The 70,631-nt window shown below is 39.7% G+C and overlaps 5 protein-coding genes and 1 pseudogene across 7 annotated transcripts; 3 read left to right on the top strand and 3 right to left on the bottom strand.

Moving 5' to 3' along the window:
• The first annotated feature begins 6,628 nt into the window (after positions 1 to 6,628).
• si:ch211-195b13.1 (STKc_SGK domain-containing protein) lies at positions 6,629 to 22,227 on the top strand. Of its 2 annotated transcripts, none has more exons than XM_006794380.3 (13): positions 6,629 to 7,002; positions 16,782 to 16,857; positions 17,639 to 17,714; positions 17,808 to 17,848; positions 17,946 to 18,003; positions 18,108 to 18,191; positions 18,298 to 18,429; positions 18,517 to 18,629; positions 18,725 to 18,848; positions 18,958 to 19,053; positions 19,144 to 19,299; positions 19,781 to 19,870; positions 20,256 to 22,227. In XM_006794380.3, exons 1-13 carry the CDS (start codon positions 6,975 to 6,977, stop codon positions 20,418 to 20,420), a joined length of 1,239 nt encoding a protein of 412 aa, XP_006794443.1. In that variant the 5' UTR covers positions 6,629 to 6,974; the 3' UTR covers positions 20,421 to 22,227. The 2 variants fall into 2 exon arrangements, with proteins under 2 accessions (XP_006794443.1, XP_087690684.1); XM_087834558.1 differs by lacking the exon at positions 6,629 to 7,002 and adding an exon at positions 16,005 to 16,248.
• Positions 22,228 to 23,768: 1,541 nt separating this feature from the next.
• Positions 23,769 to 39,232, top strand: eya3 (EYA transcriptional coactivator and phosphatase 3). 2 transcript variants are annotated; one of them, XM_087834963.1, is made up of 19 exons: positions 23,769 to 23,875; positions 26,449 to 26,544; positions 27,736 to 27,785; positions 27,862 to 27,956; positions 28,042 to 28,122; positions 28,215 to 28,269; positions 30,081 to 30,190; positions 30,453 to 30,590; positions 30,770 to 30,855; positions 31,422 to 31,599; positions 32,396 to 32,565; positions 32,702 to 32,785; positions 32,887 to 32,976; positions 33,429 to 33,487; positions 33,580 to 33,740; positions 34,121 to 34,235; positions 34,459 to 34,580; positions 34,690 to 34,790; positions 35,564 to 39,232. In XM_087834963.1, exons 2-19 carry the CDS (start codon positions 26,497 to 26,499, stop codon positions 35,642 to 35,644), a joined length of 1,824 nt encoding a protein of 607 aa, XP_087691089.1. In that variant the 5' UTR covers positions 23,769 to 23,875; positions 26,449 to 26,496; the 3' UTR covers positions 35,645 to 39,232. The 2 variants fall into 2 exon arrangements, with proteins under 2 accessions (XP_087691089.1, XP_087691090.1); XM_087834964.1 differs by lacking the exon at positions 30,453 to 30,590.
• Positions 39,233 to 40,080: 848 nt separating this feature from the next.
• LOC102790742 (phytanoyl-CoA dioxygenase, peroxisomal pseudogene) lies at positions 40,081 to 43,197 on the bottom strand (annotated as a pseudogene).
• Positions 43,198 to 45,783: 2,586 nt separating this feature from the next.
• LOC102791023 (interferon-induced very large GTPase 1-like) lies at positions 45,784 to 50,661 on the top strand. Its single transcript, XM_035916455.2, has 2 exons — positions 45,784 to 45,804; positions 45,921 to 50,661. Exons 1-2 carry the CDS (start codon positions 45,784 to 45,786, stop codon positions 50,631 to 50,633), a joined length of 4,734 nt encoding a protein of 1,577 aa, XP_035772348.2. The 3' UTR covers positions 50,634 to 50,661.
• A 2,834-nt stretch (positions 50,662 to 53,495) lies between these two features.
• On the bottom strand, positions 53,496 to 55,452 carry LOC148096690 (XK-related protein 8-like). The gene is made up of 2 exons (XM_087835491.1): positions 55,386 to 55,452; positions 53,496 to 54,230 (listed from the first exon to the last, which is right to left on the bottom strand). The coding sequence occupies exons 1-2, from the start codon at positions 55,450 to 55,452 to the stop codon at positions 53,542 to 53,544; spliced, it is 756 nt and encodes a 251-aa protein (XP_087691617.1). The 3' UTR covers positions 53,496 to 53,541.
• A 5,702-nt stretch (positions 55,453 to 61,154) lies between these two features.
• LOC102791302 (interferon-induced very large GTPase 1-like) lies at positions 61,155 to 66,350 on the bottom strand. The gene is made up of 3 exons (XM_087835369.1): positions 66,260 to 66,350; positions 66,057 to 66,094; positions 61,155 to 65,930 (listed from the first exon to the last, which is right to left on the bottom strand). Exons 2-3 carry the CDS (start codon positions 66,075 to 66,077, stop codon positions 61,155 to 61,157), a joined length of 4,797 nt encoding a protein of 1,598 aa, XP_087691495.1. The 5' UTR covers positions 66,078 to 66,094; positions 66,260 to 66,350.
• Between the last annotated feature and the right edge of the window lie 4,281 nt (positions 66,351 to 70,631).

Raw genomic sequence — 70,631 nt, 5'->3', positions numbered from 1 at the left:
ACAAAAAAATCGGATTTGATAAAAAAAAAAAAAAAAAAGGAATTGAGCATTAAGACCTGCAGTGTGAACGTAGCCTTAGATGTGTCCTTGATCCAACACAGCTGATTTATGGCGCAATTACCTGCTTAACATGTCATGAAGTTCTCCAGAGGCCTGGTAATGAACTAATCATGTGATTCAGGTGTGTTGACCCAGGGTGAGATCTAAAACCTGCACGACACCGACCCTCGAGGCCTGGAGTTCGTTGGCTTTCGTACTTGCGCTTCACTGTTCCACTTGAACGACGTATTGTTGTTGCAGTTAGCAATTAGCCTATAGCCTATCGTTCACTCAAGAGCTGCGATGGGTGCTTCGACTTACGAAAGACCCTCGGGAAGTTTTGTTTAAGCAAAAGTGTCGTTTTTTAAAATGTTTCTTATAGGTAACTTAAGTGATTTTACCCACACAGTTTTAGTTTCTACTTTATTTTTAGTCTCTATACATTTTTCATTATCCAGATTTTTTTTCTAAAGAAAAAAAAAAATGAACAGAATTTTGTCTCTGTTGCCACGAGCTATTTTTTTCCCACAGCAAAGCTCCGGGTATAAATGTGATATGTCAGCTGATTTAAACAAAAAGAGCAATATTTGTGGTTTGGACAGCAGTTTCCTTCTAACTGTTTTACATTAAAGCAGCAGTGATCACTGTCGTCTTGTAACTCTTGAATGCACACAAATATGAAATACAAATATATCAGGTTCACGTGGAAGTTAATACGTTTTGTAAACTTAGTTGACACTGTGATTTTCCACGAAAAGTTATTATTTTCACTGTGTTTTTCCTGTTGTGACAAACCGAGGTATGCATAAGGCCAGGCTGACAAAGTTTTATTTATTTATTGGACCTTTCCTGATTCCTGTCTTTCAATGCCAAGTATGACTCAACACTTTAGACTCACACGGTTCTTAAGAAGACTAAAGTAGCTCGGCCTGTTTCTATTTTTGTGGCAGCAACTGATAAGCTCTTCCATGTTTAGAGAGTATCTCTATAAATCCGCCCTTACCCGTGGGTGTCTTTTTAACCGAGACTGACTTCAGGCTTCACTTCTTCAAAGATTCTGTTATCCACAGATCTTTGTATGGCACGTGTATCAGATTGAATTTTCATGGGAAACAACCTACCGTGACTCTTAAAACAACAGAGCTCAACCCAACATACTAACACTCACATACACACACACACACACACACTAATGCAGACTAATGTCAGAGCTTCTCCTAGCATGACCTAGCTGCTAATCAGGTTAAAGATAGCAACAGGTGAGCCAAGATTGCTCGCTGAGTGACCCACTGTACAGACAGAGTGATCTCAATCCCTCACCTCCTGCTCACACGTGACTCGTCCGTCTCATCCACAGCCGACTTGGTGATCATGAAGCTGCAGGATACTGCTGAAGCAGGAAAATGGAGGACAAATGTGGCTGAGGGTCTGCAGGAAACCGAGTCTTTGCAGCATACATCAGGGCTGCAAGAAACTTTATATTTTATATTTATTTATCTTTCAATGTATGTTTAATGTTTTCAATGTGTTAATAATGATTCTGGGTAAAAGATGAGCCTGGGAGACCCCCCACAAAATAAAAATATAATAATAGTTTCATAAATACCCATTGTCTAATGCAGGGGTGGGGGAACTCCAGGCCTCAAAGGCCGGTGTCCTGCAGGTTTTAGATGTGTCCTTGAACCAACACAGCTGATTTAAATAGCGAAATTACCTCCTCAGTAAGTCTTGAAACTCTCCAGAGGCCTGGCAATGAACTAATAATGTGATTCAGGTGTGCTGACCCAGGGTGAGATCTAAAACCTGCAGAACACTGGCCTCTGAGGCCTGGAGTTCCCCCACCTCTGCTTTAGACAATAGGTATTTATGACTGGAGTTCCCCACCCCTGGTCTACAGAATATAAATGTATTATGTATGTGTATATATATATATATATATATATATATATTAAAAAAGACATGTGCAGAGGAGGGATAGTTGATATATTGGACAAATGATGCTGAAGATGATGCTCCCAGGCATGAGGAAAGAAAGAAGACCAAAGAGAAGATTTCTGGATGTAGTGAAGGAGGACATGGAGAGGGTTGGTGTAACAGAAGTTGATGCTAGGTTTACAGTGAGATGGAGGCAGATGATCCACAGTGAAGACCCCTAATGGTTGGGGCTAAAAGAAGAAGATGAAACAGAAGAAAAGAGAAAACACTTGAGGACCTGGTGCAAGCTAATTCTAAATATTTGTTTGTAAAAAGCCAAAATATTAAACAGTCAGCATTACATTTAACATTAGATAAACGTTGTGCAGATTACAAATCTGATTTCACTTATGCCTGTCAGTTAATTATGAAGCTAATATGAATCTGGCTAACTTAGCTTAGTGTCAAGACTGTATACATGGGGAAACAGTTAGTCTAGCTCTGTGAAACAGGAGGCTGTTCTGCTGCTGCCAATGCAATGTCTCTACAAAACAGGTAATATCTTATTTTCTTAGGCTTTGTCCACATTCACATGGGTATTTTGGGAAATCTTTCCTTTTTTGCTTTTTGCTCCCACCTAAATGATGTTTTAGATTTGCTTTTAGATTTTGATAATTATAAAAACGCCACTTGTTGCTCTTGATAGCACTTTTAATCCGTTTTTGTATCTCCATGTGGATAGAGAGATTTTTCTGTGCATCTAGATATATCCTAAATCCCTTGTGATGCCAATGATGACAAGACTGACTGAACCTCTCGAAAACATGGAAGCAAACAAGAAAAGAACCAGCAGGGATTGTTTTTAACTTTGTGATAGTTTCAAGCCAACTCTTGCTTGTTTCCCATCTTGTAAAATAACAATTCAGTAGGCTAAATGTGATGTTAACCAATTATTTTCCTTATGTTCATTTTCTGAAATGTCATTACTTTTAAACGTGTGAAGTGTAAGTCATGATGAAAAGTAACCCCAACCCTGTGTTTTAAAGAAAAACAAAGCACATTTTTGTATGTATTTAGTCCATTTGTTTAATATTTATGTATTTGTTCTCTGATTTTTAAAAACTCAAAACCTCAAATCATACATTCTGATAGCAGAGGATTACAGCTAGTCTTTAAAGCCTTGCTTTATCACTAAATGTTTACTAAAGACATTTTAAGGACCCGCATTACTGTGTACATTTCTCAAGCAGATTTTATCTTAGTACCAGCAGATAACCTCAATTCACAAAGTGCGTCACAGACGTGATAAGAGGTAAATTTGCTTTGGATACACAGTGCTGCTGTTGTATAGTACTAAACAAATCCATTTTCTTTCCGCTCAGCGGTCGGGGAGGGGCTGGAGCTTATCTTAGGTGTCATAGGGCGCAGGCCTTGCACATGTCACCAGTCTCTCACAAGGCTTACACAGAGAGACTGAGAGCCATTCACACTCACATTCACACCCACAGCCAATCTAGAATCACCAGTTAACCTAACTTGGATATCTTTGGACTGTGGGAGGAAGCTGGAGGCCCTGAGGAGAGCCCTCGCAGGCTCCTCATAGCCAGCTGGAGGGTTCAACTCCCAGACTTTCTTACTGTGACAGCACTGCCAACCACGCCACAACCCACAAATCCACAAAAGCATTAAAAAACACTTGACCGTGTTGATGGAGTTTTCCAGTCAAGCAAAAACAGAAAATCCTACTGTCTTTCTGGAAAAGTCAAGTAAACAACAACCTTTTGTTTTCCTCATTGGTGAAACACTTGACTCCTCGACCATGAAAGCAAAGATTGTCCGTGACAAACAGTCACATGTCTGACATCCAGCCACATAATCAGTCCGTTCCTTCACACTGACTCATATCGTTATGCTTCCTCTGCTCACACTCTGCCCTAATAGAAATTACACGCGAATCTGTCCCGTCAAAAATCGATTTCAGACTTATTATCATGAAGCATTCAGGCTGAGACTTTGTCTTCAAAGAAACCATCCGTGTGGCCTTTTCTCAAGCTACATGATACCAGTCTGTATTTATTTTCACTTTCCCTGTGAACTATGTTGTGGAGGTGATGAGCAGGCTGAGAAAATATGTTTGTTGGCAAAGTGCATTCATTCGAGCAGAGGGCGGTGGATATAAAACGAGTCAGGCAAAGCTCACTTCTCTCTTTTGAGCATAATTTGAATGCGAACATTTGTAAACTTTCTCCGACCTCTCATGGCTTTGAAATTTAAATGTCGCTCATCAGCTGGTGGTGGGTGAAGTTTTTGTTTGCGTGAAGTCGGAGTTCAGCAGCAGGGCACGAATCTGTTCTGTATCATTAGAGGCAGAATGAGCGAGCTGCGAAATGTGTCACATAATAAATATGCAACTTCATTTAAGCCTCGTTTTTGGATGGCGGTTATTCTTTTTAACAGCGATGCAGATTGTTTTCACAGTCACCACGCTCCCGCCTCCTGACTGCGAAGGTTTCGACAGTTTCTCAGAGGGGGTATCAAAAAGTAACATTTGATATGCATGAGGGTTTTTGTGTCAGAATCAGAGAGAAGAAGCTCTTTCTCCATACCTCTAGTAATCTCACTTAATAATAATTACAGTTTTCCTTCCTCTGCGCCGTATAACTAACAGGATAAACCGTGTATTTTCCAGGTTAAGCCAGCTTAGCGCTCCTTCCAACTTGCTGCAGTCAAATCTCTTTGCAGGAGAACACTGCTACAGTACCCTGGACTCCACCTGAATACATTTTCAGCCCAATCTCAAAGCAGAATGTAAAAAAGCAACAACAAAGCAGTGTATTCACTCATTAGCATAGGCACCAGCTGTCACATGACAAACAGAAGCACTCTGAAACGAATGTGTTTGAATGTCTGCAACACTTTTCTTTCCTTAAACCAAACCAAGAAGTTTTATTGCCTAAAATTTAACTTAACCGAGAAGTTTTGGTGTTTAAATCTAACCAAACAAAAGAGAAGTACAAGTAATACCAAAGAAAATGTAAAAATGATCATTTTCACTGGAACATGAACCGTCATCTCTTTTGTCATCGACCCCTCCTTCTGGCAAATGTGGGTTTCTGTGCCCTATAAAACTGGAAAAACATCCAGCTTTATTACACATTGACACGAATCAATAGATATGAGATCAGACTGATGAAATATCAGCTTCATGTAAATACAAAAGGAAACTGATGTCTGGCTGGTGTTCATCCTGAATCCATTTACTTTTGCCAATTTTTTCTCCCAAGAATAAAGTCACAAGTAGGTTAACCTCCAGGTCTCTTTGTATTTGTGACCAACTGACTTATCTGTAAGTCCCAGGTTTGCAGCTCCATTCAAAGTAGCTTCTAGAAACAGGTGACAAATTAACCCCCTGGGGCCTCCTTAGTCTTACGAAACAAGAGAGTCACTGTGTTCATAAGCTTGTTTGTTAACTGAGCTCCTGAGCTATAAGTTTAAGGAACCTGTTTATAGTAATATGTTAACTGCATACACGCGTGTTTGTCATGTATGTTATACTGAAAAATACATAAACTTTTTTTTTAAGTAAAACTAAAACAGTGGTCAGAAAATGAGAAGAGACAACACAATGTCGGTTGATGTTCTTAATGAGAATCAAATGATATGCCGTGACCTTTGCAGTCGCCCATTTGTTTGTTGGCACCTATGCAGGATTTTCCCAAAGCATCTCAGACAAGATTCAAACAAATCAGTGTGTTTTGGGAATTATACCATTTCATCCATCTAGGAGAGTTTAGGAGACACATAGTGCAAGTTTTTTACTTTATTTTTTCACCCATGTGTATTTACTTCTGTCTTGTACTTTGCATTTTGCACTTTTGATACTGCAGGTCGAACTGAAACATAATCTAATCTTAGCAGGACTCATTTGAACACATAGAATTGGATCCAGACACATAAAGACACTGATAAAACCACATTTCTTCATTTTCTTACTCTTCCATTACCTTCTTTAGCTCACCAGAATGTAATCACCTTAAGCTAAAACCAACTTCAGTTTATTAGTACTCATATTTCTATCATGATGTTTGTTTGTTTTTTTTTTAATTAGCAGCAGTTACGCTCACTGAACTGCAACGCTTTCCTAAATGATCCAAAATAAGAGATTTGTCGAGTGTAAATGTATTACAGTTTCAGCTCACTCCTCCCAAAGCAAATCATAATTCACCGCAGCACTTTACTGACAGAAAAACAGTGTTACTCATCAGTGATGCTGTTGTTGCTGCTGTATCTCAACCCCCACATGCTTCACTCCTCACCACACAGCACTCATTGTTTGTGATGATAACCTAGAGCTCAAGGCTAACAAAACAATCATGGCTGTCAGTGTGACTAACCAGGTCTTTTTATTCCCCAAAATCCTGAGAGGCAGTAAGTGACAGAGGCAGAGGAGGCTGATGGGGAGTGAATACATCACTCCTGCAGTGGTGGCCAATTAAAAGCAAGTTTAAACCCCCCTCTGTCCTCGCTCTGTATTCCTCAGGTGGTTCCCATGTCATGGAGACTGGTTTCCCCTCCGGCGGGACTCCCGTGCTCACGGGAGCTGTAACCAGACACCTGCCTTTTGTGTCGTTCGATGCTCTTCAGGTAGATAAAAGAACAGCCGAGGGTGGAGGAGGTGAGGTTAGAGTTGGGGATGCGTGTAGAGGGAGAGGAAAGGAAGGTGCGTCACAGATCTTTGGTTACAGCTGTTTGCAGGCTGTGCGATAAGAGGAAGAAACAGCACAAGACGCAGAGAGAAGAGGGAAGTGCAGCGCTCAAAGTTATTTGTCTGTGAATCAATGACTTTTGTGAGCACAGCTGCAGTGGGAGCCGTTGAAAAGTAGACAGATACGGAGAGGGAGGAATATTTACAGGAGCACTGCATCTCTCTCAGTCACCTGGACGCTCTGCAGCAGACAGACAGCCATTCATCAGAGACTCTCTGTGCCTGATATCACATCTAATCAAACACTTAGGAGGACATGAAGACCGGCAAGAAATCCTTCATAGGTAGGTGCTCCTTTAATTCACTGTCTCAGAGTATCTGAGGGAAAATGTGCAGTCTCTCAGCAGCACAGCAGAGAGAGGGGGGGAGGGATGCACCATGAGACAAGCAACTTTTACAGCTCAGTCATCTAAATACTGTCCTCCCTGCTTGTTCAATCACCGTTTTATCCTTTTGACTCCTTATTAACTCGTCGTATCTCTGCTCCTTTATCATTCCCTCGGCGTGCTTGGACGTCACTGTCTCTAGTTACGTAAGATATTAGATGAAACATTCAAAGACACTGTATAGCACTCTTCTGTATAACTTCTCACATTATCTGGTTTATTTTCACGATGCCCACATCGGAGTCTCTCACCTTCTCTCTGCAACAGCCGTACATCTCATCTCATTTGTCACCTGAGAGGATAAAAGCTGCTGCTGGGCCTTGGTTTTGTAACTCGGACCAAGGATCAGATGATTCAGGTGTTTTGTGATAGCCTGAAAAACAGTTTGGGGCCCACACAGTTATTAAACCTTAAAGGGATAAGAAAATAGACCCTTTTTTCCCCCTAAGAGTTGGATGTAATGTAAGAAGCTGCAAGCGGCAGATGGTTAGTTTAGTTTGGCATAAAGACTAGAAAAAGAGGAGACAGAAGGCCTCTGGCAAAAGGTAATAAAATCTGCCTGTAAGCGCCTCTAAAGCTCCCTCGATAACACACTACATTTCTCTGTTTAATCAACGCAAAAGCAAACTATAAAAATGTAAGTTATGATCTCACAGCATACAGAAAACCTCAACTTGTTGTTTATCAGCTACAACATGAAGACAAGAGACATGAAATTCATGACTATGACATCACTATCATAAAAAAAATATACAGTCCAGGAAATCCCCCTTTGGTTTGTGTTCAAGCTAAACAAATGAGATGTATTGTGTTTACAGGTGTGCTTCAAAGCTGCTGTTAGGCACCATTTGTTACATCTGGAAAGAACCTAGCAGGACAGAATATTGAATACAGATATTTTCTCAAAGCTTCCATTGTTATAAAATCTGGATGTTCCAGATGTGACCAAAAACTTCCCAAAAATGGTCCCTCAAAGAGATTGAAACTCTCTCAGAGCTGAGAGTCAGACTGCAACCTTGAGTTTTCAATAAAAGAATCCACAGGGTCCAATCCAGAGAAAGAAGAAGGTGTAACGGGTCAGAAGTGTGACCAGGAGGATGCTCGCTGTTTTCTTAAACATTCAAACGATCGTCCAGCATAATTTGTCTCGCAGGGTCCGACAGTCAGCTTTGAGTTGTGTCATTGTGTCACACCACACAGTTTCTTCAGTCGCAGAAACACAACCAGTGACTACTGGGCTCTCTATGACTTTGTCATCGTCTTCAGAAAGGTTTGTTGTTTGGACACAGTGAAGGGGTCACATATTAGAATAATGCTATTCTCACTACTTCAAATGGCATTTTAAAGCAGCGGGGTGCAAACTATTTAATAGTATTGTGAAAACCATTTTCAAAGCCAGACACTAAATTTTACTTCCCTCAGTGTGCTTTAGATCGGCTGTGTGAGAATTTGCTTGATTTACAGGCATCTTTAGCAGAGTTAGAGCAGGTAATTGGATCAGTCTTTAAGTAACTGTCACATAATTGAAAACCATCTGGTTTTACCTGCATCCATAAAACTCCCTGAAGCTCTCATCTAATGTCGGTGTAATTTAATTTCCAACTTTCAGCTAAGATCAGTCGTCTAAAGACCGCCCGGTCCTGCTCTTATCTCTTTATTGACAGTACTGGTCCCCTAAACTCATCCAACCTGCTTTGTTGTTGCCTGATGGTTAATCTGAAAATCTTTTTAACATACGGAGCAACTCTGTTTGGTATTTTGGTAATCTACAAGTATTGCACAGCCTGCCACTAATTTTTACTTCCCTCTTTGTGGTTTCGATCATCTCAGTGAGAATTTGTTTGATATAAAGGCATCTTTAGGAGCCTTAGAGCAGACTGGATTGATCTTAAAGAAGCTCTTAGGTAACTGAAAATGGTTCTGTTGAATAAATAAAACCAATCAAGCTTTATTTTGCCTCCATGCAACTAGATCTGGAAAATCCTTTAATGTCAGCTGCTCAGTAAATTTGTAAAGCAAACATATGCAGTCACACAGACACTGTTTTCAGATTATCCATGTCTTGGCACCATTTCAACTGCCTGACGCTGACCAACGTCACCATCTAAATCACTTCACTCACTTAATTAATTGATTTGGTTTCATCGCGCATTCGATTGATTTCCACTAGATATCTTCCAAATGAATAACTGACCTCATGAGTGGACTTACAAAGCCATAAACCACTGATCATAAACTGGACCAAATGAATACCACGGCAGTGAGTAAGCTTTATTTGCTTCTGGGGTATCCTAGAGACGTTACCCTTCACTGGCCAAACTGAGCTGAGAGCTTCTTTAGAAACGTGGCTGCTTTTTATACAGTATGTTTCATATTATTATGATCCAGGGCAAAAACAGAGAAAAGGGAACTGCGTACAGTAACGGAAGTCACCACCAGCCACTGATTCATGATGTTTGGCTCACACAGATGCTGTAGTTAGTGAATGACAGTCTGGTGGTCTGAATGAAAATGGCTCCTGGGTCTTTATTTCTGTCTGCTTCCTTTTTTTCGTTCTAAATTGAGTTTCTAACATGTGAGAAAACACATGTTAGAAGAGAGAACATGATGAAAAAAGTCTTTCTGCTATTATTATAGTAATTACAGCAATAACCGCAGTCACATTATGAAAATTAATAGAGGCTTTGCAGCTCCAAATGGGCTGGATCTTCCCACTTGCTTGGCAGCAAATTAAAGTAATGTATTATGGAACAGTTTGTGTGTCTGAGTCATTGCAAAAGAGAGCAAACATTTCTCTTTTTTAACTGATGAAGCAGGCGCATGAGCAGCCATCGAATCCCCCATGGGGGGTAGAAAAATAAAAAACACTTCTCATCTACTGCCCGGGAATTCAAACGCGAAACAAAGAGCGAGTAATTCTAACTCCAGAATTATCAGCCAAAATCTGCTCCCACTCGCAGGGGGCTGCACTGCGGCGCAGTCGGGCTCGACCACCACCTCCGGTCTGGCTCTCTGCGGGTCTCTGTGTGAGTAATACTAGGTGCCAGAATGATGCAGATGACACATTAAAACAGAAAAGAGGAACTGGAGGAGGAGAGAGGAGATTTTAGCAGAGATCTGTTTTCAACTGAGTGCCAAGGCTGCCATGAGTGCATGGGTGTGAATAACACAAGGCCATGATTGCTCCTCAGAGCTGGTCAGCGATTGTAATTTGGGTCCTCCATCCTCATTAGCTTTCCTGCCAGCCCTATGGGTGGTCACCAAGGACCTGTTTGCCTCTATGACTCATTCATCCGCCTTCTGCTGCCTCCTACCCACTACTCTGGTAGTAAGCAGCCAGCCGAGAGTCCAGGTTGAACCTTACTATTATATTTGAAGCACTGAAATATATTTTTAATGATTTTCTGGACTGATTGATGTTTGTTTGCTTGTTTGGCTCGTACAACATTTCAAAAAAATTCAGAGATATATTCAAAACAGAAAAATGTTTCCAATTTAGAGGCTTAAATGTACTGCAATTTTTATTCAACACATAATTAGGTTAAATCTGTGGGTCATAATTATATTTACATTTTATCTTGCATTAACACAATAATAACTTTAAATGTAGCTGTTTAAAAGGCAGAGTCCTTGTAGACTACTGCAAACATGTGGATGGAAAATATCCCATGTTTTGTGATGGTTTAAATTTCTTTAAATGACACGATATTCAGCATTCACAAATATTTACATAGTTTAGAAGCTCTAAAGTCTTGAATTGTCAGTGAGATGTAACTGTAAGAGTGAAACAAGGACTTTCTGAGTTACCCTTTGTTCTATTAGCGTCTCGAACTCCAAGCCTGTCTCGGGTTCACTTCCTTTTTTGACTATTTTAACTACTCATCTGTCAGGATACAGAAAACTACACACAGTTTCTCCTTTATCCATAAAACTCCCTGAAACTCTCATCTAATGTCATATTTCCAGCTTTTTAGCTTTGTTCGACTTCAGTTCTTACAGTCCTGCTCTTATTTCTGAAATAACTGGACTAACTGTGTCCCCTGAACTCATCGATACGCACACCTCCTTTGATGTTCTGAGATGTTTAATCTGAATATATATAACTTTACAGAAGCTGTTTGCAAGAGCTTTATTTTGAGACCTCAGCACAAGCTAAAATACTGTGATCTGGATTATTCAACACAATTGGATATGAACTTAAAAGTCTTTTCATGCATTTAAGGAACTCAACAATGTCTTCTTAGTTCTAAGGAGGGTTTTTGACTGTAAAGTCCACTTTGCAAGAACAATAGCCCGTCCCTGCTGATCTACTATCAACATGGGAAGTCTGTAGATGGAGGTGAATAGGTCTCCTTGGCAACACCAAACTTTGTGTCTTGTGTGACCTGTATGATAGCCTCTGCAAGTGCACTGGATGAGAGCGCTTGAGCAATCCGGAGACAAAGGCAACCATTATAATCCTTCAGCTACAGAAAGCTTGAGTTTTCATTCCTCATGATCTTATTGACTGAAGGCTCTCTTTTAGTCTTCTTGGCTGCAACTAAACTAAACAGTGATTATGAGCTTTTAGAGGCGGGGCAAAAGTGCAACACTGTTTACAATATGAGAGAAAAACTAAGAAAATGCAAAAGAATATTCATCTTATCACAATTTCATCAGCAAACTCAAACACAATTAGACAACATTTTTTAATAGAAGATGGCGGGTGGATGGCCAGCACCAACCTAGGCCTCACCGAGGATTGGTGGTGGCTCATAGGTCAGGCAGGTGCCAATAAGAGAGAGTGACAAAGTGAGAGAGAGGGAGGGTTGGGCTGGGAATGAGAACATACAGATTTGTGGGGCAGGAGGGATTTTGCAGACTTATGACTGGAAAAGGAGCATATGACGTTCCGGTGAATTACCTCCATTATTTGTGGTTTTCTGGAAGTGAAAATCATCAAATTAAATGAAAACTCAATTAACCTTCCAGCCCTGATCTCTGGAAAGTCAACTGAACGACACAGAGGATCACCACACCAGATAGGGCCTGAATGGTTATATCACTCAAAATAACTTTCTGACATGCAGCACCTTTAAGAAATTACACCTTTTATCTCTTTGCGAAGCACTAAGAATGGAGTTCAAAAAGGTTATGCCTTTAAATGAGTTTCAGTTACTACTCGGCCTCTACCCTAAAGATCTGGTTTCATTTTGTCTCATGTGAGGCTCAAACTGGGGCAGGTGTTTGATGCAGCGCACAAGCCAATTTGACAAAAGCAGTACCACGCTGAGGCTGGGAAGTTATCGTCGATGCCACCCCGTGAGAGCTGGAATGCCTTTTAGTGGAACGGCTGGCAGGTGCCTCACACGACTGCTTGTCAGCGAGTGGAAATTTTGCCTGTCTGCTCAGCATCAATCACGCGATTGGACAGAGTGATGGAAAGCAGGGCAGCCTGTGTGAAAGTGCTAAATAAAACCTGATTAATCTGTCATGTGACAGAAGGTACCACTGGTGGAGAGACAGAAAGAAACTCAGTCATACGAATCCTTGCAGAGAGATGATGAAATAATATACTTGAATAATTCACAGAAAGACTACACGAGGGGAGGGGAACCCCATCATTCCAAGCCAGGGAGAGGTGTCGGTGTCCCGTAATCAGATCCACTGTGTTTCTGTGTGTAAACAGAACCGAAGCTGAGCTGCGTGTGTTTGCTTAGGTAGCCATCCAGGGTTTGATCTGTCATACTGCCAGCTGGCTCTGAGCTACTTTCTATTTGGGCCCCTTCAAATAAAGCAACCCACTTCCCTTTTCTCTTAATACATGAACTGGTCCTGAGGAGTCTCACTTCCTTTAAATGGTGCATGACTGTCACATTGTCAACAGGGACAAAAACAGAGGAGTTTCCCACTGACACATCTCAGCTGAATGAATCCTAATCTTACCGAAACAGATGTTTATCACAGCTGAGGGGAAGTAAGCGCTTACAGTCTCAAAGTGAAGTACAAGTATCTGGCCAGCAGCCTATAAAGTGAACAGTTAATCAAAGGAAACATTTAAATTCTGATCATAAAATCATAGTTTTAGTCAATTTTCTGTGAATATGCTGTTCAAAACTGAAAGCTTGATGGTTTAGTTTGTTATTTTTTTGATAATAAAAAAACCAAGTGGTCCACTTGGACTGCAGGAAATTGAAAAAGGATATTTAATCAGTATTTTCTAATAAATACTAATTTGCAGATTAACCTGTGAGAGCTAAAACATCTCAGGGTTATTTCATTTGGTAAGAGAAAGGGATGTTTTTGGTGTTAACAGCAATGATTAGTTCAAAAGCCACGAATTATATTCTGATTGGATCCAAGGTTCGTATGCTTGACTACCGTCGATGACGACTTACATCTTGTGGTGTTAATCAGTACCAGAGTGTAAACTACTCCTAACGTTGGAAATGTCACTCAAGTAGAAGTAAAGTCATTTTTACACATCAATACAACAGGAGATGGCCTCATCAGACACGTTCGCAGTACTGAAAATACTCAGTGCGGTTTAGTTAGGGGCTTCCTGCACACATTACACCCACTCACATACTGTGAATTCACTGCACAATTACGCTTTTTACTCTCACATGGGTGCAATCGGACGTCACAGCGGCAGGTTAAAAACAACAACGTTTAATGTCCGCCTCAGCTATGCATTTCCATTCCAAGCCCGGAGCGACAGTGCACATTTGCATTTTTCTGTATGACTTTATCAGTCTCTCACATTGTTGTGGAGGAATTTTAGCCCACTCTACTTCAGCTCATTGAGGTCTGCAGGCATTCATTTATGCACAGCTCCCACTGCAGCACTTCAGTCAGATTAAGGTCTGGACTTTGATCATTGCATCACGTTGAGTCTTTTCTTTTTCAGTAATTTTGTTTTGATTTTCCCTAGTTGCATGATCCAATTTCATCCGTGTTTCAACTGACAGACAGATGGCCTCAAGAATACGTTGGTATTCCAAGGAGTTTGAACTGGATGACTGGAAGGTTCCCAAGTCCTGCGGCTTTAAAACAAGCCCAAATCATCACCCCTCCACCGCCATACTCCACAGCTTGTATGGGGTGTTTTGTTTTCACCAAATATGGTGATGTGCATTAGTGCCTTACATCTCCACTTTGATCTTGTCTGACCAAAGGACATTGTTCTGGAAGTCTCATTCAGATGCAGCTTTGCAAACATAAGCCCTGCTGCCATGTTCTTCCTCGAGAGATGTTCTCCCAGCAACCCTTCCAAACAAGCCACACTTGTTCAGTCTTTTTCTAATTGTGCTGTGAAGAACTTTGACATTTAACATGTTAACTGAGGACTTGTTTTTCCCTACAATTTGTCTGAGCATTGCACAGTCTGACCTTGGGGTGAATTTGCTGAGACTTCCCTCTTCTGGGATAATTGTGGCATTGTGTTAGGATGCCTGAAACTCGAGACCACCAAAACATAAAAGTGCTCACACTAGATGATGATCCATTGATTAGCAGCACCTTGCTCCTACCCAACCTCCTAAATAGTATGTCAAGTCATAAGAGTGTACTTATGAATAATATTGTTCTATTATAATATTAAATTGTATCCTTCAGTTTCATTGGTAGTCTCTTCTTGCCTCAAAGTTGAGAAATGTTTAACCCAAGTTATTTTTTTTAAGAGCTTCTGAATCTTTTTTTTCTGTGGTCTCTGGTCATCACACCACTGCTAGTACTTTCCTGTATTGAATATTCTTGTATAAACCTGAGAAACTGAGAAGAAATTTACTTGAAAATCCAGTAAAATGGTCACAGTGGCTTGAATATCAGCTGCAAAGCACATTTTCTATGCAAAATATGAATCAGTTACTGTGAAATAAGTATGGTGATGAATAAATGCAGAGGAGCTAGAAAGAAGTGCCTCTCATATGCGCTTGAATAAATGCTGTTTTGCACTGCAACATCATTGCTATCACTCAGTGAGAGATTAAATAACACTTTCAATCAGCAGATACCTATTAATGTCAACACTTCCTGGACAATTTGCATGCACTCACCTTCCTTGCTGGGCAGTGTATAACCATCTGCATTATGGCACGGTTATGTAATTATATAACAGGGTTAGTGGACCACATCTGTGACAGCTGGACCCATCACTGCTTAAGCTCAGATGATCATGATGTCAAATGTTATTTCTCTGAATTTATATAATTATCGTGCAAAGTCACCTTCATAACCCCAACTTTGTGTGTGTGCCGTGCGCAAGGTCATGGCTACACTTTTTACTTGGAGTGAATTACTTAGAACGAGAGAAGCAGGGAGATTTCTGGAAACTGTCTGCAGCGCATGCAGTATTTTTCCTTCTTTTTTCCCCTGTGAACTTTATGGCTTTATCACCTTTTTGTCGGTTATTGGGATCAGGCACTGCAGCTGTTGCAGGCTGAGGGTGAATTGCAGCAGTCGTTACATACATTTCTGCATACCCTTAGAAGATGAAAGCGTTGCAGCAGGGGGAAAAAAAACGAGAGCTGCTGCCACATGATTTCATAAGACCATTCCTGGGATTGCACTTCTTCCTCTCCTTCTCCATAATAACTGGCGATAATCCCTTTTGTGCCTGTGGTGCTAACAGCCAGTTTGGAGATTTTCCATTGAGAGAAAACAAGGAGGGGGGGTGGAGGAGGAGGTGCTGGTGGTGGGAGTGTGGTAGGGGTTGCTTTCACCCACCTCCTCCTCTTCCTCCTCCTCCTATGCGGTGGGCTCTCTCGTCATTCCCGCCACCTCGCCTCCTACAGGCAGAATATGGCTGCAGCGGAATCCCGTGACGTCACGAGACTGTTGCCGTGGAGACGACGGTGACGAAAACGGGGCGTCACCTCCTGATACCACGTGGTCCCCCTATAAGGTACATTGGCTGACTCGAGCAGCGGCAGTTCAGAGCGGAGCGCGGACGATTGGAGTTCAGTCTGCGCGTTTGATGCCACATAAAAAACCAACGGTAGCTAACGGTTAGAGGACCAGGACCACAGAGGAAATATCACTGCATCTTTTTGCTTCATATTTTTAAACTTTTGGATATTTATTTATCGCTGAACATGGCCGTGACTGAAGCTGGATGTGATCTAACTTACTGCAAAATGAGGGGAATTGTAGCTGTTCTCACTGGTGAGCCTAAAAAAATGACACTTTTATTTACAACGCTACCCAAATATTCATCACTAAATCAAGCTGTAAATTACAACAAATTAGGCCTGTCTTTTAAATTATTTTTAGTAATAAAAATCAGATGTAAATAAATTAATTAAAAAGATTGTTTTTATTTATTTTGTTCTGCATTTAAATGGTAGAAAATTCAAACCTGGACATAAACGAAAGCGGTATGGAAATCTGAATAAATATGTCAAATCGGGTTATTTGTGTTGTAATAAGGATTTGTGATGGAAAATGCTTTGTTGGCTGCCACTGTTGGTATCTGAATGAATGACCCAAGTGGTTGCATAACCTATAAGCCCGCGACATAAGAGGTCTATACACACTACACGCAAGCCTACACTGGAAATGCGATATTTTAAACTCACAAATTGCGGATTAGGACTCAAACACAGATTTTTTTTCTCTCTCTAATTAGAGAGAAGTGTTTGGATCACAATTCACGATTGGATCATACTAACATAAAGGGGTTCCCTCTTTTTCTGCAGCTTTCATCAAGGAGAGAAAAATGGGTCTGAATGACTTCATCCAGAAGCTGGTGTCTACTCCACATATCTGCCAACAGTGAGTATTCATATTTTAAAATAAAATAAACAAATAGAGATGGTTGGAAGTGTAAGATTTTGGTTTTGAAAATTGACCTTTAAGTGAGGGCACAAAGAACATCTCTCTTGGCTCCAGTTACTTCCTGGATTTCAGCTTCTAGTGTTTATTTCTGACTGCTGTCCCATTCATGATTAGTGCGCACAGGTCCCGACCAATCCAATCAGCCACCTGGGTTTAGCAGGACATTCTGTTAAATGCATAATCTGGGTCCAAGAAGCCAGGTTAAGTATAGTTCTTTCATGACAGGCTTGCTAACAATCTCACCACTGCGTAATCACCTCTCAAGCAAATCCCCTGTGTTCCCTTGACAAGGATAAACCTGTAATTCAATTATTCAATTATTACATGATACATGGCTTGGCCCGTTACACAGGTCAGAGTGGGGTGGGGTGGGAAAAAGACAAAAAAAACCCAGGTGTTGCATCTGACCTCTCCAGATGCTCCAGGAGGGCATCTGAGCTGGACCCCTGAGTCCCGCAGAGCAGGCTGAACCCTGTCTTTGCGGATCAGCAGCTTAAGGTTTTCTCAGACAGGTTGAGCTTTGACAAGCCTTGGTGAACTTGACCTGTCTGGAAGTTTCAGACAGTCATTGGAGTCGCACCTACGCAGAGGACATCCATTCAGCTTCTCAGTTTCACAAACCTCTTAACAAATCTCAAATCCAATCATCTGTGCTGAATGAAAAACAGGTGAAGTCAGAATCCTCCGTATGAATGAGTCTTTGTCTCTCTGTTTTCAGTGTCGAAGTTAACAACTTCCTGAAGATTGATGAGAATCAGAACGAGGAGGTTGAAAATGAACTTCCTGATAGTGATGTAAGCAGAAACTATTTACTTTCATCACAGTCTGACTCATTTCATCTGTAAAATGTGGCACTGTTCTGATCTTCCCCGTGTTGTATCTTTCAGATGTGCCTAAATTCTCAAAGTTCACTGGCTGAGGACACTCAGTAAGTATACTTCAAAGAAATCTCTATGCCACAATTTTGACAAACATAAATGAGAACAAATTATAAATGAAATTTTCTATCTTTTTCTCTTCTTTAGGATCAAGCCCTGTGATTTTGACTACCTTAAAATCATTGGAAAAGGCAGCTTTGGAAAGGTGAGTCTGTCCTTGCGTGCAGCCTTTTATGTAACTGCTCTCCTCCACACATATAGGTCATCTCTGCGACTACATTACTAATGCAAATGTTTGATGGCAAACAGGTTTTACTGGCTCGGCACAAGGAGACCACCAAGTACTACGCTGTCAAAGTGTTACAGAAGAAAATCATCCTGAAGAAGAAAGAGGTAGGACCCCCGAGGGCATCTTGAACTTATTAAATCTATTTTCTATCGGCTGGTAATGTGAAATGCAATAAAAACGGCATGTTATAATCCATCTTCTCTCCTCCAGCAAAAGCATATCATGGCTGAGCGCAGTGTGCTGATGAAGAACATCAAGCATCCCTTCCTGGTGGGGCTGCACTACTCCTTCCAGACTACTGACAAGCTGTACTTTGTGCTGGACTACGTCAATGGTGGAGAGGTAAGCCACAGTCTGGCAGAATGAGGACAGAATATATAACCTTGTTTGAAACAGATGCTGACAGATGTTTGTTTTTTTCTACTCCAGCTGTTCTACCATCTCCAGAGAGAAAGAATCTTCCTGGAGCCCAGAGCCAGGTTCTACGCTGCTGAAATTGCAAGTGCACTTGGCTACCTCCACTCTCTGCACATAGTGTACAGGTAAAGAGTGATGCCACAGCTCCCCCTAGTGGACATCTGTAAACCTGTGCCCTGATGCATTTAGAGTAAACATTTCTTTGTCTTGTTTTTGACAGGGACCTGAAGCCAGAGAACATCCTGCTAGACTCACAGGGCCACATTGTCCTAACAGACTTTGGCCTCTGCAAAGAAGGCCTTGAGCCCAACGGTACCACGACAACCTTCTGTGGGACGCCTGAGGTAAAAGATACATCTTTAGACATTTGTTCATCATCAGTATGACCTCAGTACGACTTCTGAGGAATAATGTTGGACTTGCATTGAACTTTTCTCTCTGTTTTTCTCTCAGTATTTGGCTCCTGAGGTTCTCCAGAAGCAGGCGTATGACCGCACTGTCGACTGGTGGTGTCTGGGATCGGTGCTCTATGAAATGCTCTATGGACTTGTAAGTGGAAACCGGTGACTTTATGCCTTTTTAAATCTCCTGATTGTTTATACAAGATTAACACAACTCTTTTCTTTTTTTTTGAAACAGCCTCCATTCTACAGTCGCAACACGGCTGAGATGTACAGTAACATCCTGCACAAGGCTCCGGTGCTCAAGCCCAACGTGTCGAATGCAGGCAGGGACCTGCTCGAGGGGCTTTTGCAGAAGGACCGCACCAAGAGGCTGGGAGGAAAGGATGACTTTGTAAGTGCACACATCACATAGAGCCCTGATTCCCAGACTGTGGGCTGCAGTCCCCTAGTGGCTTTTGCAAGTACTGCAACTGGGCTGCAAGAAGTCACCTGCTGTAAATTAAAAACATTAATCTTCAACAGTATAATTTCGTATAAAGTTGCAGTTAAGGGTTTGCATTTTTGAAAGACATAGAACAAGTCAAACAAAAGGTTGTAATTAAAATAATTACACAATCATTCCTAATTTTCTGACCTACTTTTGAACCCGAACTCATCCAAAATCAAGCACAAAACAAGGAAATACTTGATCTTAGGCTTGCGTGATGATCGAAGCTGTTATTAAAGTTTTGGGTGGTCCAAAAAGAATTTTCACATATTGAAATGTGCCGCAGACCTCTCAAGTTTGGGAATGGCTAACATACAGGACTGTAACAGATTGTGACCCTTGTTTTCCATCACTGTGCTCATCCAGTTTCTCTTTTTTCCTTCAGCTTGAACTGAAGCACCATTCGTTCTTCTCTCCAATCAACTGGGAGGACCTGATGGCCAAGAAGATCACACCTCCATTTGTTCCATCAGTGGTATGTATTACTCATTATAATTTAATCAGAATGTGTTGTCCCAGAACAAGGCTATCACAGTATCACTTTCATGTTTCACTTCACGATTATAGCGAACTACATTAATGCAATATTAATTGGAAGTGCATGAGAGGCTTTAACCATAACTGTACAAAAGCATTAAAAAGAACAGTTACACAATATTTACAATATTACTGCGTCTGCTTTATTGACATCTGCTGGAAATCCAAAGCCTTTTTGTTAATGAAATAGTCAGAAACAGAAGGAAACTCAGATCTAATGAATGTGGACATTGTGCTTATGCTATGAAACACCCTGATATCAGTGGAAAATTCATTATTATACATGCAATTTTTCTAACGTCTTCCCCATCTTTGTGTTACAGTCTGGTCCCACAGACCTGCGACACTTTGACCCCGAGTTCACCCACCTGCCAGTGTCCTCCTCTCTTTGCACAGACACGCTGACTGTGACCAGCAGCGTCAAGGAAGCAGCCGGAGCCTTTCCCGGCTTCTCTTACGGGCCTCCGGCCGAACACTCCTTCATGTGATCGCCAACATTTCTTCCTGTCTGTCCTGAGAATGAGCAGGAAGCAGGACAAAAGCTCCAGACTGTGTTGCTTTGACACATGGACCAAAGTGGAGCGGCTTGTCTAGGAGGACGTTATAAGAGGATCTAACTGACAAGAACACTGAGGGATGAGGGTCAGATCTTGAGTTAGCTTGTGCATGACCAGTGTACAGATGGAGGACTCTCATGTTACAACACAGCCGGCCCTACAGACTTCTGCCTGTCTGTAGAGCATCAAACTGCAATACATATGTGCCATGTATGGATGCACGTCGTGGCCCTAAAACATCTCTGATGGCTCCGGTGAAGTGACATGAAGAGAAGTGCCTGAAGTTCAAAAGGCAGTTCGGACGACAACAGCAGAGCCAGCTTTATCGAAAAAAACAAAAACATTGAGGCAGTTTCTTTTGTTTGGACTTTTGACGAGAACGCTAGCCGTTTAAAGGTGATGCCTTCATTTCATTTCTACATATGTCCAATCTCTGCGTTTTTCTTAATGTTCACACTGTGTTTTGTCTTCATGTGAATGCTCAATTGCACTCGAGGAAACAAGGGTCAAGAAAAGTGAAGCTTATTTTGCTTGAAGCATCAGAAACTTTGGATTAGACAGCTGTATATCTCTTATTTAGCTTCATATCTCTGCTCTGAACAAAAAAGAAACGACAGTATCTCGATATTACGCACCCGCTAGTACTTCTTGGACCAAACAGACTCATTAAGACTTTATTTTTGACCCGTTTGTCCTCATGAACTGAACTTTTATTGTACTGTGTAGAAAAAGAAAAGAAGTTACATATATTTTATTAACCACAAACATTCACTGTTTACTAGATTATGAATAATTTCTAAATGTCGATTAGTGTATCAAAATATCCAAGTAGATTTATTTCATCCAAAGCAATATAATTTATTTTTGGGTTTTCACTTCCTTGTCATCTTCATCTAGCGACTACATTAGTTTATATCTGCTGTTTGCAAACTTTACAAAGGACTAAGGAAGAGTTCAACCAGCAATAACAGCCCCACATCAATGATAGCACATGGATACTGTATATCAATCTTACTTTAACTTAAAAGTGATTGCTGTTTTATCGCAAACACTCCAGACAAACTGTAGAGTCTATGATCACAAATGTCTGTGTATTTATGCATCATGTAGAGAAGAACTGTGAATGTCTTGTGCCTGTCCAAGGCGGCCTGATCCGTGTATAATGTATCTACATATCTCTTCCCCCTAAACCTGTTGGTCCCTTTTTCTAGAAAGATATCTTTAAAAGAAAAAAAGCTTAATGAACTCGGTGAGGAACCCGCTGGGTGGAGTAGGCACTGGCGTTGTTGAGCCTCGGGCCTCCTGCGTAAGATGGTTCTGGAAAGTGCAATAAAATATTGTTAACACGGAAAGAATAATTAAATATTTTATCTCTTTTTATCAAAAGTGTAAGGCAACTTTATGCTCTGATAGTCATTATTAAGAGAGGCTTGTCACCTGAGCACGGATTACTCATGATATCTTTACTCCATTTTTAAATCTCCATATTTCAGGTTTCTGCATCCCCGGAAAAGAATTTTAAAGCCTGCTGAAAATAATCATACTAAAAAACAAGGCAGCACACAGCTCTAGATCATTTTCTTCCATATTTGGAAGTGTTAAGTTTCTGTTTTGTATTTTTTATGTATATTTATTTTCATGCCACTGCTACTGTACAAACAAGACTATTTACATGATCAACTGAAAAAACTGAACTGTAATCTGTGTCAGAAATGGCAAATAAAGTCTCTAAATCTAAGTCTCGTCTACTGATAATGTTTTTTGTATTAATGACCTAAATCTAAAAAGTAATTGTTAACTGAAGATTGTAACTGATTGCATGCTGCAGGTATCTCTGCTAGAAAGAGAGAGGTTAAAGTTCACAGTAAATCTTCCAGATGTATTTACATTTTATTATAATGAAATTGTGGAAGCTAAATGAATAATTTTTCTACATACTGACAGCTTCTACTTTAGCTCCTTCTTAATTCAGTTGTGCTGTGAGGATATAAACAGCAGATGAACAGGTATCTCTTCCTTACATTTAAACTATGTCAGCAGGTGTTCTGATGAAGGAAAAATACTCAAGCCCCATTTCCTCCAGTTTGCTTCACAGGCAAATTGATCGTTGGAAACACCATCAACGGGCAAACAGGTCAGCAGCTGGCCAGACACACCTTTTTATTTACCCTGAGCCATAGGGTCACAGGGTAACCTTTCCACCTGAGTTCTTTTAGCCTTTTCCCAAAGGAGAATCACAAGGATTGTGACAAAAGTATTTCCAGGCTTTCTAATCAGTTTTTAAACAAGGGGCATCATTTCCTCGAGAAGAGAAAAGATTCAGATGGCCAGAAATGGGAGAAAAATAGACTTCTTCTTTCGGCTGCTTCCTTTAGAGGTCGCCACCACCTCCTCTCTGAGGTGCCTGGAGCTCCATGTTCAGCGTGTCCACTTTCCCTCCTCTGCACATGTCAATCTCAACCGAACTTTGTCTCCAAACCCCTCAACCTGAGCTTTCCCTCTCCTTTCATTCCTCTTCTCTCCAGACTCTCTTCCACCTGCTAACTACTCTCACTACAGATCACATTACACAATTATACTGTTCACTCACACTTCAGTGCATAGTCATATATATTTCCACTCTAAGGCAATGAACAGTGGTTTTAATTGTTAACTATTCAGCTTATTGTTAAGTTAGTTACTTGAGGTATGAGAAGACATTAAAAAGGATTTTTTTTAAATATGCAAGTGAAAACTACACATGAAATAAAATAAAATAAAGACATTTTAATGAGAAAATAGATAATCTAGAACACTACTGTAAGGTCTGGGCTTCTCTGCTTAGGCTGCTGCCCCTATGACCCGGCCCTGGATAAGCGGAAGAAGATGGCTGGTCTACTGTTTTAAAAATCTTTCAACATTAAGATTGTCTTAAATTTTAAAATACTTGCTGATTATAATAGAATTATTGCTCATATATTGTTAATTTACTTGTGTGCTACTATTTTGTCCAGTCCTTTGAACGGCACAGTAAGGCTGAAAATGACACCTGGACTTTAAATCAGACTGAGCTAGTTTAAATCAATAAAGTCTGAACTTACTGTACCATTTTTTAACAATTTGTTTGATATAAACGAGCTTTCATGCGATAAAACAAACCCCGAGGTAAAACTGGACGCATTCAAAGCATGCTCACCTGTTCAAATAACAGCTGTTTGCATTTTACTCTCACCTGTGTCTGTGCGATGCGCTCGTCTCACTGTGAATCAGCCCTTCGCACATGCGCAGAACAGTCCGCAACGACCACTTCCTGCAAAATAGTGCTCCCTAACAACAGACAAAGCTTCATATGGTGGTTTCAACCAAAGGCGCTTAATTAAAAGCGTTCCTCCATCGCTCCTTCAATGGTAAGACTGTCTGGATGATTTTGTTGTGTTTCGGGTTTTTGTTTTGCAATCAGCTTTGCAGATGAATGCAGCAGAAGTGAGATGCTTTCACACGCTGCCATTTCAATACCTACTCCAATGGCTGCTGGTCCCGACTAATCTCTGGAACGGGAAACTTTATGCCCGGGGGAAAACAAGTACAGCTAGTGATTAATTCCCCAGTGTACAGGGTTGGGAAGACCGCAGTGCATGCAAATTGAACAGCTGATGGCAAAATTCACTGTAATTAAGTTGCCACTAAAGAATAAGTGATAATCGACATTGTCTGCTAACGTTGGGACGCTAGCGTTCCGGTGTAGTCTAAATGCTGGTGAGTTCGTGCTTTTTACTTGGGTCTGTTTGTTTCTTTTATTAGTTTGTGCCAGTCACTTTAAATTATTTAGTCACGTCTGACTTAGTATGTTGTGCGAATTAATGTTTCGGTTGTCCCCGGATAGAACTGGCGAGTTGCTGTTCTCCAGGAAGTAGACCGATGTCTGGCTTCACCTTCACAGTAAACTGTTCCCGGGTGCTAAATTCAGCTAACCTAACGGTAGTCTGTTAGCATTTGGAGATGTCATGGATGGGAACTTTTCGCATGACTTGATGCAATCTGTCGTTCCAGGATTAATGCTAGAATAACATACAGAACAAACAACGATGGTAGCATGTGCACTAGAGCAAACGCATTTAATAATCACATCCCACACACAGATTTGCAGCCTGCACACGGCAATCAATACACCTATATGACATTTTTAAGGAGCGATACCAGTTATTAGTAAGGAGGGAGTTGTGAATTAGTAATAATAAATCCGTGTTAACCACATATTGCTTTAGTCATTTAAATGTATATATTAAAAATGTGTAGTAAGGCTTTTAAAATTTGTAGTAATGGTTTTGTCATTCTGTTATTTGTCTCTGCATATGTATATGTTTTAATGCTTTATTACTTTTTTGTGTACTTTGTACACTTCCTTTTCGTGTTATTCTTATTTCATATTCATAGAATATTCGTATTAAAATATGGCTTGGCCCTTCTTAAATAAAACAAACCACAGCAATTGAAAGGACGCCATCAGAAGCCTGTTTTATGAAGCAGGATTTGGGCTTATCCAGGTAACTTCAGGGTTAACCATTAGTTTTTCTGCACTAGGAAGGCAGTTTACATCTTATATTGCCACGGTAACTTGTGCTGCAAACCTAACTTGCTCTGTAGCATGCATGAAATCACCACCTACTGACTCGCTTGTCTGCAGCTTGCAGAAGGCGTGTGAAGCTTTTCAATAGCAACTTTGTGGTTCAGTAGTAAATGTAGATTTTTTTTAAATTTTATTTTATTTTTAACTTTCCCAGTACTGTCTAGCCTTGTATATTTTAATTATTTTATTATATTATGTTATATTACATTACTCTGCAAACCTGAATAATACATTTAAATAACTTTTTTTAAAATCCATCAAACAATCAAATAATTATTTTCTTGTTTAATCTTTTCTCTGTCAAGTGGAAGTAAAATAAGAAAGAAAGCTCTCTTTTAATTTTTTGGTTTTCTTTATTATTTTATGTTTTATTTTGTCTGACCAGCAAACAACAAACTGAAAGGTACTCAGTTTTTACTCTATGATTTTAAAAATGAAATCAGATCTTCCCATTTGAAAAGCTGACTCCAGGTTTTACATATAAATGACTACAATTATTATTTTCTTGTTAATTTACTGACCAATGTTGCAGCTGCATTATATAAGTATTTATATCTGTTGGTTTAAGTGGGTCTTTTTGTTTTTTGCAGAAGGCATTCATTAGACTGAGAACTCATATAATAAAGATGTTTGGTAATCCAATGATCAATTAATAATTAATTTTCTTAAATGAGAGACCTGCAAAATAATTTTTTTCTCGTTTTAATTCAGTTAACTTTAAAAATGTCATTAGCATATATATTTTTTTAATTCACTTATCTAAATCTGGCACAAGCCTGCATGTTCTTTAATGAACCACTTCTAAGAACAACACCTACCTGACACATTGATTTGGTGTTAATTTGCAGACTGACCTATTTTCTCTGATTGCTTTTACATTATGTCAGTTGAGTAAATGCTTATCCCTCCAGCTGTGGGCAGAGGCCCGTTAAAGTGAGCAGTGGACAAAACGAGGTTAGATCTTATCCCCCCGGGGCATCTATTGATATGAGAGCATGCACCTGAGCAGCTAATGCTCCCAGAGGGTATGTTTTCGTTGAATGTAGGTTAGTTTGCATGTAAGGTGGCACGCATCCTTAATCCTGCAGTAAAAACAGAGTGGCGAGGACGTTGGTGAGCGTCAATGCCACACGTGCCTCACCTGCGAGTCTCGTGCTGGAGATTAGAGCAGGGTGCCCCACTTCCTTCATCGCCACTGCCTTCCTACTGATCGAACCCTGATAGGGGCAGGAGAGGGATTCACTTTATGGGACAAGGGGAGGGGGGAGTCACGTATGGGGTACTATATAAGACTGTGCTCCCACCATTGACTCTGTGCCTGTTTGTCTTTGCTTCTGTGGTGGTGTGAAGCAGGGTCCCGCCAGGCTCTCCAGGTACAGAGAGTAGGCTGAGTGTGCAGACATGTCGGGCCGCTCCGCTGCAGAGATGGATGACTCGCAGGAGCTGCCGGTGAGTATGCATGGAGTCATTTGCATAGTAACTTTACTGATTTCCTGTAACTGTTGTTTTTGTGTATGATAACAAAAATGTGGCTTAAAGTTCATGCAAATATTTAAGATAGCAAATATTTCATTTTCTGTTCATATTTTCTGTTTTAGCCAACGCAAAGTTGGATTTTAGGAGACAGCTTTAGTCAGTCTTTATCTTTATTTTCTGTTTTTGTGTTCATCTCTATGAGAGATGCCAAAGAAAATGTCATTATACCCAAGCATACCCACCGTTTAACAGTTTTTTTTTAAGGTCTTAATCACTCAAGTTCAGTCATGTTTTCTGATAAAATGATAAGAAAGTGTATATACTTATGATATGATATGATAATTAGATTATACAGACTTTTTGCCTTATTTGTATATATATGATTACCTGCATGGTCACCACCAAAGGCCTGTTTTGAGGCAGGAAAACCTCACAGTGTATCATTTTTTTTGTGGAGCATTAAAAGGCTTTTGCTCTCTTTTTATCATCTAAAAGATAATTGATGGTTAATTGAGACAATCGATGATATGCAGATTCATCTTCTACCTGCAAAATACGTCTATTAAAGTATTACAAATCTGTTTATACACGAGAATTATTTACAGCGGTGTACAGCTGTTTTCTCTTGTCAGTGTGGTGAGCTGTTTTACTTTTTAGAGTTCTATATTCAACATTCAGTTTGAGTTTTATTAACATTATTTTACCTTTTATATTTTACTTACATATTGGACTCCTGTATTTTTTTTAAACTATAGATTTCTATTTAATTTAGCCCTTTCCCTCTAATCTCTCTAACTGAGCAGTTTTGTTTAGTTTATTTAGTTTACCTTTATTTTATGGACTTATTCTACTTTATTAATGCTAATTTTCTATACATTGTGTTTAATGTCTTGGCTGTAACACAGGACGATTTGAGGTGCATAGATCATAATGATGTTATATTATATATTGTTTGTTTTCAGTGCAGTAAAGAACTGTTCTATTACCCAGAAGGTTGTCATTTACTATTCATGCTGATATCACAGTGGCTGATCAATGTCAACCCATGCACCTTTTTTTCTTAATTAAAACTACATAAATAAATAAAACTGACTGTGTTCTGCTGCTTTGTTTAAATTGTGTGAGCTGTCTGACTTGTGTTTCTGCATTTTTGTGCATGTGCAGGCAAAGAAGGCCAAGATTGACGTAGATGGCAAACTGAAGAAAGAGTCGGGGTTGGTATCTACTTATATGGGGTCACCTTTTTTAAATTACTGTTTAATTACAATAACATTTTTCCTGCTCTTTCAGTGATTTGGGGGATGATGGGAGCCCAGCTGCTGTTTTAGGTTCATCAGAGCAGGAGAACTCATATTCTGACCTGTCCACAGCCCAAATTGATCCAGGTCAGTAGAATATGTTTAAAAATCAAAGGCTCATAATGTCGAAAGATGTTGCTGTAGTTTATTGACATTTCATGTGTGGCCACAGGTGAACAGGAGCAGTCCAGCGCAGAGAGGGGAGCTGCATCTCAACCATGTGGTGACTCAATTAACTCGTACGGTCATTCTGGTACGAACAGAAACAGACTCGGCTCTAAACAGTTCACAGTGATGTTACTCTTGTAAGTGTTCTTGTAGCTAAAATAGTCTCTTTTCCTGCAGCCACCGATGCCACAGCCACATCTGAATACACCCAACAGGTTTATCAGGGAAGCAAGTGAGTATGCTGCATGGATGTGAGACATTAAACTTTATGAATTATATTTAGATTTATAGAGAGAAATTGCAACATTCTCACTCACATATGCAATACGTTTTCAAACAAAGCATACTAATCAGTTTCCACTCAGTTATTAACTTGTCAGAAGATCACTGTGGGGTAAATGTATAGATCTGTTTGAGACAGTTATTATAGTTTTGTATTTTCTGATTAGGTTTTATTTTTATTTGGTTATATTTTGAAAAATCAGTCCAGGTATTACAATAAAAACACAGAATTTTTGGAAAGTGGTTGACTCGCAGTCTCACTGATACAAAGTCTCATCAGGCAAGTTTTGTTTCACTGAACTAAATTTTACTGAACTATTATCTAGGGATGGGTATTGTTTAGGTTTTATCCGATACCGGTGCCAAACCGGTACTTTTGAAAAGGTGCCGGTGCTTTAACGGTGCTCGAACCGGTGCTTAAAGAATGGAGAACACAAACTTTGTCCAAAAACCTCTTATGTTTTTTTTTTTGTTTTTTTTAGCAGTCTCTTTTTTTCTGCAAAATGATAACCAAGGTAGCCTTTTCTGTTGATACAGCATACCTCCTTTGGTTGGAACCGGTGCTTAAACAATGGAAAAAACTAACTTTGTCCTAAAACCTCTCATGTTTAGCTGTTTGTTTTGTAAAAAGATAACAGTGTTAGCCTTTTCTGCAGCTATAGGGCATATATGGTATCACTCTATCAAACAAGAAGACAGCCGCATGTAACTACGACGGTGTTTTCTAGTTCACCTTACGTGCATTAATTTAATAACGTGGTTAGCTTACTCAACGTAAATGACACACGAACAACATTAAGCTACTCGCGCAGAGAAGAACGGCTGCTGCTGCCATCATTATCCGTCATCATTTCTGCTACACTGGCAGGCCTAGGGGCCAGGACTCTCCTCTTCAGGTTCTTGGGGGATGTTGCTAACTCCGGGTCCGATAACAGGCACCACACCCGCAGTAGATGTGCTCGGTGTGAGGTCTTGCAGCAAGCTATCAAATATAGTGCATTTCTCGGCTTTTAAAAAAAAACGCTATGCGTCACCAGAACATACGTACCTGGGCTCGCCTACTATCCTTGGAAAGGTAAAATGATTGGCTAGAATCCAAAGTGTATGACATCTCAGGGGGAAAAAAGCACCGAAATAAAGCACCAATTTGTGCAGCTTTTCGGTCTGGTTACTACCGTTTATGTCAGAACCGGTGCCATAATGGAACTGGATACCGGTACCCATCCCTACTGTTATCTTAGTTTGGTAAAATTATTATTTATTGTTGTCAGTTTTCCAGGTTCACCAACACCTAAATCAGTAGTTTCAGTTATTTTAGTTAATTAAAATGTTTTTTTTTTTAAATCTAGTTTTATTTTTTAGTGTACTTTTAGTTAACCACAGTAAACTTGGTGCATGATTTGTGGCATCCTGACTTTACCTGCAACGTTTGGACCTCATTTTAATTTTGATGAGATGTTCCAAAGAAGACTTTTATTGATGGCTGCAGTTTTCTCCTTTTGTACTCTCACCATGTTGCAGGTTTGTCAGACCACCAGGTTAGATTACTAATGTGCTTTTACGAATGTAAAAGTGATAAAGTAGGTGTTTGTATGTAAATGTGTTGATGTAAAATCCAACTCTTTGTGTGTGTGTGGGTTTTTTTGTTTGTTTGTTTTTTCTTACATCAAGACAAAGCCCGGCTCTTTTGTTTTGTATAATGCACCTGCTACAGGTGTACTCACTTTTGTTATAGGTAGTCATTCTCTCTCTCTCTTTCAGCCCAGCAGTAACGTCATACACCAGTCAGGTGGCGTTTCCTCCTCTGGCCCAGTCCACTGTGTACTCATCCTTCCCCCAAACAGGCCAGACCTACGGTCTCCCACCTTTTGGTTAGTGCCTGCTCTTTTTGGACGACCCTTTCTAAGGACAGTCTGCTCTCTAAAATCCAAGCATCACACTTCATGACTTTGCTTTTAAAGCCTCACTGTGCTTTGGCGCTGAACCAGTCTGCTTTTAAACCCTGCTTTTACACAAAAACACAAATCTTGACGGGAGTACCCAGTTTACTAACTTTGCTGCATCTTCAGTGACCCACTTTCTCCCCTGCTGCGTCTTTCATCTTCAGCTTCCATTGCTCTCTTTCATCTTCAGGTGCTATGTGGCCAGGCATAAAAACAGAGACAGGGCTGCCTGATGCGCCCTCTGGTGGCCAGCCTGGGTTTCTCAGTTTCAGCTCCACATATACCTCAACCCAGCCAGGCCAGCTGCACTACTCATACCCCAGCCAAGGCAAGCTGCCATCTCACTCTGTCTCACTGTCTGCAAATACCTGAAGAACACAGTAAAGGAGAACCTGCAGTGGCACAGCTCTGATTTCCTCTCTTGCCATTATAACATCATGTAGAAGTATTTTTATTTTTATATTTTAGTCTTTGCATCTCTTTTAATGCGACTGTTTCTTTCTCTAGGCTCAAGCTTCACAACATCCAGTGTGTATTCCAACATCCCTTCAGCTACAACCGCGACTACAACCGCCTCGGCGGTGGCCCATCAGGTGAGAATCAGTGATTCTCCAGTAAGATAAAGAATAAAATTATCTTTGTGTGTGGTTTTACGAGCAGTTGGTCCACCGTGGGAGTGGAAAATTGCCTTTAAAATGACCAAAAATGAAAAGGAAAAAATTCCTTTCAAGCTATGAATGTATGCGAGCAAAGTGTTAATATGGTGCAAATCTCAAGCAAGGAATGCAGAAGTCTTGTATGTGTGTGCTCAACATGTTTACTCTGTGCTGTGGTTGGAGATTAGAATGCGTAGTGATCTATAAAAGGATATTAAAAGCATTTGCAATGTGAGCAAAAATTCAGCTCAAACTTACTTCCGTATTTTTGTCTTTGAGTGAGGGCAGAAATCCACAGGAAGTGGATGCTTTTGGGATCAAGTTTTGATCACAGAGGGTTCATCTTACTGTCTGACACAGAACCTGAGTTTGTGTTATGTTCAGTGATATTAGAACTTCTTGAAAAGATGAGATTGTTCCCGCGTATTGTTACTCAGCCCTGCGTGGGGTCCTTTCCCATCACTCTGCTGATCACGTTTGTTTGTTGTTTCACTTCTCTCCAGGATTTTAGCAGCTATAACTCTCTGGGACAGAGTCAGTTCTCTCAGTACTACACTCTTCCTCCCAGCTACGTGCCTGCTGGGCTACCTAACAGTGATGACCACAGTGGCGGTGCAGGTGTTGCTGGATATTCAGCAGTGAAATCAGAGGAGGCCGCCTCAGCTGGACTGCCTCCTAGAGGTTTTTGGCTTTTCATTATCTTTTGCCTTTTACCTTTTTTTCTGCCTTTGGTTTCTTTACCTTAAATAACTGTCAGCACTTTGTTCTACAGCACATGGTAAATAGCTGTGTAACATTAACACACATTGCTGTACCTACATTTAAAGCAGGAAAAAGCACAGTAAGAATACTTAAACCAAAACGTCTCATGGTACTGTCTTTCTCTAAGTTAACTTTACATAAATAAAAACCTGTAAAATAACTAAATGAATACTGCACACACTGTTAAGGTGCTTGTGTTATTGTGTAGAAATATTTAACAAACTAGTTGAACAGTTAGGATGAAGTATAGTGTACTTTTTATTTTATTTATTTTTTTTATCAGTTCTCCTGTGCACTTGGCTAAATTTTCATTTTCAAGATGCAATTTGTTCTACATCCTGGAGGAACTTATAACTTCTGTTTTTTGTTTTCTGTCTGGAGCTCTTTTTAGATATCCACTGCAGCCCTGAATGGCTCGAGACATTTCAGAGATGCAGATGAGAAATTTAAGATCTAAAGTAGTTGGATCAGACATTAAACTGTCAGCTTTAGACCAGGTTACACTGAAGTGTTAAGAGAGCAGCTAATATTCTGGATCTGCACCTCAGTAAACAAGCGAAAAAGTCTGCAGCCAATTCTCCTTTTTAATCCCATAATGTGCTGTGGAAGTGGAAAATCTAAATAACTAAAATGAGAATCTTCTTTCAGCTGCTCTCTTATTAAAAGGTTGTTTTTTATGCTGGCTGCCACGCTCATGTTCTTCGTCTCGTTTTAGATGCGTCCCCACCAGAAAACCTGCCTGTTTGTGCGGCTCTTCCTACAGCTGTGGCAGTGCCCGCTGGAGCTCGAGATCAGGACGAGGTCGGCCGCAGGAACTCGGTGGGCAAAGCCAAAGGGAAGGGCAAGAAGTCTGATAACTCTCCACCTGCTGAGAGTGACCTGGAGGTAACCATTTAATTTACTTATTAAACAGTAGTGGATATAATTAATAGTAGTAAGTTTGTTTTGACATTTGTGAAATCTTTACAATGATAAATGTATAGTGCAGCCCAACAAGTTATCTTGTTCTTTTGTGTTTCAGCGCATTTTCTTATGGGATCTGGATGAAACCATCATTATATTCCACTCTTTGCTCACCGGCTCTTACGCTCAGAAGTTTGGCAAGGTTGGTTTTTCCAAAGATGAATCCTTTGAGCTTACAGTGCAAAAATTAGACCTATTGAATTGTGTAACATGCTTATTGTGGGTCTGTTTTATTTTGTTCAGGACCCGGCGACTGTGTTGAACTTGGGCTTGCAGATGGAGGAGCTGATCTTTGAGCTGGCAGACACCCATCTTTTCTTCAATGACCTCGAGGTGCAGTGAAGTTTGTTTAGACTGGAGTGAATATGAGAGATGAGCAGCTTTTAATTGTTCACAGCAGCTGGTACAAACCAGAATTCCAGATTTTATTTACTTTTATTTTTTACAAACTCATGTTTGTAGTTGCATGTCAGACAGAAGAAGGCAGATAGACAATAGGCTGACTGTCAAAAACCGGTTGAACTGCATTAAACAAACAAATGCGGCGCTGTTTCCTGACATGAGCACTTCTAAACTTACAACCAATCAAAAGGCATCTTATTATACATGTGAATACTAATCAGGTAACTGGTGAGTGTTTTTTCTGGTTCCACCTCCGTGAGTTTTAACAGGTTGATGTTGTTCAAAAAGCCCCACAATTACTTGTCATACATGTTTTAGTTTCATATTTAATTGGTTCCTAACAAAACGAGGAAAATAATCCCTCTTCTTGTGTTTTCTTTCAGGAGTGTGATCAAGTCCATGTTGAGGATGTGGCATCTGATGACAATGGACAGGACCTGAGGTGTGTTACACGCTGCCCCGCTAACTAACCCAGACACTACAAAATGCTTTGTGTCGTTCTGAGTAATCACAGGTAGTTTTTCTTTGCTTCAGCAACTACAACTTCATGGCGGATGGATTTAACGGCCCCAGCGGTGGAGCTGCATCAGGAACCACCACAGGAGTTCAGGGAGGGGTGGAGTGGATGCGTAAACTGGCCTTTCGCTACCGCCGGCTAAAAGAGATCTACAATAGTTACAAAGGAAATGTCGGGGGTGAGTTTGCAAAGCAGCGTCCTGTGAAGGCTTAAGTGACAGCAGCTCAGACGAAGGAAAAATACATTCTCACATTAAAACACCAGACTTTTCTTCCCAGCTCCCAGAAACCAGCAGTGGCTGGAACTTAAGCTCTTTGTTTTCCTGCTCTTGTTAAACAAATAAATGTTTTAGTACAGCAGCCAAAAACAAACCGCAAACTGTTAAGGAGGTGAGCTGCACTCAGACTTTGCAGTTTGAGCCACAGTAGGTGGATCATTGGAAACATTTTGTAAAAGGCGTGCATTTCTGTGTTGCTCCTAACGGAGTTTAGAGCTTGCAGTGAAGAGGCTCAAAGGCTAAGCATAGACGTCTGCTTTGGGGTTTTTTTGGTCTTCCAGGCCTGTTGAATCCCATGAAGAGGGAGCTGCTGTTGAGGCTTCAGTCCGAGATCGAGAATGTTACAGACTCCTGGCTCAGCACTGCGCTCAAGTCTCTGCTGCTCATCCAGTCCAGGTTTGAGCACCTCAGGTTATCGTTTTAGCTCGTAGGTAGTATGTCGTAGATTAGTTACTCCTTGTTAAAATATTTTGTTTGCATCTTTGAGATTCAACTGATTGATTTATACAGCACCAAATCACAACTGTTGTTGTGATTTAGTGCTGTATAAATCAAATCAAGTACAGTTGAATTGGATGATGATGTTATAAATCTGTGTGTGTGTGACACCCACCAACAGGGGGAAGTGTATGAACGTGTTGGTCACCACGACTCAGCTGGTTCCAGCTCTGGCCAAAGTGCTGCTCTACGGCCTGGGAGACGTCTTCCCCATCGAAAACATCTACAGTGCCACAAAAATAGGTACGTATGCAACCCAATTACTCTGTGTCAAATGTTTTTTAAAAAAGATCTGTTTATATCTTTATGTGATTCTTTATTTTCCTTTTCCCTGCGGTTTCCTGTCATGTAGGAAAAGAGAGCTGCTTTGAGAGGATCGTCTCTCGCTTTGGGAAAAAAGTGACTTATGTGGTGATCGGTGACGGCCGAGATGAGGAATTTGCAGCAAAACAGGTAAAACTCAATTTTTGCCTTTTTTTTTCTTAAACTATTTCATTTCAAATTGGATGATCTGCAGCATTTTATGATTTTTTGACCTATTTTAATGGATCAATTTGATTGTGTTTTTGTGTGGACAGGCAGAATTTCAGATTTTTAGGAAAAAAGATGCAGGTACATGTTCCACATGGTATTTGTTGTCTTTTTTCGTCCTGATCACGAGATCATGTACCAGGAAAAAGAAACAAGGCATGGTTTACTAGGAGAATATGATCCTGGATGACATTGACTTGAACAGTTATTTACAGTGTGGCATGAAAGATGATGGTTTATAATCAATAAACAAAAAAGATACATGAGCCATTTTTCCACCTGCTGAAGTTACTGTTTAGACTGACTTGAATCTTCAGAGCAGGTTCATCCTAGATCCTCTCTGAGAAAGTACCTGAATTTCTCAGTAGAAAGTTAACCTGTCAGGAAAAAACATATACGATGAGAAGGACAGGGGAAGCTGGTTGACAATGAGTGAACTTTCAAAATAAGAGCCAGGAAGTTGTGTTTTTTTTTTCTATGTATTTTTAAGAAGTGATTATAAATGCAGGGATTTTCTTGCATGAAAACACTAAAACACGAAATGAAAACACGAACCATATGTATGTTGCCATATGTAGACGGGAGACCCACAAACATAATGTCTCACGTGGACAAAACACTTTGTCAGGCTGTGCTCTTTACAATTGCACACTCTGCTTTCTTGTGCCTAATTTTTTGTCTCCCCCCCTCTGCAGCACAACATGCCTTTCTGGCGGATCTCCAGTCACGGCGACCTCGTGTCCCTTCACCAAGCGCTGGAACTGGACTTCTTGTAACGAGGATGCTGTTGAATGTTGTGCACTCAAAGGGAAAAATGTTGTCGTCGTACTGGTGACTTGTGGAGTGAAACTGTGTGTGTGGAAAAATTCTCCACAAGCCCAACAATCCACACTCACCTGTTAGAAATCTGCTCTCGCTGTCCGACGACTTGCAACTCGCTATGTGTTGGTGAACGTTTTGAGGCGGACTTTGGGTCGGAGCCGCCTGCGAGAAACAAACTGGACGCGTCAGTCATCAGAAGTAAGGTTCCTCTCGCCCAGCACCCCCTCCTCTACGGCAGCTAAGCTCACTGCAGCTGAAACTGGCACTGATTTGGACACGGAAGGGATGACTTCTATTATCCAGCTTCTTCACGGTTTTTGGCTTTTGTTTTCACATAAACATCCAAATGTCCTGCAGCGAACATCATCCCTCAACTCTCACTGAGTTTAAACGGCTAAGGAGACGTTGTTTGTTGGTGGCTTTGTCTGTGGAGGTTGTCATAGCTTTTTATTTTGAAAGATCTCTTTCCAGGGTGAATTGAAAGCATCATTTTGCCTTTATGTTTTATATTATGTTCCTGACAGTCATCAAGTATCAATTAATCCCACTTTTATGTATTACCTCTCATGTAGCCAGACCGTTATTAAACAAAAGGTACTCAGTGATGGAGGGCAGCAGGGGCCATTAATCTCTGACTGTCATGACAAGACCAAACCACACCATCAGTCAGCACCATCAGTTCTGACCTCTCCACTGTGTGTGATCCGTGGTCACCGAGCATGTGCTAAGGATAAGAGATGCAAACTGCAGGAAGTGGTAATAAGTGTGGGAAAAAATGCACAGAGCATCATCAGTTTAATGGATGACTGGACAGAAGGATCGTAATTTTATTATTATTTTTTTCCCCCATTGTGTGGTTTTCAGACTCGTGGCTTCATTTGATGTTTTATAAGGCAAGAAAACAAATATGTGACTTAACAGAATACTGCAAAAATAAGTAATAAAAGTTTAATAAATGATAAAGAATAAATATTATAATAGCCTCCAATTACACTCCAGGGTTGGACTACATACGTAGAACTACATCCATGTGAGACTTAAATATCTGACGTTAGTGTAGTTATCCTTTTTCCTCTTGTGGCTGTAAAGAGCTTCTTTAACTGAAGCTGAAAGCTGACGTTTTGTCATGACTGGTGATGTTTTGAATATATTTGGACTTGAAAACATTTTTTCCTCCCTATGCCAATGATAATCAACACTCTTTGTGTCTTTTGGGCTCCTCAGAGCGCAGTCCCAAGTGTCCTTGAATTCCCAGAAGAGAGGTGGATTGACAAATCTGTAACCAGAACGAAACCGTGATTCAAAGGTCCGCACTATCATATTCATTTCACTGTGATATGGATCTGTTGATGCCTGGTTAAAGTGTGCTGGTTTGGTCTTTCCAAAATTGTTCTAGTACAAGTGAACACCCGATTAATGGGAGTTTATTTTTTGCTCATAAGCTAATCACAAAGTAGAAGTCTTCTTTTCACTTTCCTCCTATTTAAAGAAAAACTGAGCCCATCTGTTGTTTTAGAGAAATGTTACACAGCTGAAGATCATGTAGCGTTTTTATTTCTTTGATGACCCAAGTAACCAAGTCACAGCCTGATCCATGTTTTCAGAGTGTTTGAGTAGGAAAATATGAGCATCCATGGCTGGATTACTGAGACGACCCAGCAGGGACACATGAGACTAAACCAGACGCTTTCACTCGTGTGCCGTAGCCCTGAAATGTTTTTGACTACCTTGTCTGATTCGGTCCATTGGGCTCAATAACCTGCGCCTCCCTAAAACAAATGCAAGAGAACAGAGAAGCTTTGTTTGCTCTGCTTTCTGCACGCAAACTTAAACCTAACATATTCCCACAAATGAGAACACGTCTGAAGCAGATTACTTCCTGGTGTGCATGGAGGACATAGTCCAGGGTTCATGTGTAAACTTGATGACTGAGTTTCTCACACATGGATTAATCAAAGTCCTCGATCATGAGACTTTGTTCTTCAGAGATCATCACAGTGAGTTATTCTTATAATCTGGGAAACTTGCTGACTTTCAGATGAAAGCATAAAATATTCTGGAGTGTTGTTTTTCTTTCATCGTTGTTGTTGTTTGTTGATTTTCTTTCTTTTTTTTTCATAAAAGTATTTTTTCATTGTTTTTCAAAGTACCAGAAAACTTGCAGCTGAATATTTTTGGCTTTTTGAGGCTCTGTTGGTCTTATTGGAGTCGTAGATATGATGTGCATCAAATTACTAATTAGGAAGATGATTAATAATTAGATGCAGTCTTAATTTTGTCTGTGAATGTCAGAAAGTGGTACAGAAGGCAGTCTAAGACCCAGATATTATTATAATAAAGGGGAAAAAAAGAAGTAAACGAGAAATGGCTTTACACACCTCCTCAGTTACTTTGAGTTATCGTCACTCAGCCTCACAACAACCCAAAGTCTTTCTAAATCATATAGGAGGGAATCAAAAATAAAGGATGACAGTGCAATAAACTTCTACTTTGCTCATTAACTGTATTTTGAGGGGTTTGTTTTGTTATGTAGACGGCGAGGAGCGCAGAGGGATGGACCTTCCCCAGTCTGAATGAGATTAAGACTGAACAATAACTGAGCCTGAAGAAGATTTTCACACACATGCAGCTTGACCGTTAAGAATGTGTATTTGTGTGTCGTTTTGTTTGTGTCCCGTGTGCATATTTATATTGTGCCTTTAACCATCATCTGTCTGCTTAATCTCAAAGGGAAATATCTTTTTATGTTTGATACACGTATCTCTGCATTGTTATTATCCAAAGTGTTATTTTACTTTATTTTTATCTCAATACTTTTTAAGTACTGTCGAGATTTTCTTTTGTTACTGAGTTTGACTTTTTTTGACTTGATTGTTCTGTCTGCACTGCAACTGAAAGGTCTCGTAGAAAACTCCACATGCACTGCGGCTCAGTGTTTAAAGAAATTTAAAGTTTGGCGTTCAGATGTTTTCCTCCTTTAGACGAGGAGAATTTTTTTTCTTTTGCTGTGAAACATTTAGCATCGCTTAGACAATCACAATCCCCGATATTTGGTTTTTTTATGTTTTATGGCAGGTCAGAAGGTGAAAGCAGCTGGAACAAAGCGTGCTCGTTCTGTCGTTCAGTTACTACCTTAGTGAATCCAAGGGAGAACGAGCAGTCCTCAAACAGAAAACTGAGACCTTTGCATCTGTTCAGCTTATTGAATGTTTATTTCTTTACTTTGTCTGCATGTCACGTCTGTTTTGAAGTATATTATCATGGCCGTACATAATGACCATGAAATGTTTAAGGGACTATAATCTTAGATTTTCTTTTTTTATGCCAAATATTGCTGTTATTCAAAAGCTGTTTATTTTATATATATTTCATCTCATTTTCAGACATGTGAGGCTGTTTGCGGTCACATAGAGAGCCTGAAACTCAACACTATCATAATAATCAATGCTAATTATTTAATGACAGTAATCACTATTTCCTCCCAACAGCCCTGTAAGGTTTTCCTGTGTAAGACAATATAATGTAAATACATTTTAAAGGTTTCAGACTCAAGTTTGTGTGTTTGATTTTATTCAAAATGGGGGGAAATTAAAAAGAAATGTATCTGCAAATATAGACTGGAAGACGGTAGATTATAGTAGTAGAAATAACATATTTAGATTAAATATAACCTTAAAGTTAGATTCCGGTGTAGTCGGCTTTCTAATGAGAATGGGAAGTAGTCTTTTTGGTTTCTCTATTACAAGATTAATATACCTTCTATACCAGCCATTGCTCACTTGTGTCCACACAGGCCCAATGCTTACCTGAAGTTTAAAATAAATACTACAATTTGGCCCATAATTCTTCGGACAAAGATGCAGTTTTTCTAGTTTTGCTTCTTTACACCAACACAGTGGATTTTTATTCCAGCAACATCTACTGATTGAAGTGCAGATTTTCAGAACTTCAGATTCAGTTTTACAAGTTGAATCATTGACTGAAGATCAGTTTCATGGCCAGATTCCCTTGTAATTCCATGATGCACGGTATGTACCACCAGCAGATAGAGAATGTATCAACTTGTAAAAATCCATTACTTGAATTTGCCCATTTGTGTAATTAGTGTCTTCTTTTTTCTCCGCTTGGCTAAACAAATTTACAGATGGATTTTAAGTGGATCTCTGTGCTGTAAAACACTGTTAAATGTCAGAATTATACACAGACTAATCCAGTGCATTTTGGTGAAAGAAAATTAGTGACAGTGTTAGCAGAAAATTAGATAAGAGTGTTTTTCAACCCTTGCACAGCACTCAGCAGAAAACCCCCCAACACTTTGTTGCAGTGTTGGAAGCCTGTTGCTTCTCATTTAGCCGCTGCATTGATGTGGTGAAGTTTCAGCTGAGATTCATCACCGTGTAAGGGTATCTTCATATCCCTGCACCAGACAAACCAGAATGGCCCGGGTGTCTTTGAAAGTGACTTCATCACTAACAGCATACTTCCTCGCTACAATCTCCTTCACCTCTTTCTCTGTTTTCCTGTGTGTTTCCTTTCACGTCAATATAATAGCAATTACTGCTGGCATACTAACAGGAGATGACCATGGCCAGGAGAAGCCCGGTGTCTGGTTCATATCAGGGCCGTGGAAGAAGACTGTGTCACCCTATTCCATTTCTAGGTGCACCCTGGGATGCTGTGGGTCATAGTCTCGGACTCCATGGTACATCTTGTTCACTCAGCCCTCCAACTCAGGATAGTCATGTTCCTGCAGCATGGCATTGTGTGATCCTGGCATGACGACCAGGAGGCAATTCTGCCTGTTCACTGTCTCCATAGCTGTCTATGCACAGACAATCCCATCACATGATCAAAAGAGGAAGTAATTCAGATCCTGATGAAATGGATGACAGGACGTCTTCTTACTTGCATCAGGAGGTTTGTTGATCAGCGTCGTGTGCATAGCCATGATATTCTGTCCAGTGAAACACTCAATTTACCAGCGATCCCTAAGTACATACCGTAGTTAGGGATTGCTGGTAAAGAGCCGTACCGGAAGAGGTCATGACCCTCCTGCAAGTCCTGCAGTTCAGAGACAGCTTTCTGATTTCAAATTCAAATTTTATTTGTCACACAAACAACCATACACAGTATGACATGAGGTGAAATGCTTGTAGCTGTGCAATGCCCAACCATGAGATGACAGTGGTTTTACAGTATTTACAATTTACAGGTTATTACAAAATTTACAGATTTAACTTAGAAATATACAGTAAAAATGTGCAAATAGCAGAAAGAGATTATAAATTATAGGAAGTGTGCATGAAGAAAAACTAGAGTGCGTGTGGTGAGACCAAAGGGGGCTGAATAATTACGCACACCCCACTTTTCATTTATTTATTTGTAAAAGATGAAAAATGTTTGGAATCATGTATGCTTTTTGTTCCACTTCTCATCTGTTCACCACTTTGTGTTGGTCTTTCACGTGGAATTCCAATAAAATTGATTCATGTTTGTGGCTGTAATGTGACAAGATGTGGAAAAGTTTAACTTTTGCAAGCCACTGTATACATGCATCGACTCACCTACTCTAAATCTGTGCCGAGTTTCATCTCAAACTATTCTAAGATTTCCGATATCTATTGATTTTTTTCATGTTGTATTTACTTTCGTTTTGTTAAAAAGCACTGGCCTGGTTTCGAGTCTGATCTGTGTCCCTTTGCTGCATATATATATATATATGCACATATTATAATTGTTTAATTTTATTTATCTGAGCGGCTTCAGATGAAATTATACAGGCATGCAGAGTAGGTGAACAAAACAATCAATCCATTGAGATTTTGATGTCAACTATCAAGGATGATTTTTAATGGATTTTTGATATGCTGTTGTCATGTTGCATTGAGCTTGTTGAATTTAAGCAGAATTGTCCTTTAATGTCCAGTAGATTGAGAGAAAACTCTCCTCTCATTATGATGAATGAGTTGAAAATGACTCCAAGATTCCTCACTGTGTTTTCAGTACATACACATGTCTGTCAAGGCCCAATTGTGGAGGGGACCAGAGAAAACTCCAGAGTCCTACATTTTTTATTATTATTATTTATTTATTTATTTTTATTTTGTTTTTGTTTTTTGTTTTAGCAAAGTCACATACTAATTCAATATGAATTTTGTTTACCTTTAGCCAACAGTTTCAAATTTCTTTCAGTGTTGCCTGCTCTGGCCCCTGGAATACAAACATTTTTGAGCCCTGATGTCTCTGAATCCACATTTCTAAGAATAGAGTCTTGAGTAAGTATTTTTTCCCCCTTGCTTTTTGTGTTGCAGAATAGAGAAAATTATTTTTGTTGGTGGTGCACCAAGACTTCTATTTCGGGCTACAATTCCTTTTTACAGTCCCCCTTTGAGCCAAATTTCCCAGCTGCTTGGTCTCAGTGATAACATGATCATACTCTTTTTGCTCCACTCTTACAGTTTTGTTTCACTACCCTCTTCTTATGGTGCCACCTGATTTAAGCCAGATTTCCATTCATCTCTGTTAATGTAGCTTAATTTAACAAAAAGTCATCTCTAAGGAACTTCTCATGATTTCTTGGTCTTTTATTTCCTCCTTAGTTTGAGACAGTGGGAGAAGTTAATGCATGCATGCCTTTAAAAAAATAAAATAAATCTTACCATTTTCCCACAAGGTGCATACAAGGTGGAGAAACACAATAAAACAATTCAAAGGAGAGACATGGGATCTGCTTTTGGTTTCTAAACCCTAACTCTAACTTACAGATGAAAACATTAAGAATAAATATGATTCTAAAGATGAAAGAAAATACAGTTAGGTCCATAAATATTTGGACAGAGACAACCGTTTCCACATTAACACAATGAATTTTAAAAGAAACAACTCAGTTGATGTGCAGACTTCTTGCTTTAATTTAGTGGGTTCAACATAAAGATTACATAAAAATGGGAGAAACTAAAGTGTTTTAACACAATCCCTTCATTTGGAGGTCTCAAAGGTAATTGGACAAATTAAATAACTGAAAATTAAATTTTCATGTCTAATACTTGGTTGAAAACTGTTTGCTGACAATGACAGCCTGAAGTCTTGAATTCATGGACATGACTAAATGCTGGCTTTCTTCCTTTTTAATGCTCTGCCAGGCCTTTACTGCTGCAGCTTTCAGTTGTTGTTTGTTTGTAGCAAACAGCATGCATTTCACTTGTTGACGTTTATTCTCCAGCAAGTGAAATGAATGCTCAGTTTGGTTAAGATCAGGTGACTGACTTGGTCATTCAAGAATATTCCACTTATTTGCTTTAATAAACTCCTGGGTTGTTTTGGGTCATTGTCCATCTGTATTATGAAACACTGCCCAATCAATTTGACTGCATTTAGTTGGATTCGAGCAGACAGTTTGTCTCTGAACACCTCATCCACAATTTATTTGGCTGCTTCTGTCATGTGTCACATTGTCAATAAACACTAGTGTCCCAGTGCTACTGGCAGCCATGCATGCCAACGCCATCCCACTGTCCACACACACTTTTTTAAACTTTATTTTTGTTAGTTTAATTTAAGTAGCTTTTTTAAAAACTTATATTAATATTCAGTTTTCCACTACTCTACACTGTTTTACTAATAAATATTAATCCATTCTTTAAACATGGGAACAAACCTGGAGTACTAGTATTTATAAAGCTCTTATTGTTTTTTTGAGCACTCAAAGCGCTTTACACTTCATGGTGTGGTAACCCATTTAAACAGCACTTCATTTCATTCCATGCATTATCGTCACTTACTGATTTCTACATCAGGACCAATTTGGGGTTCAGCATGCTTTCCAAGTATGTTTTGGCATACAGACAGCCCAAGCCACATTTTATGTGTTCTAGGAGATCTCAAAGTGTTGGCCTTTTTTTGTGGCTTCAGAAATATTGCATGGCAGAAAACAGAATGGTTGGTTGGTTGGTTATTGGAATTGGAATGCCTACTACCTGGCATGTAGTAGCATTGAAGCTACAACATGCAACACATCGTTTGCCGCCAACTAGTGAGTGTAAACAATTGTAGACAGCCAGTGTTGACAAGCATAATAAATTACCTGGTTTAATTTAATCAGTATCTGCTCTGTGGAAGAAACTGGGCATCACTAGGCAGGCTGACTGGCACAGGAAGGAATCCCAGAACAGCTTGAAAAGTATGTTCAAAATCTGTTTTGACACAGAAAGCTCCCAGCCAACCAAGATGTTCAAGCCAGGAGCCTACTTGCTTTGAGTGGACAAGCTGTGTAGTGAAAAGTCTTTTTTCATATACACTCACTAACCACTTAATTAGGTACACCTTGCTAGTGTTGGGTTGGACTGCCTTTGCCTTTAGAACTGCCCTAATTAATTATGACATGAATTCAACAGAGTGCTGGAAACATTTCTTGGAGATGGAGATGGGGCGAATGTGGCTCAAGAGTTGGGAGTTCACCTTGTAATCAGAAGGTTGCTGGTTCGAGCCCCGGCTTGGACAGTCTCAGTTGTTGTGTCCTTGGGCAAGACACTTCACCCATTGCCTACTGGTGGTCAGAGAGCCCGGTGGTGCCAGTGTCCGGCAGCCTTGCCTCTGTCAGTGCGCCCCAGGGTGGCTGTGGCTACAATGTAGCTTGCCATCACGAATGGGTGGATGACTGGATGTGTAAAGCGCTTTGGGGTCCTTAGGGACTAGTAAAGCACTATACAAATACAGGCCATTTACCATTTGGAGATTTGAGTCCTGTCTGTCTACATTGGTTTACTCTAACCCTACTCACCCCTGTTGCTTGTCATGTGTTTTCATGGTGTTACGGTGTGAAGATTCATGTGCTTTTGAGTTTTTGTTTTCTGGTCTCATACTGATCTCCTATCAGAAGCTCAGTCTGAGTAGAGTTCTCTTTTTTTCTCCTCCTCTACCCTATTGTGTTGTACATTTAATTGTTTTTCTTTACGCTACCTGTTCTGAAGGTAGGAAAGCCCAAATATTTGTCACAAGAGCTTAGAGAATATTTAAGAAAAGTCTTATTCTTTGACACTGTAATTTCTGAATGCATGATGTGTGTTATTTGCTTATTTATTACAGCCAGTGATGGAAGAAGACAGCCAGAACAAGTCATGTCAAATAGAAACTGAGACATTGTTCTGACCTGTCTCCCCAATGTGATGTTTGTGTGATGTGTGTATGGCTGGATCATCATCCTCCTCCTCCTCCTCCAAAAATGTCACAGCACAAATTGAGACTCATCAGACCAATCAATAATTTTCTTCTATTGGCCATTTGTAGTAAGCCTATGTTGTGCACACACAGATGCTCTTTTTGCATACTTTTATTGGAACAAGTAATTTATTTACTGTTGCCTTCTGCTCGATGCAGTCTAGTCATTCTCATTTATCTTCTAGCATTAACAAAGCATTTTCTCAGATAGAACTGCTATTCACTCAACATTTTTTGCCCGGTAACCATTCTGTGTAAACCCTAGAGATGGCTGTGTTGGATGGAAAATCCCAGTAAATCCTGAAGCTTAGTTTGAACTTGGACAGGTTGGCTTGACCATTATCTGTAGTTAGCTGTGTGCACATACAGCTCTCCAGCATCAAAAAATTAACGTTCACGTCTGTTTTCACCTCTTAAGCCCCTCCTGTATTATATCACAAAAAATATTGCCATATTTGTAAAAAAAATAGTGATATTAACAACAAACAAAAGTGGTCATAGATCAACATCTGAATTTCACAGTGTAAGTTCAGGCATTGTAGAAAGCCACCAGATGTTTTGCCACCAGATGTTTTGCAGAAACCTAAATAGCCAATTGATGCCCAGTTTCTTCCACAGAGCAGGCTGTTACATTCAATCTTTGACTTTTATACATGCCTGCAGTGTCACACGGCAGCAAAAGTAATAAGCACTCAATATAATTTCAGAAGGATGTGGGCATTTACACCTATGGAACAGCAGCAGTTACTACTTAAACAATAGTTCAGTTTCGATGTTGCATTGATGATTTTAATTTTATCATACTGTTGATTTAATCAGGCCATGTATATGTCACTTTCTGATTCATTTTTATTTTGCAGGTATCTCAGATGAGAACATGAGTGGAAACACAGAGAAGGTAGGAAAGCCCAAATATTTGTCACAAGAGCTTAGAGAATATTTAAGAATAGTCTTATTATTTGACACTGTCATTTCTGAACATATGATGTGTTTTTATTTGCTTATTTATTACAGCCAGTGATGGAAGAAGACAGCCAGAACAAGTCATGTCAAATAGAAACCGAGACAATGCTTGACAGACTTCATCTTCAAGGCAAAATTCAACAAAAGTTGTCACCAGCAGATTTTCTTCAAATACGTCCACCTGTGAAACAGCACCATGTAGAATCTGAGAAAGATCTAGCTCACACTTTTCTCCATAGGCTGATAATGTTGGACTACAGGGCCAGATATATTTCTGTAAGATCAAGCTGTAAGACCAAGGTGTCGTTCAAAGCCTCCTCCAGTGACTGGGATGTTTTTGTGAGCAGCAGTGTGGACACACATAAGAAAGAGCAGACTTCTGTGCATCCAATGGATGTTCAGATGGCAGTATTCCACTGCGCAGACAGCTTCCTGAAACAGATGATGATTACAAAGCTCTCTCAGTGTCAGTATGCCTTACCTTTGCTTGTTCCAGACCCAGTTACAATGGAGATTGAGTGTCCTCTGTGGACATTCAGAGAAATAACAAAAACCTGGAAGGTAACTCAAATCAAAGATAACTCTAACATCGTCACCATGAAGAGTGTTCCAGTCTACAAAGCTGAAACAACCTTGGTGTCATTTTTCCGTCTGGGTTCTTTGTCAGTGTCTAAATCTCAGCTGATGAACACTTTGATCAACAACCATCACGACACCTTCTTCAACAGAAACTGCCCAGGAAACACCAAGTCTCGCTATTTAATGGATGGTGTGGCAGAGATTGCCTGGTACTGCCCTGCTGGAAAACCCAATGATGCCTTCAGTGACTGCATTGCCTTTTGTAATCTCCATGGTGACGCTCTATTGACTGAAAAACAGCGTGACATACTTATTGAAAAATCCTCCATTAATGTTTTTCTTTTGGCATCTCTGCAAAACAATGAAGAAAGTCGAGGACTCATATCTTGTGTTTTTAAGTCTCATAAGCCTCTCATTTGTCTCACTGTTGATGGCAGCTGTGATGCTGTTAAGACAAAAAATGGAAAGTACATAATGGGCCTCAAAGACAAAAGCCACTCAGATGTATCTGAACACTTGAAAAGGATCATCAGAGAAGTTTTGTCTTCTGTTGACGGTCCCATCTTGAAACCATCCTTCCAGCTTGAAACCATGGCTGAGCTCTCTGGAATCAGAGTGGATGAAACTGACCCAGCCTGTCAAAGAGGGAAATCTGCTGCTATGAAAATAATCAATCTGCTTACAAAGGATAACATGGATGTCTCAAAGATCAAAGATGAATTTCTCCGTTGCCAAGGCCAACTGTGGCATCAGTGGAGCAAAATACACAGAAAACTGTTTCATCTCAGAGGAGACGCTGAAATGGAGAAAAGTCAAAAGCAACAAAAACTGATGAACATACGTCAGGAACAATGTGCTGCTTCCTGCAGTAAACTGATGCAGTTGTTCATTGGAAGTCTCTCATCATTGCCACCAACAGACAGAGAGTATTTCCTAAAATGGACTCAGATCTTCATAGATGCCCTCTCCACAGATGATCTTTCTTCAATTCTCCAAAGTTATGATGAAAAGTGGTCTGAGGTCTTGGCTTTGAAGAACAAACAGGACAAATCAGATCTGTTATTAAGAAAACAAACTGAACTTGAAGACATATCAAAGAAACTTCAGTCTGCAACTTTTGGTTTGGAGCTCATCTTCAGAGAAATGGGTCAGATCTATGAAGCCCATGAAACAACACAAAGAGAGAGCAGACACACTGACTGGTCTAAATACCCTGAGCTGGCTGCACAGCTGATGATATCAGGACACCCGATGGAGCTGATGGATGGTGATGCAGGTCATGTGCCTTTAACATGGATCTCCAGTCTTTTAGAGGAAGTCATCAAGAAACTGGGGGACCAGAGAGTTTTTGTGTTGTCAGTTTTGGGCCTACAAAGCAGTGGAAAATCAACAATGCTGAACACCATGTTTGGGCTGCAGTTTGCAGTGAGTGCTGGCAGGTGCACCAAAGGTGCCTTCATGCAGCTGCTCAAAGTATCAGAGGAGATTAAGAAAGACTTGAAGTTTGACTATGTTCTAGTGGTGGACACTGAAGGACTGCGTGCTCTTGAGATAGAAGGTAACAACACTCTTCATCATGACAATGAACTGGCAACATTTGTTGTTGGTCTGGGAAACCTGACACTGATCAACATCTTTGGAGAGAATCCATCTGAGATGCAGGACATCCTGCAGATTGTTGTTCAGGCTTTCATGAGGATGAAGGAAGTTAAACTTTCTCCCAGTTGTGTGTTTGTTCACCAGAATGTCACAGATGTTGCAGCAGCAGAGAGAAACATGGATGGAAAGAGACGCCTGCAGGAAAAACTGGACCACATGGCCAAACTAGCAGCTAAAGAGGAAGTTTGTGATGCAGAGTGCTTCAGTGATGTCATTGATTTTGATGTTCAAACAGATGTGAAATACTGTGCCCAGCTGTGGGAGGGCAGTCCACCCATGGCTCCTCCAAATCCAGGTTACAGTGAGAGCATCCAGGAAGTGAAGAACACCATCCTCTCTAAAGCTTCAAAGTCTGCTGGGATCACTCTCTCACAGTTCAAAACAAACATCCAGGGCCTGTGGACTGCACTGCTGAATGAAAGTTTTGTTTTCAGTTTTAAAAACACACTTGAAATTTCAGTGTACAGAAAACTGGAAGTCCAGTATGGGAGCTGGATCTGGACCCTGAAGAGCAACATGTTGACCATTGAAAACCAACTTCATAACAGAATGGAAAATGGAAAACTTGATGAGGTTGAAAAATCTCATCTTTTTCAAGAAACAAGTAAAACATATGAAGAAGTCAGAAAAGAAATGACAAAGTACTTTGAGGATGACAAAGACAGAGAGATCTTGGCTCAGTGGAGAGGACGATTTGAAATCAAAATGGAAGACTTTCATTATGAACAGGTGAGCAGAGTGAAAAGAAAACTGGATGGCATTATCCAGCAGAAGAAAGCTTGTAAAAAACTGGAGGAGAAGAAATCAGAGTTTGAGAACAAACTGCTACAGAAGAGCAAAGAGCTCGCTCAGCAGCTGAAGGATAAGGCCAAAGATGAAGAAGAGCTTCAACGACAGTTCAGCTCTGTTTGGAGCGGCTGGGTTACTGAATTAACAGCAGATACAAAACCTATTGAAGAAATTAACTTGGAAAAAGATCAGTTAGCGATCCTTCAAGAACTTGGTTTTGAGCCAACTCTCATAGATGAATGTAAAAGAAGTGGCAAATACAATAAAATGTCAGAGGTTGGTGATTATTCAGTTTATGGGATGACAAGTAGTAATCAGTTGATTAGTTTTATACAAAAACATATTTCAAGTGGTTTCTTCCATGAAGAACAACAACAGATCAGATCGTTCATTGTCCAAGCTGAAAAAGACTCACTTGATGCAATCAAAAGCAAACCTGTAGCTGCAAGAGGCTACACACCAACATATTTGCATGAAATGGCCAATCATGTAACATTAGAATTGCAGAAATTTCTGTCAGAGAACAAATACACCTTGAGGAAGGAGTTTAGAGTTGATCTCTTGCTGTATGTGTTCTACAGGGCAGAGAGTTGGCTTCTAGAGTCACACAAGAAATTTAAAATGAGCAATGATCCAATCACTTATTTAAAAAGCAAGAAAACACAGTATTACACAGTTTTTAGAAGCTTTTGTAAAGAAAACTCATCTGCTGTTGTGCTTGGAGAGCTGATCTGTGAGAAGCTGAAAGCTTCCACTGTTGAGGCTGTTTGTAACAAGAGTGCCATTGATTTCGCCAACAGGATGAGGTGTAATTTCCCAGCATTCAATGGGAACAGACTGAACTTGGAACAACATGTGTTGAAGTCACTCGCTGAGAAAGAAGACTTTGATGATTTCATCACTTACATCACAAATCCAAGGAAACAAACAGAAGCTTTCATTAAAGCAGAAGTTGAGAAGTACATCTTCCGAGATCACAAAGATGAAGCTGTGAATATACTCAAGAAAAATATTGATGACATCAAAACAACTGTGAGTCAGGCTTTATTTACTGCAACACAAAAAGTCCAAAAACAGAGAGGAGACACAGAAATGTGGCTGAAGGAATTTTCTAATGTCCTAAAGGATGAGGTGACAATTTACAACATTTGTTCTGAAAACTTCAGTGACATAAAAGATTTTCACTTTCTCAAGGAAGAGATAGAAAAAGGATTTAAACCCATCATTAAGGACATGTATAGCCTCTCCCTGGATAAGCTGAAGGAATCCAGGCTGAAGCCTGAAGAAATCCTCATTGATCAGCTTTGTAACTGCTGCTGGGTAAAGTGTCCATTCTGTGCAGCTGTTTGTACCAACACCATGAAAGATCACAGTCCTGATGACCACAGGACTCCTTTTCATCGACCTGATGGGATAATAGGATATTACTATAGGAAAACTAAAGTCCTCAGCATCACTGTCTGCACAACAATTGTTACAAGTGAAGGAGGTTTTTACCTTAGCTCAGAGAAAGCCATTCCCTACAAACAGTACAAAACTGCTGGTCCACCGTATGATACCTGGAGCATCACTCCTGATGGGTCTAAACTGGCATATTGGAAATGGTTTGTTTGTCAATTTAAAACACAACTGGAAAATCTCTATGGGAAAAAGTTCCAGGGCAGTGGAGCAATTCCAGATCTATGGAAATATATATCTAAAAAAGAAGCCATTAGAAGTCTGGATGAAATGTTTTAATGAGCCAAAGAAACTGCAAATCTGCTGAAAATGATGATACTTGTTTTCTCCTAATAACCCGTGAATCCAGCTGTGACGGTCTGATTTTTATCTGAGTGAGAAGGAAAAATGAAATTCTATAAATTATTAACATGAAGATGTTATGAGTGACTATAAGTTAATTCGCAAAAAATACAAAGTGAAAAACAAAAGTCACATTCTCAGTGTTGCATCTATCTAGGCCAGCGGTCCCAAACCTTTTTTGCGCCACGGACCGGTTTATGCCTAACAATATTTTCACGGACCGGCCTTTAAGGTGTCGCGGATAAATACAAGAAAATAAAACTAGTACCGGTACCAAAAAAAAGAAGATTTATTCATTATTCATTCAATGGGAAAAGACCCAGGAAAACAGTTAACAATAAAAACGATAACAAACTAACGCTAAAAACACTGAAAACCATACATTTCACACCCGAGCCTCAACTCTCGCGGCCCGGTACCGGTCCGAGGCCCAGGGATTGGGGACCGCTGATCAAGGCTTTCAGAGTGTTTTCCAGATAAATACACTTTTAATCTAATTTTGTTAATTGGGATATCATTTACCTGTTTATAACAAAGATTTGTTTGTTTATGTAAGGAAGTTAAATCTAAAAACTGCCGTCAAACACAGTTTAACACTCTTAGATCATTAATTTCAAACTTTGCATCTGAAACCACAACAAAAACATCGTCTTTTCTAATTTAGTTGTATAATTTTCAATTTGATTTTAGATTCAATGTTTAACTTAAAGTTTATTCTCATGGATATATGATTTGAAATCTGTTTGACTAATTTAATCTCAACCTGTTATATCCACACGGAATTTTGTTTAACTCGACTTTTATTTCATCTCAGCTCTTTTTTTGTCTCAGCACTGGAATGATTTGTTTTATTCTTTGTTTGCATTTGGAAATGTTTAGCGTGTTTAGTCAAGTGAAAAAAGACAACTGTCAACAGTTTGAACACCTTTTTGTTTTCTATGTCTTAAATAATAAAGTAGTTTATGCTTCATCTCATTTGAATTGCTTATTTTTTTCATTGTGTACAACATTGAATGCAGAATAGTCCATCTAATTGTCAAAATCTGCTAACCTTATATTTCATAAATTGCACTTATATGGAGCAGCAACAAATTCATCAACCACTGATAAAAAATCAGATGAAACAAACCTGGCAGCTCTCTGCTAAACTAAGTCAACTAACTGTTTGTGTGATCAGATTTGTAAATTTGCAAATAAGTTTCAGTTACCTTCTTTTCATGTGTAACTTTGCTACACTTCTGTCATGGTGGATCAGCAAATGTGTGAGGAGAGTTGTTTGTAAATAAGTTAAGTCAGTGCATTAGGCCTGAGCTCAGGCTCACAGACTCTGGCATTCTCTCAGGCTGTACCTGTACCATAAATTACAGAGTACTTACCACTAGATGGCGTAGTACTCAGCAATTTAAGTGTGAAATTGGTAGCAGTGGTTGTGCTGATACAAGGCCGGCTCAGTTTTTACAGACTACAATGGATTATCATGTGCTTGCTGTAAGTTTGTGTTAATGGGGTTTTAGTGGCTGTCACCGGTAATTCATATTGGAGCTGCATTAACTGAAACAGTTAACTAAAAAAACTCCCTCTGTGAGTGTCTCACAGGATCTGATCTCTAACTAGAAGCCAGAGAGATGTGCTTGAAACTCACTGTTTAACCTTAACACAATGTGTTCAAAATCCCTTTGAGCTTGCACAGCTCTGGCTCATCATACAGCTGCAACAGCACAAATGGCCAGCTGGAAAATATTGAAATATGGTTGCAGTAAAAATGTCAAAGTATTTACTTTGTTACATCACATTGTGAAATGTGAATAAGCAGTTAAACTGTGTACAAATCCCAGGAGCAGCCTGCACAGCACAGGCTGGACCCTTTAATATGCTTCAGGCAGCTCACTGGAAGGTCGGTGATTCCTCTGTGACCTTCTCATCCTGACCCTCTGAAACTTCTGCCCTGATCCCAAACATCCACAAACTAAAACCTGTGCACATTTCGCTTCTTTTACAGGAACACAGTACTGACACTTTAATATATAATGTAAACACAGTGACCACAAAAAAGGAGGGAAATTAAGTGAAGTAGGGGAATTAAAAGGGGAAAAGAACACATGAGACCAGTTGTTTCCTTACTTTTTCCACAATAAGCAACAGAAATATCTGAGATTCTTTGTATATTTATGCATTTGCACACACATGCACGTGTGCACATTCACACATGGACAACATCACCCCTCAAATACAGTATAAGGTTACGTAGTAAATGTGTTCAAAACATGTTAACACCTACAACCCGAATGGTTTTATCAATGTTTATATGTTTTATTTCTTTCACTTTCTGTACTTTTGCTGCTTCTATGTCAGTACCTCATTAATACCTTTATACCTATTTCACACCTCCTACATCAACACTACTGTGTAAGAAAATGAACACATCCACACAAGGTGGTATAGAAATGGGAATTTAAAAAGCAAACACACACACGTAATTGTAGAAATGCCATTCCACGTTCTTTTAAAATTACCAATTAAAATCCTTTAAACACGATTTTTATACTGGTTTAATACTGTCATATATTTTAGGGAGGCAGACCCATTCATTAGCATTAGCAAACTCATCTTATTGTCAACCCATCACTATTTCATACAAGCATGTAACAAGTGAGGCATTTTTAAATGCTTCATTAGAGAGAAGCACAAGTTAATACAGAGCATAAACTTGAGCAAAATCATTCAATATTGTATCTGTGTCTGTATCTGTAATCAGGCAGCAGTCCTTAGTCCCACACAGCCTTGTGACCTACGTGACTCAGTCTCTTTCTAATCTCCACGTCCCGTGGATGTCAAATGATGCAGGTCAGCAGAAGAAGTTCTCGGCCAGCTTCCTCATTCTTTTATTGTCAGTGGCCTTAAGGGGACGTGTAGGAACTGAATGAGATCGCTCTTCATCTTCAGGTTGCTCCTCTGTGATGGTGGCCCCTTTCAGCTTATCTTTATCAAGGTTTGGATGGAAGAACGTATAATAAATAACTTTAAATAACAGACCAAGGACGTAAACTGCAACAACACAGGCAGCCGTGGTTAAAGGGTGTGTCACAAAATCAGGAGGATCTGTGCTCATCTTCCAGCACCACAAACCACAGAGGATGCAAATATCAATGAGGATATACGCGTGATAGAGCACGGACCTGATCCTCATCCCCTTGGCCACACTAAACCAGTTGAAATACCAAATGAGGCCAACAGTGGTTCTGTAAAGCCATTCTCCACGAGGGTCATCCATGAAGTTGGTCTTGGATCGCCAAGCGAAGAAGAATAAAACCAGCCAAGAGCAGATGAAGTGGGCGAAGATGAAGCAGGGCAGCACGGAGGCGAAAAGAGCGAGAGCAGCGATGCGAGAAGAGATGAGAACCAGGTTCCAGATGAAGTAGAAAACTAATGAGATCATGTGGTGTTTTTCCTTCTGTGGCAGGAAGGTGCGCATTGAGTGATCGTAGGTGGTCAAAAAGGAGGCGATGGACAAAGTCGAGCCAATGGCCTTCAACACTGAGGAGAGAGCGAGGGGCAGAGTTAGAACAAACGTTGATTCTTTGTTAGAAGATCCAAGTAAGTTATGAGTTCAAAAAGCAACCCCAAATATTTTCAAACATTTTTTGTCATTCAGTATTTTATTATTTAGACTGCATGATGTTTGTTTTCACAGAAACAGCGATCATTTGGCATTTAACATTTTCACATCAACCAATTATAGCAGGTTAGTATATTTATTTCTGTTCTATTCACATCTCAGTGTGAGCTCCAGCAAAGATGCTTTTAATTCTCTGCTGCAATTTCTGTAGCAGAAATTGCGTATTATAGCGCATTATTATTTCACTTTCCAAACTTTGATGACCAGATTTCACACAAAAATTGAAGCAATTTTGAATTTGATGGCAGCAACACGTCTCATGGAGCCAAAGAAGGCTGGACGAGTAAGTGAACAATTTCAGAAAAATGTTCCTCAGTGTTCCTCATCATCTACACTGAAAAAAAGGGATTGGCCAGCTTTGGATTTACATAAGCAGCTTGCATGTATTTAACACAAGTGACTCATGCTTTAAAGTTAAGTGTAACTATATAGTGTAGAAACTACATGATATGCAGAGAGGCTAGAATAAATTGTTCATATCATGTTCGAGTGAAGTAAGTCAATGATATAGCAATGTTAACCCTTAGATGCACACGATGCAAAAATGACCCCACGGGTTGTTTTTCTTCAAAATCTTTAAAATGCAAAGTTGTAATATATTCATCTTCATCTTGCCCTACAAATGATCCAGGACGGATGGGATGAAAAGGCCATTGGAGGCATTGACTCAGAATCTGACATCTAAGATATAGAGGACCCAGACTACTGTCCCCACCACTGAACAAGGCCAGTCAGATACAGAGGAGTCCTCTGAAGAGGAAATGGATATTGAGTCTAAAAGAATGAGCCCCTCTTACTGCTCTAGCCACAATATTCTGAATTAGTCGGCCAGGGCTTGCACCTGGGTTTAGTACTGTCTCCCCAGTAAATGCATGGAAGATGTTCATGTCTGATAATTTAATAGAAGACGTGCTGTCATACACAAACATGGAGGCACGAAGAGTAGCAACAGACAGGGGAAAAGAGCGGAAAAATGTAATCAAACATTAGCTCCTGGCCTTCATTTGACTGACCATTCTTGCAGGAAGTGAGAAGAACTGGGACGTACCAGTAGGTGTGCTTTTTGGGAGTCCTCTGCATAACCCATTGTACAAGGCCACTATTTAAAGATATTTGCCGTTTCTTGCACTTTGATGACAAGAGGACCAGAGCCTACCGACTGAAAACAAACCACATGGCAGCTTTCTGCTACATATGGGGCCTGTTCCTGGTCAACTGCAGGTAGAAATTCATGCTCAGTGATTGTGTTACAGTGGATGAACAACTTGTGCCTTTCAGAGGGAAGACCCAGCTTCTGCTGTATATGCAGAGCAAGCATACAAAAGTGATACAAGTGATACAAAAACTGCAATTTCTTAAAATTAATGAAAAAATAAATAAAAATGCAAAGGGCCTCATGTCACAAACATGTTTTATGAGGAATACCTCAAATATGAAAATATTACAACTCTTCGTTTTAAAGATTTTGAAGAATAACAAACGAGTTTATAGCAAAATGCATTGTTTCTATTTGGGGTCATTTTTGACCCCACTCGTGAAAGAGTGTAGGTATTGGTAGGTTGTGCATCCAAGGGTTAAATCCTGCGACACTGCAAAGGATTTCAGTCTCACGTGCTTTGGATCGTGGTTTCAGGAAGGCATCCATCTCAGTCAAGTCGAGCAGCCACCTCTACTTTTTTTTTTTTGGTATACTGAAAAAGTAAATTGGGTGGTTGTTACATTAAAAAAGTCTAACTTGTAATTTGAAGAAAATAATTTCATGTTTCTCTGGTGAAAGTAATTAAATCATGTAGGATCTGTATGAAATTCAGCAACTTAATTTGTTCCTGGTGAGATGACCTGTTACAATCTAGTAAGAGTGGTTAGTTTCTGGACTCATGAAATTAACAAGATCACATGAGTTTTCAAAAACTGCAGGAAAACCACTGGAGTTATAAGAGGCAGACAGCTACACACACACCACGTGTATGCCATCGCTTTGTGGTTCAAATCCACAATCCACTGGGTGTTCTGGTTTCCTCCCACAGTTAACAGTAACACAATTAGAGTTAGGTTAATTGGTGATTCCAAATTGCTCCTGAATGTGAGTGTAAATGGTTGTTGGTCTCTATGTGATAGACTGGTGAGCTGTCCAGGGTGTACCCTGCCTCTTAACCTATCACTTTGGGGTTATGCCCCAGTAAGTGCATATGAGAGCATGAGGGTGGGAATGGATGTTTGTATCTGTGTGTGCCTGTATGTCTGTGTATATATGTCAGGTTGGGTATCAGACGCCACCTCTCTGAGGACATCTCAGGCCCTCCAAGGTTTGGAGGCCTATCTCCCCCCACCACTTCCCCTGCCGGGGGCGGACTACCTCAGACATCGGTGCGTTGGTGGTTCTTTGTGTCCGGGGATGGGTGTCCAGGTACACACCGGCTCACTCCTTGGCGGCTGCTTATCGGGGCCTGGAGCCTGGGGCTCGCTTGGGCCACTTCGGAGGTGGGGTGCCCCCGGCCTCTCGGCCTGGGGCTCGGTCACTCAGGCACAGCTGGCTGCCGGCGGAGCTCACGGGCACGTCACTGCAACCCCCCCACCTCTGCTCCGTGGCTGCTGAGTGACCCCTCATCTGGGACTCTCCTCAGCTCTTTCTGGGACAGTGGCACGGTTGCCCCTCTGTTGGTCTTCCTTGGTCTCTTGTGTTCTGGGGGCCTCTGGATGTCTGGAGTTTTGATCTCCTCCATACCTGCTTCACGTCCTGGAGGACGGGGCAGTGGCTCCCCACACCCTCTAGCAAATCATTACATGAAGGAACCTTTTAAGAAAACAAGCGCGTCCATGCTCACAGGTGTACACACGGGTGCTCACACACACAAACTACACCCTTTTTGGCTCCTACCTCAAAGCACACTGTGCTGTCGATCTTACGTGCTGCACAATAATGTTTAATATTTAGTATTTACTGTCATATTCCCATATATCATTGTGATGTTGTTTATTCTATTACTCTCGTTTTCTTCTGCTTGTTTTCTTTTTTCTTTCTCAACAGGTGATCGATATGTATTTTTTTTTTCTGCTTATTCTGTTGGTTTTTGTTTTTTGCCCTTCTCCCCCGTCCCTCTTCTCAACTGTTTTTCTTTCCCTCTTTCTTTCTCCCTTTTCTTTCCTCCAGTCAAGTCTGTCCCGTATTCAGCAAGTGAAAATAAAATAAAGAATAAAAGGAGAATCAAATGGACCATTACGGCAAAGCTGGGATGGTCAATTTGGTAAAGAAAATCCGTTGGGCATCTTTCTTCGCCTTTAGACAATAATTCTGATGGCAAAAGAGCCAAACGGGACAGGTTAAAAATAAAAAATAAAAAAAAAAGAATCCAGGGGCTGTCTAGGGGGCTGTCACTCTAGATCCTTATAATACATAGATGCAATTTTGCTACAGAAGACATAACATGTATTCCACATTGGTCATACTCAGAGATAATACAAGAAATTATGTTTAACAAGTTTTGATAATGACACTGGTAGTTGGTGTAAAACTGAGTTGTTCTTTATTTTAATGTTGATGATTCTGAAGCAATCTAATGATATATTTGTTTATTTATTGACATTGCTTGATACACTGAAGGCAAAATAAAATGGAAAATGCTAAAAAAAAAAAAAAAAAAAAAAAAAAAAAAAAGAATGGCCCAGTCAAAGTCCAGATCTAAATCCAATCGAGAATCTGTGGCAAGATCTGAAAACTGCTGTTCACAAACGCTGTCCATCTAATCTGACTGAGCTGGAGCTGTTTTGCAAAGAAGAATGGGCAAGGATTTCAGTCTCTAGATGTGCAAAGCTGCTAGAGACATACCCTAAAAGACTGGCAGCTGTAATTGCAGCAAAAGGTGGTTCTACAAAGTATTGACTCAGGGGGCTGAATAATTACGAACACCCCACTTTGCAGTTATTTATTTGTAAAAAATGTTTGGAATCATGTATGATTTTCATTCCACTTCTCACGTGTACACCACTGTGTATCGGTCTTTCATGTGGAATTCCAATGAAATTGATTCATGTTTGTGGCTGTAATGTGACAAAATGTGGAAAAGTTCAAGGGGACGGAATACTTTTGCAAGCCACTGTACCTCTCTGGCTGTTCACAGTTTGTTAAATTACGTACTTTTCAGGAAATATAACATTCAATTTCACAGTTACACAGATAACACCCACATCTACTTCTTTTTCAAAAGAATCCATTACTGATCGTTTAAGTGAAACCAAAGTTTTGTTGGCTAATAATTTCTTAAACCTTATGGTAATTAAATAGAATTTATTCTCTAGGTATTGAATCTAAACCGTGTAAATACAAGAGTTTTTCCTTCATCTATTGATAACTCTTTTCACACATTCCTCCTAGGTTAAGACTCTGGGTATCATCCTTGACAGTACTCTCTCTTACACACCACATGTATATAATATTACTTGGCCTTCTTATTTTCAGTTCTCTCCAAAAGTTGATTCTGTTTATCTGGACGTAGTGTTTTCAGTGGGAGAAACGTTTCGTCACTCATTCAAGTGACTTCTTCAGTCTCAGCTGACTGCAGGTTTCCCCAATCTTATAAACAGTACATTTGCATAATGCTACGTCCAGATGAACAGAATCTACTTTAGGAGATTTACTTACCTGGATGATTGAGCATGCATCAAGAAATTTTCAGCTTTCCAATATTAATCACCTTTGTCCTTCACTTACGCCAAACAGTACCGCCATATTTGTCAATGCTCTTGTCACATCTCATCTTGATTATTGTAATTCTCTTCTCTATGGTAATGTTGGTATGTTGGTATGGTATGTAATTCTCTCTCTTCATAAACCTCAGTTAGTTCAGAATTCAGCTGCTCATATTATATTCAGATCAACAAAACATATAACACCTGTTCTTAAACAACTCAATTGGCTTCTGGTTCATCTATGTATCAATTTCAAGATCCTTCGTCTCACTTTCAAAGCCCTTCATGAACTTGCTCCTCCATATTTATCTGATCTTCTCCATATGTATTCACCCTCTCGTACACTCTGCTCCACCTGACTACCCTGGAACTCTGAGCCTTTAGTTAATAATGATAATAATAATAATGTATACTTTATTGATCCCAGTGGGGAAATTCCTCTCTGCATTTGACCTATTCACTCAGTGAAGCAGTGGGCAGCCATTGGGCGCCGGGGGAGCAGTGTGTAGGGACAGTACCTTGCTCAGGGGTACCTCAGGGTAGCCGTTCAGTGGATTTAAACCCATGACCTTCGGGTCATGGGTCCACCAATCTATCTACTGAGCTATCCCTAGTTGTTCTGCCCTAAGACTTTGGAATGTCAGATCTCCAGACTATAAATTCTCTTTCTACTTTTAAATCACATCTCAAAGCCCAACTGTTCAGAACCGCTTATCCATCATTATAACTTGGTCTCAGTCTATTGTTTCCTTGATTAGTTTTATAGTTGTGGTTGCATTTGTTTACTTTATTAAATTGTGTATATGTTTTATTTCTGCTGTACTAATTGTAAGGTAACCTTTGGCATCTTCAAAGTTCCCTATAAATAAAATGTGTTATTAATTATTATTATAAAGATGATTCTTCTCTTACCACAGCATATCATCTGCCTCCATCTCACCCTGTCACTACTGTCCTCCTCCATCAGAGCAACCCTCTACATATCCTATTTCACTACATCCATCAATCATCTCTGTGGTCTGCCTCTTCTCCTATAGCCTGGCAGCTCCATATTTCATATCCTTTGTCCATTATATTAACTATCCCTTCTTTGCACACATCAGAATCAGTCGGCCTCCTGTCTTTCAACTCTGCCATCTGCATCTCAGTCTTTTTGTCAGTGCCATGTCTCCAAACCGTACATCATAGCAGGTCTCACTACCATCTTGTAAACCTTCTGTTTCACTCTTGCTACTTTCTTATCACAAATCATCCCTGGTATCCGTCTCCACTTTGCATTTGCTGTTAGTTTACTAATAGGGTAGGCTTAATTCTATGCATGTATATGTTCCACAGTAAACACAGACAAAACACAGACAAAATGGTCCTTTAGTTAATCTAAAGTGTTTATTCTTTTGTAACTCATTTTACATGTTAATAACACCAATATTACTTTCAGACCACTTATTAATCTTGTCACAGAATTAAGAAATTCAAGAAAAAAAGCTTTCTCATTAAAATAAAATTACTGATTGATTGACTGACTAATCCATTTCATACCTTAGTATGAATTTCAGTTTCTCTTAGAAAAAGAAAATTAATATAAAAAATGAAAGAAAATAATACATAACACAAATTAAAATGAATGAAAATATTCTCGTTGACAGATCTACAACTGACATTTGTCATGTATATTGAAACCAAAAAGTTAACAAAAATGACATAATCTGTTCGTTTAGAACTTATATGTAACAATCTTAAGCATTAGCATCTTCAAAAAAGAGGAACATGAATATAGGTTCAGGAATAATTTTTTCATGGTTAAAATCTTTTACTGTAAAATAACATTTTAGTAAGAGTTAGTTTCAAACTTCAACTAAATTGAAAAAAACAAAACAAACAAACAAAAAACAAAACAAAACAAAACATCTACTCAGATCCTGAATTTTCTAACAGGATTTTTTTCTATATAGTTTCTACAAATCCTACTATGTATGTGGATTTGAATTATGACTCTAATTCTTTTGCTCTCTTTGTCTGTATGCATTAACTAGTCAATCTTCTTTATGCAGTCTTCCTTAACTATCTTTCCTAATTTTTCAGGTAAAGGCAAAATATCAGGCTTTAGTGATTGCTTGACTCATTTCCTCCAGACTTTTGATTGCATCAGGTTTAGAGATTTTTCCCCAGTCATGGGGAATATCTCCTTTGTGATGGAATTTTGCATTATAGTGCTCTTCCAGTTGCTTTTGAAACTTAAACACAAACCATTTCCAGTAAGCCAGTTTAGACTCATCAGGCGTGATTCTCCAGGTTTTAAACCTTGGACCAGCATCTCTATAGTTTTTATAAGGAAAGCTTTTAGCTGACTTGTAATTATAAAAACTGAGTTCACTTGCAACATTTGTTGTGCAGAAATTAATGAACATTTCATCTGTGTTTCTCCAGTGCACTCCACGAACTGCACCAGGTTGATGAAAAGGGGCGCTGTGCTCATCAGGACTGTGATCTTCAATGGTGTTGGTACAAACAGCTGCACAGAATGGACACTTTACCCAGCAGCACTTACACAGCTGATCAATGAGGATTTTATCAGGTTTCAGCCTGGATTCCTTCAGCTTATCCAGTGAGAGGCTGCTCATCTGCTCAGTGATGGATGTAAATCCTTTTTTTATCTCTTCCTTAAGAAATTCAAAATCGATTATGTCATTTAAGTTTTCAGAACACATGGCATCAAATGTTAGTTCATCCTTTAGCACAATAGAAAATTCCTTTAGCCACATATCTGTGTCGCCCTCTTGAGTTTGAACTTTTTGTGTTGCAATAAATAGTGCCTTACACACACTTTTTTTGATGTCATCAACATTTTTCTGGAGCATACTCACAGCTTCATCTGTATGACTTGTGAAGATGTAATTCTCAACCTCTGCTTTAATGAAAGCTTCTGTTTGTCTCCTTGGATTTGTGATGTACAGGATGAAATCATCAAAGTTTCCTTTCTCAGCAAGTGACTTTAACACATGTTTGTCCAATTCCAGTCTGTTCCCACTGAATGCTGAGAAATTACACCTCATCCTTCCAGCGAGATCAATGGCAGTCTTATTACAGACAGCCTCAATACTGGAAGCTTTCAGCTTCTCACAGATCAGTTCTCCAAACACAACAGCAGATGAGTTTTCTTTACAAAAACTTCTAAAAACTCTGTAATACTGTGTTTTCTTGCCATCTAAATAAATGATTGCATCATTGATCACTTTGAATTTCTTATGGGACTCTAGAAGCCAACTTTCTGCCCTGTAGAACACATACAGTAAGAGATCGACTGTAAACTCCTTCTTCAAAGTGTATTTCCTCTCTGACAGAAATTTCTGCACTTCTTCTGTTACATGATTGGCCCCTTGAATCAAGTAAGTTGATGTGTAGCCTCTTGTGGCTACAGGTTTGCTTTGGATTGCATCAAGTGAGTCTTTTTCAGCCTTGTCAACGAGTGATCTGATCTGTTGTTGTTCTTCATAAGCAAAAGCACCACTTGATTTGTATTTTTGGTAAGCATCAACCACTGGTCTCAGATATTTTTGTCCACTTGTCATTATATAATCTGAATAATCACCAAGCTCTGATATTTTCTTGTATCTGCCACTTGTTTTACATTCATCTATGAGAGATAACTCAAAACCAAGTTCTTGAAGGATCATTAACTGATCTTCTCTCAAGTTGATGTCTTCGACAGGTTTTATATCTTCTGTTAATTCAGTAACCCAGCCGCTCCAAACAGAGCTGAACTGTCTTTGAAGCTCGTCTTCTTCTTTGGCCTTATCCTTCAGCTCCTGAGCGAGCTCTTTGCTCTTCTGTAGCAGCTTGTTCTCAAACTCTGATTTCTTATCATCCAGTTTTTTACAAGCTTTCTTCTGCTGGATAACCTCGTCTAGTTTTCTTTTCACTCTGTTCACCTGTTCATCATGAAACTCTTTAATTTTGATTTCAAATCGTCCTCTCCACTGAGTCAACATTTCTTTCTCCTTGTCATCGTCAAAGTACTTTGTCATTGCTTCTGTGATCTCTCCATATGTTTGGCTTGTTTCTTCAATAAGATAACTCAACTGAACCATCTCAAGTTGCCCATTTTCAATTCTGTTATGAAGTTGGTTTTCAATGGTCAACATGTTGCTTCTCAGGGTCCAGGTCCAGTTCCCATACTGGACTTCCAGTTTTCTGTACACTGCCACTTCAAGTGTATTTTTAAAACTGAAAACAAAACTTTCATTCAGCAGTGCAGTCCACAGGTCATGAATTTTGATTTTGAACTGTGAGAGAGTGATCCCAGCAGACTTTGAAGCTTTAGAGAGGATGGTGTTCTTCACTTCCTGGATGCTCTCACTGTAACCTGGATTTGGAGGAGCCATGGGTGGACTGCCCTCCCACAGCTGGGCACAGTATTTCACATCTTTCTGAACATCAAATTCAATGACATCACTGAAGCAGTCTGCATTACAAACTTCCTCTTTGGCTGCTAGTTTGGCCATCTGGTCCAGTTTTTCCTGCAGGCGTCTCTTTCCATCCATGTTTTTCTCTGCTGCTGCAACATCTGTGACATTCTGGTGAACAAATGCACAACTGGGAGAAAGTTGAACTTCCTTCATCCTCATGAAAGCCTGAACAACAATCTGCAGGATGTCTTGCATATCAGACGGATTCTCTCCAAAGATGTTGATCAGTGTCAGGTTTCCCAGACCAACAACAAATGTTGCCAGTTCATTGTCATGATGAAGAGTGTTGTTACCTTCTAACTCAAAAGCACGCAGTGCTCCAGTGTCCACCACTACAACATAGTCAAACTTCAAGTCTTTCTTCATCTCCTCTGATACTTTGAGCAGCTGCATGAAGGCACCTTTGGTGCACCTGCCAGCACTAACTGCAAACTGCAGCCCAAACATGGTGTTCAGCATTGTTGATTTTCCACTGCTTTGTAGGCCCAAAACTGACAACACAAAAACTCTTTGGTCCCCCAGTTTCTTGATGACTTCTTCTAAAAGACTGGAGATCCATGTTAAAGGCACATGACCTGCATCACCATCCATCAGCTCCATCGGGTGTCCTGATATCATCAGCTGTGCAGCCAGCTCAGGGTATTTAGACCAGTCAGAGTGTCTGCTCTCTCTTTGTGTTGCTTTATGGGCTTCATAGATCTGTCCCATTTCTCTGAAGATGTGCTCCAAACCAAAACTTGCAGACTGAAGATTTTTTGATATGTCATCAAGTTCAATTTGTGTTTTTAATAACAGATCTGATTTGTCATGTTTGTTCTTCAAAGCCAAGACCTCAGACCACTTTTCATCATAACTTTTGAGAATCAAAGAAAGATCATCTGTGGAGAGGGCATCTGTTAAGATCTGAGTCCATTTTAGGAAATACTCTCTGTCTGTTGGTGGCAATGATGAGAGGCTTCCAGTGAACAACTCCATCAGTTCACTGCAGGAAGCAGCACATTGTTCCTGACGTATCTTCATCAGTTCCTCTTCCTTTTTACTTTTCTCCATTTCAATGTCTCCTCTGAGATGAAACAGTTCTTTGTGTATTTTGCTCCACTGATGCCACAGTTTGCCTTGGCAAGGGAGAAATTCATCCTTGATCTTTGAGACATCCATGTTATCCTTTTTAAGCAAATCGCTTATTTTTTTAGCTGCAGATTTCCCTTGTTGACAGGCTGGGTCAGTTTCATCCACTCTGATTCCAGAGAGCTCAGCCATGGTTTCAAGCTGGAAGGATGGTTTCAAGCTGGGACCATCGAGAGAAGACAAAACTTCTCTTATGATCTTTTTCAGCTGTTCAGATACATCTGGCTGGTTTCTGTCTTTGAGACCTAATATGTATTTTCCATTTTTTGTCTTAATATCACAGCTGTCATCAACAGTGAGACAAATGAGAGGCTTCTGAGATGCAAAGAGAGATGATATAAGTGCCCGACTTTCTGTATTTTTTTGCAAAGATGTCACAAGAAAAATATTGATGAAGGATTTTTCAATCAGTATGTCACGCTGTTTTTCAGTCAACAGAGCATCACCATGGAGATTACAAAAGGCAATACAGTTATTCAAGGCATCGTTGGGTTTTCCAGCAGGGCAGTACCAGGCAATCTCTGCCACACCATCCATCAAATGGTGAGACTTGGTGCTTCCTGGGCAGTTTCTGTGGAAGAAGGTGTTGTGACGATCGTTGATCAAAGTGTTCATCAGCTGAGATTTAGACACTGACAGAGAACCCAGACGGAAAAATGAAACCAAAGGTGTTTCAGCTTTGTAGATTGGAATATTTTTCATAGTGACAATATTTGAATCATCTTTGGTTTGAATCACCTTCCAGCTTTTTGTTATTTGTCTGAATGTCCACAGAGGAAACTCAATTTCCTTTGTGAATGGGTCAGGAACAAGCAAAGGTAAGGCATACTGACACTGAGAGAGCTTTGTAATCACCATCTGTTTCAGGAAGCTGTCTGAGCAGTGAAATACTGCCATCTGAATGTCCAGTGGATGCATGTGAGTCTGTTCTGTCTGTTCCCTCTTATCACTGGTGCTCAGTAAAGCCACCAAATTATTAAATTCATTCTCAGTGATGTCAGTCATTTGAACTGGTTTTGGACCTGTCACATCAGCACTGTCTGGTCTTAAAGGAATATATCTGGCCCTGTAGTCCAACATCATCAGCCTATGAAGAAAAGTGTGAGCTACATCTTTTTCAGATGTCACATGGTGCTGTTTTACAGTTGGTTGTATTTGAAGAAGTTCTGTTGGTGACAACTTGTCTTGAAGTTTTTCTTTAAGATGAAGTCTGTCAAGCAGTGCCTCAGTTTCTCTTTGACATAGCTTTCCACAGATTTCTTCAGAAATCTTCCCTGACTGTGATAAATAAAACAAATATTCACTTTATGTAAGGACATTATAATATTATATTACACTAATTATAATGTGTGATAAAGCAATCTGTCCTTTAGATCTTTTGAAACAAAATTTGGACTTTCTTACATTCTCGTTGTTTCCGCTCATGTTGCCTTCTGAGGTTACTGCAAGATGAGCAACAATGACAAATTAATGTATGATCGAGCCAACACAGTTTACTAATATTTATTGTAAATGGGTTACTTTTTATAAATTTAAACATTCCCATTCTAGCTTATTTTTGTTATATTTTTTTAATTAAATTTTAAATCTTTTTTAAAAAATGTTACCATTCTCTTTAGAGTTGAGGTTAATGTTTTCTCCAGCTGTTGGGGTGTCATCATTCTTTGAAAGTACAACATCAGTGTGTTTATTCACTAGATCATTCTGGGAAAAAACAAAACAGAGCAAATACTTTAACTTGACATTTGGTTTGTCAAGTTGCATTTAATTAAAGTAGTGCTGTCAGCATTAATCTCGTTAAAACGACGTTAACGCCATAACCGCATTAACGCGGCAAATCTCCGTTAGCGAGTTAACACGGATCGCCCAGTTTGTGGGGCTGTATGGCGTCAATGCGTTAGCGCGGTTAGCTATTTAACGCATTAGTGCCGTGCAGCCCCACGCACGGGGCGATCTGCATTAACATGCTAACTTTTTGCGGTGTTGGCAGTTAAGTAGAAAATAGAGTTTGAATGATTCCTGTATCCAAAAGTCACAGTGACCTAATTTTTTGGACACATAAAGCAATTGGATTTAAAATAACCCAGCAAATTTATTTTAAATCATGTAGGTCTTAAACCAAGAGGCTGTGGATTCAACCTGTGAATAGGTTTAGGCTAGCAAAATGAACAGCTCCATTTAAATAATAATGGTATTGAAGTTGAAAGTTTTACAAAATAGTTAAAATGTCATGCCAAAGACCTTACTTTTTGCTCTTTTTTATCAGTGCTCTCTTTCAGCTCATCTCCTGCAGGATATTTAAAGAATAATTCAGTTTTATTTACATCTGCCATGATCTGCTAGGTGTGGTGTTGGTGAGAACTGTAGAAGAAGAATTCATTGTATTATGGGAGAAAGAATGTGACTTAGAAGAAAGCTGTTTGTTTAACAATAACATCACTCAACATCCCCAATCCTCGCCCAGTCAAGCTGACATGTTAACTCTTATCTGGGAAGAGAGTTTTTATCTTTTTATCTGATCAAGTTAAATAGTGAAACAGTACTGATTGCTTGACTTGTTACTTTAATCTTAAAAGTGTCATCATCTTGGGTGTCCCCCTTCGTCTCCTGTGTGTAGTCATATCTGGTTGTAAATGTCAAGTTTCTGTCTCTGTCTTGTCTTCATGTTTCTGTCTCTGTCCCTCACCCTCACTCTCTCTCAGCTCTGAGTGTTCTGTGGCTTTCTTTCCTTTTTTATGCTTTCGCTCCCTTCTTTGAGTGTAAATTTGCAGGTCTGCCACTGCTTGCTTAACTTGTTGCTTTAATTTTGAAAATGGCTGCACCTGTTTAACATCAGTCAGATCACTGCCTGGCAAGGCTTCTTTTCTGCTGGCACTATAGGAGATGCATGAAATGAGCTCAGCAAATTGAGGCCCACATAAGTTTTTGTACACATGTTGTTGGACATTTATGTACATCTTCTTATTTCACTCAGTCCCATATTTGTCATTTACTAATGTCTGTGTTGTATTGTTTTCCTCACTACAATCTGTCTTAAACATCGAATTTTATCTAACTCAGCTCATGAAAAAGAATACAAGCAACATTAAATAAACATGATTTAAGACTTAAAATGTTTCTCAATGAAACAACGTCTGACCCTCTACAAAACATGTGTATCACAAAATGAAATTTAAATTCTTTAAAAAAATATATAAATTCCCTATCATATCTTTTCAATGCTTGAGCAATGCAGAATCTTCAGTGAGTGCATATTTGAAGGAAAGAAGTGTCAGATGTTGTTTTGGTATATGCCCCAACCTCATCTCATTCTTCTAAGTCACATGGTTTCAGGGAAATCATGAGGTGAAGCTCATGATTATTCCTTTTATTCATTAAGAAGTCATGTTTATGCAAAGACCCCAAACTTCTTATACCTCTAATCTCCCGTTGGTTGAAAACAGGTGGGAGGAGTTTGTGAGAGGCAAACGTAGCATCAAATGTTACTAATCTCACTGTATAAAGAACAGGATCTGGCAGAATTTATAAGAAGGCAGCTGCGTCTACACAAACTAGAGCTCAGAAACTGAGTTTATGCAAAAGAGAGAGAATAACTTGTAAAATCTGTGCATGTAAAAGTATGTAGATGCATTGAATGGGAGAAGGGTCAGTGTAAATCAGTGTAACATTTTTCAGAGTCAGAATCTTTGAGATGAAACACTTTAGGCTGAAGAGGATGAAAATTATCAAATCTCAGCAAATTTCAACATCAGTGACAAGATGTGCACTTATTTCTCTGTCTGGTGCAGACAGAAATACAAACCTTTTTAAATTTATTTTATATAACAGACTACCTGCATGTATGATTCACAGATTTCCTGTAAAGATAAGAAGTCGCTGAGATGGAGGACTGTGATAAGACTGCAGTGGCAGGTGAGGAGAAGGAAAAAATATTTCTATAATTTCCTGTTTGGGGTAGTGTTGCTGTTGCTGTGATGTACACAGTGTTGGGTTTAAGTCAACCCTGCTGCTTAATGCAGAAACTGTTACTGAAAGCAACCACACAGACACCAGAATAGTTTCACTTGCAAGCGGAGCGCAGAGTGTTTCCCCTGAGTGTTGCTCTCACACGTCTACTCAAAAAACTCCAACTCGTCTGCGCCCGCCTCACTCTTTTATTGTAAGCAAAGTGGGTCACATAAGTTTCCAGAAGCTTCAAAATAATCAGGCAAACGCTTGATTGGTTATACAGTACAAGCAGTATGTGACTTCATCTAACTATGAACATGTCTTTCTGGTGAGATAACAGGAACTGGCAGGTGTGGTCGCAGTTTCAACAACATGAGACAGTCTGGCAGGTTCAATAGGTCATGTGTTAACAGTTTATAGGCACTTGTTTTAAATTTTTTATTCTTTACACATAAATCTTTTAATTAATGACAATCAATTTATCCAACACACAGTTTTAGATAATTTTCTGTTCCAACTTTCTCTCTGCTGCAGTGTACCATAGTGGTGTTTTGGAGCCAGCTGCAAACAGCTTGATCAGTTTTCATCTTTTCCATACTAACCTCTTTCAGTTTGTAAGAATAAAAGTGCATTTTTCAACAACAAGACCAATTGACAGCAGCAGCAGAAATGCACTGGTTTCCTGCAGATTTGTAGGAAACTATTGTGGTGCTGGTCAGTGGCCCAACCACCCCATATGGAAAAGAAATAGAAAAAACTTATAAAAGACTTGCATAAGATGTGGCCTACTTCATATAGTGAATCATATAAGGATTATATGATTTACTCATGAAAGTGGCCACTTTCTCATTACTTTTATATATTGTTTTTGTAAGTATCCAAAACATACAAGTTTCATTTATATAATTTTTCAAGGGATCTTATATCTGTTTTCACTCTTGTATGCTTTTCATACAAGTTTCACACAAGACAGATACAAACTTTATAAGATTTACATATATCTTTTCCATATGGGACATCTCTTTCGTCCAAGTCAGATGGTTTCTGGAAAATCCTGAGGTGTTGCCAGTACTCCCCAATCTTCTTTTGATGTCATTAAGAAATCATGTCTGTGAAGGTTCTCAGTCATCCAGGTCATTGTAGTCTAAGGAGCTTGGAAAGAAAAGCGTCTGGACCTCTATATGTTGCTTGAAGACGTTTCACCTCTCATCCGAGAGATGAGACGTCTCGGATGAGAGGTGAAGCAACTTCAAGCAACTTAATTAAGAAATCATGTATAAGTCATGCAGAGACCCAAAACTCCTTATAACTGTCATAACATCTCCCATTGGCTGAAAACAGGTGGGAAGAGTTACAGGCAAATATAGAATCAGATGTTACTGATGTCCCTAAATATAAAGAACAGGGCCTGGTAGGATTTATGAGAAGGCAGATGCATCTGCACAATAGTGGTGGGCGGATCGATCCAAATATCGATTGTATTGATACCAAGTCGGCATCGGGATTGGATCGATACTAACCCGGTGAGATCGATTCTTTACTTTAAGTTCCGCTCTTGTGTGCAATGCTGTTGTTTCGGAAAAGATGAAACAGCCAGGTCGCCGGACTCACACTCCTGTGTCAGCACAGAGCAGGCACACTTGCTCCACCTCCCACCTCTTGTGTTTAGATGTTGCGCCTTCACATGATGTGACTTAGACACTTTGGGGGTTGTTAAGTTGTTTACATATTATTTATATTTTCACCAGTTGTTGAGAATTTTAATTGTAATTTTTGTATTATAGTTTCTCAACAGTACTTGTTTGTTTTAATTTGTTTACTGGTTTTCATGTACTTTTTATTTAGGATTTTTCTAGAAAGAAATTGATAATAAAGCATTTTCTAATTAATTATAAACTTTGTCCTAATTATGTCCTGGGTTTCAACTATTTAATAATAAAAAAGGAAACATCACAAAAAACACTTAAGGTCATTAAAATTAATTGAGATTTAGCAAATCAATGACGCAGCCACCTTATTTATTAAAAAGTA

This window comes from Neolamprologus brichardi, chromosome 22, assembly GCF_056152115.1.
Source record: "Neolamprologus brichardi isolate AB-2024 chromosome 22, ASM5615211v1, whole genome shotgun sequence".
NCBI classification, from domain to species: domain Eukaryota; kingdom Metazoa; phylum Chordata; class Actinopteri; order Cichliformes; family Cichlidae; genus Neolamprologus; species Neolamprologus brichardi.
The sequence above is the reverse complement of the archived record's forward strand: the minus strand, read 5'-3'. Positions and strand labels throughout refer to the sequence as shown.

Bases quoted from the DNA above. Each gene is read 5' to 3' on its own strand.
- si:ch211-195b13.1 (XM_087834558.1), top strand. From the start codon at position 16,179: ATGGCCGTGACTGAAGCTGGATGTGATCTAACTTACTGCAAAATGAGG. The intron at 16,858-17,638 runs GTGAGTATTCAT...CTCTGTTTTCAG, and splicing joins ACTCCACATATCTGCCAACA to TGTCGAAGTTAACAACTTCC. The intron at 18,849-18,957 runs GTAAAAGATACA...TTTTTCTCTCAG, and splicing joins CCTTCTGTGGGACGCCTGAG to TATTTGGCTCCTGAGGTTCT.
- eya3 (XM_087834963.1), top strand. From the start codon at position 26,497: ATGTCGGGCCGCTCCGCTGCAGAGATGGATGACTCGCAGGAGCTGCCG. The intron at 26,545-27,735 runs GTGAGTATGCAT...GTGCATGTGCAG, and splicing joins ATGACTCGCAGGAGCTGCCG to GCAAAGAAGGCCAAGATTGA. The intron at 27,957-28,041 runs GTCAGTAGAATA...GTGTGGCCACAG, and splicing joins CACAGCCCAAATTGATCCAG to GTGAACAGGAGCAGTCCAGC.
- LOC102791023 (XM_035916455.2), top strand. From the start codon at position 45,784: ATGAGTGGAAACACAGAGAAG. The intron at 45,805-45,920 runs GTAGGAAAGCCC...TATTTATTACAG, and splicing joins TGAGTGGAAACACAGAGAAG to CCAGTGATGGAAGAAGACAG.
- LOC148096690 (XM_087835491.1), bottom strand. From the start codon at position 55,452: ATGCAGAGGACTCCCAAAAAGCACACCTACTGGTACGTCCCAGTTCTT. The intron at 54,231-55,385 runs GTCAGTCAAATG...CTCTCTCCTCAG, and splicing joins TCTCACTTCCTGCAAGAATG to TGTTGAAGGCCATTGGCTCG.
- LOC102791302 (XM_087835369.1), bottom strand. From the start codon at position 66,077: ATGAGCGGAAACAACGAGAAT. The intron at 65,931-66,056 runs GTAAGAAAGTCC...TATTTATCACAG, and splicing joins TGAGCGGAAACAACGAGAAT to TCAGGGAAGATTTCTGAAGA.